Source organism: Chelonia mydas, chromosome 1, assembly GCF_015237465.2.
Source record: "Chelonia mydas isolate rCheMyd1 chromosome 1, rCheMyd1.pri.v2, whole genome shotgun sequence".
Taxonomy (NCBI): Eukaryota; Metazoa; Chordata; order Testudines; family Cheloniidae; genus Chelonia; species Chelonia mydas.
The window spans coordinates 344,019,425-344,091,513 of record NC_057849.1 but is presented as its reverse complement, the minus strand read 5'-3'; the positions used below and the strand labels follow the sequence as shown (position 1 = coordinate 344,091,513).

Below are 72,089 nucleotides of genomic sequence, written 5' to 3'. Positions count from 1 at the left end.
TGATGAAAAGGATAGAACATATATGGCCTAATTCTGCTTGACAGCAAGGTCTCTTTTTCCCACTCAGAAAGAGTCCTAAAGCGTAACATTGGAAATGCAGCATGTCTATCAGACCAAGGTGCTGAGCGCACACAGCTCCCACTGACTTCAAGTGGAGCCATGTTTGCACAGCACTTCTGAAAGCCAAGCCCAAAAGTTCAGCGGTGAATCTGGATCTTGCTGTTCAATTCCTGGTTCTTCCTTCATCCACGGATGTTCCTGTTGGCTTTAGCATGGCCCACAGCTTCCACTGAGGTACCTATGGCAAGATACCCCGGAACCGCATATTCCCCCCCCGTAACCATAACCGCACGGGTAAGCGCCTAATCCCCCATAACCACATCTCCCGTAACCCAAAGGGCCACCGTAACCACCATATCCCCCTAAACCATAAAATCCTCCGTAACGGCCTCCATAGCCGTACAATCCCCCAGGACCGAAGGAGCCCCCGAAACCGGGTCCCACCAAAGGTGCTCCTATGGCTCCCACCCCACTCTGTTGAGGGAAAGTGCTGAGAATTGGTCCCGGGAGAGTCACGACAACCGGTGAGGGTCTGATCAGCACTTCGGAGTCAGGGCACTGCTGAACGCAAGGCACGTTGCAGCTGCCAGTGACTGGACTGGGCCGGGCCACCCCGCATTCTGGATAGCACAGGCTGGAGAAAGCCATCTTTCTGGGATGGAGGTAAACCTGTAACACACACCAGGGACTAGAGTCAAGAAAAGGTACAAGTGCCAGTGGATGAAAGGCTTCAAATCTCAGTTAGTATTGCAGCGAGGTCTTCCTGGGGCCCGAGAGAGAGAGAGGTAAGTTTCCTTAGTCCCTGTGTTCATGGCCACATATTTCTTCCTATATCCTCTTTCTACGCCTCTTGTCCACTCGCACTAAACTTCCCTCCCAACCGGCCCCTTTGAGCCCCTCTCAATGACTTTGTCTAAAAAACACCGACTGGAATAAGGGGAACTATTTCTGTGCTGGACACCTAGGATTCTGTGTTCATTTGAGACATTTGGCAAAGAGAACATGGCTGGTTTCATGGTACCTGAATCCCTTCATTTGAGGATTTCACCTCTGCATTGCAACTCAGTTGAGTCCGGTATCACAGTGTAGTTCTTTGATGATGAAGAAACAGAGACTTTTCTCCAAAGTAATCAAGAAGGACAAGCTGGGGTGCAATGGGTTTAGGTCCACTGACTTCCATGGAGTGACACTAAATAACACCATCCGAGAAGAAGCACCTCTAATGGGTATTACTGCTCAGAAGAACATAGGAATTGCTACATTGGATCACACCACTTGTCAGCTTCATCCATTCTCCTGTCTCCAAGAGTGAGGAGTAACAGCAGCATCAGCGTAAAGGAGAAGACCACTGAATTGGCCCTTTTTGGACTAACCTGAAGAAGTTTCTTCCTAATCCAACTAAGTGAAAAATGGTAAGGGACTTCCTAAAGTTACCGAGAAGATGTAAATGCCCCAATTCTATTTCCAGTTAACAGGAATTATGTTTCCCAAATGCATATGTTGCTCCTAAATTCCCCAATCAGCTTCGAATCGTGAATCCTCTGGCACCTGCAAGTGAGTAACTGCACAACATAATAGTGGAAGGAAATCCTGATAGCTGATCAAAAATCACAGGGAGTAAGTGCAAGATTCAGTCCTAAATATAAATGGACCTTACTGTGACATCTCTATGGTTAGTAAGAGATTGGATCGAAATGGACTTACCTAATTCACTGAGGAGATGAAGTCCGGAGAAGTGTTGAGAAGAGCGCTGAGTCTTGTGTGCATTTATACAGTCCCTGGGACTGCCTGGAGGATCTGCCATGTCATTTGTGGAGGAGGTCCGAATTAGTTACAAAACAAACTTGATTGCCTTGCTATGTCCTCCTTTGGATGGAGCTCTTTTCCTCAGGGGTTGTGATGATTGGGCTAATCGCAGCCTCAGTGGGCGTGACACGCACGTTGCACTCTTCATCTTTCTTTCATCTTCAAATTGTATCGGCCAACTGCGTTCCTCGTGTCATTCCACCGACTTCATGGGGGCTGCAGTGAGAATGAGCTTCAGGATGTTTCTGAGTGGCATCAGTAGCACGACAGGCTCTGATGAAAGGAATCTAGTCTGGTCCTTTCCAGTCATGCTGGTCATGGGTAGGGGCATGGGCAGTTGAGGTGTTGTAAGACAATTCAGCTGACTGAGACCAGCAACAAGACCAGGAGAGACAAAAATCATATATTCTTGGAGAAGGAGGAGATGGCTGTGTGATGAGATTTGAGATAAAATCTGACCAACCACAGGGCATGTTGCAGAAAACATTCCTGCCAGAACCAGAATGTTGTTTACAGTGTAAAATGTGTCCTCAAGAGTGGGTCCCATGTGCAGGGAAGAAGTCAGAAATATCTTCCTTTCATTTCAAGCAACCACTTGAAGCTCTTTGAAGTTGAATCAGCCGTGCTTATTTACACCAAAAGAGCACCTGCATTTTCCAATACAAATCTTTGTAAAAATAGTGTGAGAAAGCTCTGTCCTTGCCTCCGTGGATCCCGCTTTCCCTGGCGGATTTCACTCGCCTCAGAGGCTCACTCTGACCCTCCACATAACCCTTCTCTTTCTAGAGACAAGAGTTACAGTCTACTGAGCCATTTTCAACATAAGCCAGTGAGGGAGGTGAGGAGAAGCTATCCTCCCTTGCACAGTCTCTGTTGTCTCCCAGTCTGAGTCATTAATCAGGAGGGCAAAGGGGAGGAGCCTGGGCCCGCCCTCTGCTCCGGGCTCCAGCCCAGGGACCCTAATAGTATTAGCTATAGTAGCTGACCTTTTAGAAACATGACACGTACAATTCCCTGGGCTTCTTCCCCACAGCAGCCCCCACTTCCTCAGGCTCCACTTCCCCCTTACCTCAGGGCCTCCTTCCTTGTGCCTGATATGGTGTGTACTACTCAGTCTCTCCAACAGCACAGCTTCCTCCCACAGCTCCTGACATGCACGCCCACCTGAGTAACTGGGAGGCTTTTAACTAGTTTCAGCCAGCCCCTGATTGGCTTCAGGCATCCCAATCAACCTAGCATTCTTCCTGCCTTCTGGAAAGTTCTTCATTGGCCCCAGGTGTCTTAACTGACCTGGAGCAGCTGCCATTTCACTTATCCTGGTACCAGGAATTTGTTTAGCCTGAAGCTAATATATCTATCTCCCACTACTTTTCTATAGCCATCTGGCCTTGCCCCGTCACAAGCTCCATAGACGTCATTGACTTCTGTGCCTTAAAACTGAGCTAAGCCATTTTATGCTGCTCGAGTTAGAACCAATCTTATTGGAGGCATACTTTCCACTTCAAAACTCATTCTAATAATGGCTGAAAAGCTTTCTGTCAGAGAAGAGTCTTGCACAATTCTGTAGGTTGGTCAGTCTTTCAATTAATCACATCTAATCCTACAGCAGTGTGACTTTTGAAGAAGTTCTCCTTATCTCTGTCTTCCTTGTGCTTCTTCCTTATCTTTATTTGCTGAAGTATCTCAGAAGTCCCAGTGCTCTTGGCAACTCATGGATACAGATAGAGTAGCTTATGTTTCCCATTGATTTCACTGGCTCAACATCTACCCTTCAACTTTACAATATATCTAAAAGGGAAATGCAAAGGAACAGTAACGAAAATCAAAGAGCCCCAATTTCGGAGGCTAAAGAAATCAGGAGCTGAGCACCGGAATGACATCTGGGAACTTGACACGCATTTTTAAAGTCAATCTAATCCTCAAGCTTGGAACATCTAATGCTAATAAAAAGTTATGATTGCTATAATGAATACAGTTCTTTGGCCCTGTAACACTTGATGTGCGTTTGTGACGTACTTTGAAATGCTTAGATCAGAGGAAGCCTCAGATAATCCACCCTGAGGTTATAATTATACCTGTTTACCCCACAGGTCAACGGAGACACATTCAGTTGGAGGTGAGACAGGAACGATTGGCAGAGTCAGAAATAAACCCCGATGGTTGGGACTACTCATGCCAATACTACCCTCTATTTCCTAAAGCTGTCTGGATACTTACCGTTCATGGCTTCCAGATACCTCCCTGACCTGGGAGTAACTTTTACAGAGGCTCATTCTGGATATTTTTCTATTTTGTTTTGATAATTTTAGGAGGAACTTTTGGGTAAAACATCTTCTCATCTACTTGTGAACAATGATCAACCATCAAAACTCTTCCAATGTCCTTTAACTCTCTTTATTTGAAGGTATTGGCTCAGTGGTGGATATTTACACTTCAGCAGACATAAATTGTTTTGTCACAAAATTTTTCCCATTCTGAACTCTATACTGAGGTTTTTTTCTTTCCGTACACATAAAAAAATTTCAAAAGTACACACTTACAATTCCTTTGGACCATTCTTATCCTCAGGTATAAAGAAGGCCATGGGGCAGACATAACCTATGCTGTACCTCATTTCACAAACCAGAAAGAATTCACTACCATTGCGTTACTCTGACCTACTACAGAGATGTATTTCTAAGAAAAGAAAAAGTAGTACACACAGGGCATATGGTGACTTCATCCTGACAGGTGCTTTGACTTAAAGCAAGTTTGTGATGGTTGAATTATATATGGAGATTTACAAGGCCACCACACTCCTGGAGAAAATTGAAACTGACAGACTTGTAATTCCTATGGAGAAGTATTATCCTCATGTTTAAGAAGACACAGTGAAAGTGGATCACAACATTAGCCATTTTCTTTAATTGTTGGTGCTTAGATCCAAGGATACAAACATTTTTAACCCGACATGTTACTAAGCTTGTCTTGGAACACAGTGTAACAGGGATCAACCTAGGGCTCAGCCTGTGGTAGGATGCGTCAGAAGCATTGGGGTATATTTCTGTTTCTGCAGCTGAGCCCCAGGTGACCTTCACCTCAACGTGCCTCTGTTTCTAGGCCTATCAAACATAGAGAGTCAGGGTGGTAAGGCTGAAAGTTGTTCAGGGTGCTTCAAACTCAAGATTTCAAAGCCCCGCACAAACACTCACTGGTGTTTCACACATGGAAAGGGTAGTATTCTCAGCATATTAATGAATTGTTGTGGGGATTACACAACTCCGCATTGATTAACAGAGTCATTATAAAAAAAATGGAGGCCAAAGTCACTAGTATCCTTCTGTGAATCAGATTATCACTTAAAGCCACCCAATTTGGGGCTGTTTCATTTTCATTGAAAGAGAGTTTTGCATTTGGTATTGTGAGGGGGCAAGGCCTGCTGGCTATAGAACAGTAGTGGGAGGGTAAGTACGTGGAGGTTGACAGTGAGTCTCTGAGGCTAGCGAAATCCACCAGGAAACGCGGGACCCACGGAGGCAAAGACAGAGCTTTGTCACAAGCTCTACTAAGGTGCAGTGGCTCAGGATCTGCCCCTTGAGCATTACAAGGGAACGTTTGTTAAAGAAATGGAAATGTAAAACTTTTTGGAATGAAAATCAAATAGCCCCACCTTCTGAGGCTAGGAATCATCACTGAGTATTGGTATGACATCAGAAACCTTAACGTGCATTTGTAAAGTTCATTTAATCCAGCCTTACTGAAATGCGGCCACTAGCAGATTTTTTTGCAGCCATGACGGCCTAGAACAGAGACAGAGATTGGGGGTGGCGACAAAGCAGCAGCAGCTCCCTGCAGCTGAGGAATAGCTGTTACCAAGGGCTGCGAGATGCACCACCTTGATATTAGTGCTGGTGCCACTAGCAGGGGGAGGCGCCCTGCACCGCGCAGCCTCCTCGGGGGTTCTGGGCCGCGCCTCCGCAGACATGCGGAGCAGGTGTGCGCAGAGCCAGAGGTGCTGTCTGTCTTGTCTCTGGAGCCGGTTGTATTATTCGATTGATGGGGTTCTCCCATACGCAGCTCCTCCACTCCCGCCTGGCCAGGGCACGGGAAGCCTGGGACTCCACAGTGGGCCGATGCGTTCCCAACCCACCTTCCAGGGAGCGGGCTCTCTCTGAAGGGGTGCAGGAGGCAGGGAGAGAGAGACAGGATTTTCAGAAAGAAACCAAAAAATGGTTGAGAGACCATATTGAGATGAAGGTTACACAGGGAGCAAGTGGCAGAGTCAGCAATAAAACCAGTCATTGTGACTACTCCTCCCCATACTTCCCATTGCTCCTGAACTGCATTGGACAGTTCCCATTCAAGGCTTCTGAATATCCCAGTGAAGCATCTATGAAGTTAGTAGAATGATTGAAGGAATGTAGTTGTCCCATCAAGTTTTCAGAAGAAAGAGAAAGAGGAAAGAGGAAAGACAGCTGCAGCTCCATTGGCCAGGAAAGGCGAACTGCAGCCAGGGGGAGCTGCGGGGAACCATGCCTGCGGATGATCAATGTAAACAAAATGTCTCACAGCCTGACAGCAGATTACCTTGATGGGCCACATGCCCCTGTTCTAAACTATGAAGAAATAAATGCCTGCAGCTCAAGAATAGGGGAAGAGGGGAAACAACAAAAGTCCCAACCCTTCCCACTGTTCAGAATCACAGAGTGTCTGTGCAAGAGGCTGTCCTTAAATAAAAGGATCACTAGCACATCACCTGAATTGTTATGGAGAGAGTGAATTGAACAGGATTCCCTAGTTCACATTGGAGAATTAGATAAAGCTGATAGAAGACCCCTGAGTCATGAGTGGTTTTGAACAGTTTTTTAGGCTGCGGGAGGACTTGAGAGGCCCTTTGTTCCTGAAGCCCAATTAGTTACAAACCAAACTTTGAGAACTCCTTCCATTCACAGAAATTTTTTCCTCTGTGTTTGACGATTAGTTTGCTCCTAATTCCACATGGGGCGAAGAGCATATTACATCCTGCAACTCTCTTTCCTCTGAAAACTGTATGGGCCAGATAACATTTCTGGGATCATTCTGCTGACTAATCGCATCTAATCCCAAAGCAATGTGACCGTTGAAGAAGTTCTCCTTATCTCTATCTTTCTTGTGCTTCTTCCTTAACTTTATTAGCTGAAGTGTCTCACAAGATCCAGTGCTCTGGGCTACTCATGGATAGAGATGCAGGAACTGATGTTTCCCATTGTTTTCACTGGCTCAGCATCTACCCTTCAACTTTACAATATATCTAAAAGGGAAATGCAAAGGTACAGAAGCGAAAATCTAAGAGCCCTAATTTTGGAGGCTAAAGAAATCAGGAGCTGAGCACCGGAATGACATCTGGGAACTTGACACGCATTTTTAAAGTCAATGTAATCCTCAAGCTTGGAACGTCTAATGCTAATAAAAAGTTATGATTGCTATAATGAATACAGTTCTTTGGCCCTGTAACACTTGATGAGCATTTGTGACGTGCTTTGAAATGCTTAGATCAGAGGAAGCCTCAGACAATCCACCCTGAGGGTTATAATTATACCTGTTTACCCCGCAGGTCAACGGACACACATTGAATTGAAGGTCAGAGAGGAGTGATTGGCAGAGTCAGAAATAAACCCCAATGGTTGGGACTACTCATGCCAATACTACCCTTTATTTCCTGAACCTGGGTGGACACTTACCGTCCACAGCTTCCAGATACCTCCCTGACCTGGGAGTAACTCATACAGAGGCTCATTCTACCTGTGGTAGGAGGAATGAGAAGTGAATTAGGAATGAGAAGTGTATTTCAGATTCTGCCACTGATCCCCAAGTGACCTTCACCTCAACCTGCCTCTGTTTCTAGCCCTATCAAACAGAGAGAGTCAGGGTGAGAAGCTGGAAGTTCCCTCAAGATTTCAAAGCCCCTCTCAAACACTCACTGGTGTTTCACACATGAAAAGTGCTGTATTCTTGGAACACTAATACATTGTTCTGGGGATTAGACACCTGTGCATTAAGCAAGAGAGTCGTTATAAATAAAACGGAGGCCAAGGTCCCTTGTACCATTCTGTGAATCAGGTTATCACTTCAAGCCACACACTTCGGGGCTGTTTCATTTTCATTCAAATAGATTTAAGACCTAGTTCCTAAGAATGCAAAACAGTGGCTCCCACCTTCCTAGCTGGTTTAGAATGAACTGCCCCATGCCCCTAACCACGACCAGCATGACTGGAAAGGACCAGACTAGATTCCTTTCATCAGAGCCTGTCGTGCTACTGATGCCACTCAGAAACAGCCTGAAGCTCATTCTCACTGCAGCCCCCATGAAGTCAGTGGAATGACACGAGGAACGCAGTTGGCCGATACAATTTGAAGATGAAAGAAAGATGAAGAGTGCAATGTGCATGTCACGCCCACTGAGGCTGCGATTAGCCCAATCATCACAACCCCTGAAGAAAAGAGCTCCATCCAAAGCAGGACATAGCAAGACAATTAAGTTTGCTTTGTAGATAATTTGGACCTCCTCCACAAATGACATGGCAGATCCTCCAGGCAGTCCCAGGGACTGTATAAAAGCACACAAGACTCAGCGCTCTTCTCAACACTTCTCCGGACTTCATGCACTCAGTGAATTAGGTAAGTCCATTTCGACTCAATCTCTTACTAACCATAGAGCTGTCACAGTAGGGTCCATTTATATTTAGGACTGAATCTTGCACTCACTCTCTGTGATTTGTATCAGAGATCATGATTTTCTTCCACTATTATGTTGTGCAGTTACTCACTTGCAGGTGCCAGAGGATTCACGATTTGAAGCTGATCGGGGAATTTAGGAGCAACATATTCAACTGGGAAACAATTCCTATTAACTGGAAATAGAAATGGGGCATTTACATCTTCTCGGTAACTTTAGGAAGTCCCTTAGCCATTTTTCACTTAGTTGGATTAGGAAGAAACTTCTTCAGGTTAGTCCAGAAAGGGCCAATTCAGTGGTTTTCTCCTTTACGCTGATGCTGCTGTTACTCCTCACTCTTGGAGACAGGAGAATTGATGAAGCTGACAAGTGGTGTGATCCTATCGAGCAATTCCTATGTTCTTCTGAGCAGTAATACCCATTTGGAAGTGCTTCTTCTCAGATGGTGTAATTTAGTGTCACTCCATGGAAGTCAGTGGACCTAAACCCATTGTACCCCAGCTTGTCCTTAGTGATTTCTTTGGAGAAAAGCAAAGTCTCTGTTTCTTCATCATCAAAGAACTACACTGTGATACCGGACTCAACTGAGTTGCAATGCAGAGGTGAAATCCTCAAATGAAGGGATTCAGGTACCATGAAACCAGCCATGTTCTCTTTGCCAAATGTCTCAAATGAACACAGAATCCTAGGTGTCCAGCATAGAAATAGTTCCCCTTATTCCAGTCGGTGTTTTTTAGACAAAGTCATTGAGAGGGGCTCAAAGGGGCCGGTTGGGAGGGAAGTTTAGTGCGAGTGGACAAGAGGCGTAGAAAGAGGATATAGGAAGAAATACGTGGCCATGAACACAGGGACTAAGGAAACTTACCTCTCTCTCTCTCGGGCCCCAGGAAGACCTCGCTGCAATAGTAACTGAGATTTGAAGCCTTTCATCCACTGGCACTTGTAACTTCTCTTTACTCTAGTCCCTGGTGTTTGTTTCAGGTTTACCTCCATCCCAGAAAGATGACTTTCTCCAGCCTGTGCTATCCAGAATGCGGGGTGGCCCGGCCCAGTCCAGTCACTGGCAGCTGCAACGTGCCGTGCGTTCGGCAGTGCCCTGACTCCGAAGTGATGATCAGACCCTCACCGGTGGTCGTGACCCTCCCGGGACCAATTCTCAGCAATTTCCCTCAACAGAGTGGAGTGGGAGCCATAGGAGCACCTGTGGTGGGACCCGGTTTCGGGGGCTCCTTCGGTCCTGGAGGATTGTACGGCTATGGAGGCCGTTACGGAGGATTTTATGGTTTAGGGGGATATGGTGCTTACGGTGGCCCTTTGGGTTACGGGGGATGTGGTTATGGGGGATTAGGTGGTTACCTGTGCGGTTATGGTTACGGGGGGGGAATATGCGGTTCCGGGGTATCTTGCCATAGGTACCTCAGTGGAAGCTGTGGGCCATGCTAAAGCCAGCAGGAACATCCGTGGATGAAGGAAGAACCAGGAAATGAACAGGAAGAACCCGATACACCACCGACCTTTTGGGCATGACTTTCAGAAGTTCTGTGCAAACACAGCTCCACTTGAAGTCAGTGGGAGCTGTGTGTGCTCAGCACCTTGGTCTGATAGACATGCTTCATTTCTGAGTGGGAAAAAGACACCTTGCTGTCAAGCAGAATTAGGCCATATATGTTCTATCCTTTTCATCAATCCGTACCTCTGGTGTCTTGCTTTGACCTTTGCTGCCGCAGATGTCTAATGGAGAAGCTGCATATTTTCTGCTTCTCTTTTGCTTTGTCTCATTACCCATCGATTGGGGTAGAATAAAAAACTTAAAATGGTTACAATGGGGACTCATTTGTCAACCTCTGCATCTGAACCAATGCAAAAAGAACATTGGTCTGAAATACATCCCATTGAGGCCTGTGATCGGTTGCAGCTCTCCTTGAATCTCTGGAAATACGTTCTTTCTGCTGTGTATTATTTCTTCCTGTTACTCTGTACTGCCAATTGCATTTGCATTAAAACTTATGCAGCATCATAAGATCAGTCTCTGGTTCTCTTTGTTGCTCCCTCCTCGTTTAAAAATTGCGCTGGAGGAGATTCATCCCTTTATCAGCAGCAGCACCAGGTACTTCTAAAGTTGCACCTTTTCAAAGCCTTGGAGTGATCGGAGCCATTGAAGCACTTCAGTTCACAGCACTATGAGAGCCATCCTTATCTTGGTGGAGTTCCTCCTTGGTTTTTCTGTTTTAGCAAAGACTCTTTTCCTGCAAAGACCAGACAGCTTTTCCATTTAAGAATGGAAGTTTTCCTATGGTTTGAAGAAGACCAGTCACATGGTCCACAGTGAGAGTGTTTGTGAGTCTTTGCAGGATAGCGACCCTGGTTTTTGGAAGGAAAAGACAAGTGGCCGCCAAATGGCTTGGTTTCGGCAAGGTTAACTGGAGCCCCAACTCCTTGATTGGCAGAGCAACTTTCTGGACAGGCTGATTTTCTTCTAGAGTTCTTTGAAAATTTAGCTCTTCACGAGAAAGGTCTTCTCAATCTGAACTCCACAGACCACCCACTCTATTCAATGGAGCCTGCATTCCCCTTGCTTTGAGTGTTTCAGTAGGGATTATTCATCTACACAAATGCAGGGAAAACATTATAAGATGGAAAATATCTTATTGCCTCTAGATAAATCCAAAAAGAAAAGGAGTACTTGTGGCACCTTAGAGACTAACCAATTTATCCGATGAAGTGAGCTGTAGCTCACGAAAGCTTATGCTCAAATAAATTGGTTAGTGTCTAAGGTGTCACAAGTCCTCCTGTTCTTTTTGCAAATATAGACTAACACGGCTGTTACTCTGAAACCTAGATAAATCCAAGGCACACCCACGTCTTGAATACTACATGCAGATGTGGTCACCCCATCTCCAAAAAGGTATATTCGAATTGGAAAAGATTAAAAAGGGCACCAAAAAGCAATAGGGGTGTAGAACAGCTTCTCTATGAGGAGAGATTAAGAAGACTGGGCCTTTCACCTTGGAAAAGAGATGACTAAGGGGAGATATGATAGAGGTCTATAAATTGATGACTGGGGTGGAGAAAGTAAATAAGGAAGTCTTATTTACTCCTTCTTATAACACAAAAACTAGGGGTCACCGAATGAAATTAATAGGCAGCAGGTTTAAAACAAAGAGAAGGAAGTATTTCTTCACAGAATGCACAGTCAACCTGTGGAACTCTTTACCAGAGGATTTTGTGAAAGCCAAGACTAGAGCAGGGTTCAAAAAGAAAACCCTAGATAAATTCAAGGAAGACATGTCCATCAATGGGTATTAGCCAGGATGAACAGGGATGGTGTCCCTAGCCTCTATTTGCTAGAACCTGGGAATGGGAGACAGGGGATGGATCACTTGATGATTACCAGTTCTGTTCATTCCCTCTGAAGCACTTAGCATTGGCCATTGATGAAAGACAGGGTACTGTGCTAGATGAACCTTTGGTCTCACCCAGTTTGGCTTTTCTTATGTTCTTAATTTCTTCTCTGGAGCCCTCAGCCAAAACCAATCCACGTTTCCATTCCTATTGCTCCAACAGGGGCTAAGGATGAATGTTCAAACCTATGTATGTGTGGCATGTTATTCTGTTGAGCACTTTGAAAACTAAACTCTCCAACAGAGACTCTGCGGAGACTTAATTATGGAGCCAGCAGCCCTCTTTCAGAATAATTCTCCTTTTCCAGAACATTCTTCTCTTCTGCTCTGCTGGGACCTCCAGCTTCATGTACAGCAAAGTCATCTGCAGGAGTCTTGACAGACAGTGGAGCAAATAATTAAGGGATCCATTTGAAGATTCCTAGATAATAAGATGATAAGTAATAGTCAGCATGGATTGATCCAGAACAAATTGTTTCCAAAAAACTAATAGCTTATTTGACAGGGTAAGAAGCCTTGTGGACAGGGGGCATGCGGTAGATGTGGTATATCTTAATTTTAATAAGGTTTTGATACTTTCTTGCATGACTTTCTCATAAACACGCGAGCGAAATATAACCTAGATGGCGCTACTAAAAGGTGGTGCATAACTGGTTGGTGAACCATTCCCAGAGATTAGTTATCGAGGTCCACACTTAAGCTGGTTGGATATTACAAAATGGGTCCCCCAGGGATCAATTCTGGGTTCGATTCTATTCAATATCTTCATCATTGATTTAGATTATGACACTCATAGAGTTTGCAGATGATACCTGGCAGGGGTTGCAAGTGTTGTGGAGAAGAGCATTAAAATTCAAAATGAGCTGGACAAACTGGAGACATGATGTGAAGTAAATAGGAGGAAATTCAATAAGGACAAATGCAGACTATTCCACTTAGGAAGGAACAATCAGTTGCACACATACAAAATGGGAAATGACTGCTTAGGAAGCAGTAGTCTGGAAAGGGTTCTGAGGGTCATAGTGGATCAGAGGCTAAATATGAGGCAACCGTGTGATACTGTTGCAAAAATAGCAAACATCGTTCTGGGATGGATGAGCAGAAGTATTGTAAGCAAGACATGAGAAGTCATTCTTCTGTTCTACTCCGCATTGATTAGGACTCAAGTGGAGTATTGTGTCCAGCTCTGGGAGGCACATTTCAGGAAAAATGTGGACACATTGGAAACAAGTCCAGAAAAGAGCAATAAAAAATTATTAAAGGTCTCAAATACATGATCTATGAGGGAAGATTGAAAAAATTGGGTTTGTTTAACGTGAAGAGAAGGCTGAGAGCAGACAGGATAAGAGTGTTCAAGTACATAAAAGGTTGTAAGAAGGAGGAGGGAGAAAAATAGCTCTCCTTAACCTCTGAGGATAGGACAAGGAGCAATGGGCTTAAACTGCAGCCAGGGCAGTTTAGGTTGGACATTAGGAAAAATGTCCTAAGTGTCAGAGCAGCTAAGCGCTGGAAACAATGGCCCAGGAAGGCAGTGGAATCTTCATCAGTAGAGATTTTCAAGAGCAGGTTAGAGAAACACCATTCATAGATGGTCTAGAGAATACTTAGTTGTGCCTTGAGTGCAGGGGACTGAACTAGAAGACCGCTCGAGGTACCTTCCAGCCCTACGCTTTGATGATTCTTCACTCCAAGTCCCTTTATGTACCATGACTTCATATTGCCGGAACTGCATTTCCCATCACGGAGTTCCTCAAGATAGTGGGGGCTCCCCATTCCCAGAAGACGACCCTACTCCTCTTATCAGGTTTTGGATCTGATGACACAAAAGGAAAAATGTATCCCGACCCGCCTACCTCTTTCAGAACATGATAAAATATTCAGGTGGTGAAGGGAGATTTAGCCATCTGGCTCTGGGTTTGGTTTATGAGCGATCCAGCTCTAGTCTTCTATATCAGACTATGCCTATGGACCGCTCCTTGGAATGGAAGAACATAGGCATTGGTACAGAAGATCAGGCCTCTCTCCCACAGTGGGCAGTACTAGAGGCTTCGCAGGGAGGTGCAAGAAATCCAGTAGAATAGAGGTTTGGGATCCCTGCCCATCGAATAACTTTTTCACTCTCCCCCATCAAGCACATCTACTTCCATTAATGGACGATACCCTGAAGCACAAGAGTCTATATCATTGCCAGAGTTCGGTCTACTCCACACATGTGGCAGGAATATCAGCTCAGATGTGAGTCCGTATCGTGCCTTTCATTTCATGGATCTTTCTTTTCCCATGGATATGCCTGCTGGGATTAACATGGCCCGTAGTTTGTATTAAGATACCAATGGTCCCATTACTACCTAACTCTGCATTCCCCTACCACCATTTGCACCCCTGTGACCATATAATCCCCCACCACCATATGGGCCCCTACAACCATAAAGCCCCTACTAAGTGCATGGGGCCCCATAACCGGATAATCTCCCATTACCACAGGATCACCCATAACCCTAGCATCCACCCATAACCTTATAAGCCTTTATCACCACATGCGCCCCTGTCAAGGTTCCTCCCCCACTCTGAACGCTAGGGTACAGATGTGGAGACCTGCATGAAAACTTCCTAAGCTTACTTTTACCAGCTTAGGTTAAAACTTCACCAAGGTACAAAATATTCCACCCTTTGTCCTTGGATTGGCCGCTACCACCACCAAACAAATACTGGTTACTGGGGAAGAGCTGTTTGGAAACGTCTTTCCCCCCAAAATACTTCCCAAAACCTTGCAACCCACTTCCTTGAGAAGGTTTGGTAAAAAGCCTCACCAATTTGCCTAGGTGACTACAGACCCAGACCCTTGGATCTTAAGAACAATGAACAATCTTCCCTACACTTGCACTCCCCTGTTTCCTGGGAAATGTTGGATAAAAAAGCCTCACCAATTTGCATAGGTGACCACAGACCCAAACACTTGGATCTTAGAACAATGAAAAAGCATTCCGTTTTCTTACAAGAAGTCTTTTAATAGAAATAGGAGTAAATAGAAGTAAAGAAATCCCCTCTGTAAAATCAGGATGGTAGATACCTTACAGGGTAATTAGATTCAAAACATAGAGAATCCCTCTAGGTAAAACCTTAAGTTACAAAAAAGATACACAGACAGAAATAGTTATTCTATTCAGCACAATTCTTTTCTCAACCATTTAAAGAAATCATAATCTAATACATACCTAGCTAGATTACTTACTAAAAGTTCTAAGACTCCATTCCTGCTCTATCCCCGGCAAAAGCAGCATATAGACAGACAGAGACCCTTTGTTTCTCTCCCTCCTCCCAGCTTTTGAAAGTATCTTGTCTCCTCATTGGTCATTTTGGTCAGGTGCCAGCGAGGTTACCTTTAGCTTCTGAACCCTTTACAGGTGAGAGGAGTTTTCCTCTGGCCAGGAGGGATTTTAAAGGGGTTTACCCTTCCCTTTATATTTATGACAGCCCCCATCAACACCTCTGATGTCAGCTGCTCCTGAGGATCCCACTCTGCTTTCCTGGGAAAGAGCTGAGCATTGCTCCTGGGAAGGTCACAACAGCCGGTGGGGGTTGGATCAGCACTGTGGAGTCAGGGCACTGCCTTACGTCTGGCTTCTTGTCGCTGTTAGGCATGCTTTGTGGAACATCACTGCACATGTTTTTGAAGCAAGACATCTTTCTGCTGTGGAGATAAATTGGAAACACACAGCAGGCAACACAAAACTGAAGGTACATGGGTCAGCGGAATAAAAAATTTAAAGAGAAAGAAAGAAAGAAAGAAAGAAAGAAAGAAAGAAAGAAAGAAAGAAAGAAAGAAAGAAAGAAAGAAAGATTCAACAAGGTCTTTTGAATCCTTTTTATTTCTTTGTCCTAAAGAATGCTGTCACTAAGACGTATAAATATGTCAAATTTGTATCATTAATGGTTGTGATTTCCAGTCCATTAAAACAAATATCACGCAGAACATGGCTGGGATAGCATTATTAATGCCAGTTTCCTTACCAGGATGTAACCTCTACTTACAAATGAATTCAATCCAGCATCACAGTGCGGTACTTTGGTTTGTAAACCTTAGCAAGTCACCAACACTTGCTGATGACTAAACAAAAGTGGTGGATTTTTTACTCAAAACAAAACACAAACCACCACGTCCTCCCCTGCTGTAAATCTACATTAATCCACAGATGAAGCTCTGCACCTAGAATTACTTCTGCACATGAGAATGTAGTAATTGCCAGGCTGCAAGAGACCAGTGGCCCATCAGAGCCAGTATCCTGTCTTAATGAGTATCACTTACCAGCTGCTTCAGAAGGCAGCAGAAGAATAATGAATTAGTCCTTTCTGGAGAAAATTTAGAGAATGTCTTCCTAAACCCGAAATGAAAAATTGGGGGTGAGATTTGTCAGAGCTCCCGAAGGGATTTGAATGCCCAAGTTCCTATTAAAATCAAAAGACTCTCGTGTCCCAACTCCATTTCTTGCTCTGAAAATCCAGGGCTTAACGTCTAAACCATGAAGAAACCAATGCCTGAAACTCAATAATGCGGAGGGGAGGGGGATGGACGGGGACGGGGAGGGACAACAAAACCCCCAAACCCTTCCCACTGTTCAGAATCACAGAGTGTCTGTGCAAGAGGCAGTCCTAAAATAAAAGGATCCCTAGCGCATCGTCTGAATGGTTATGGAGAGAGCGAGTTGAACAGGATTCTCTAGTTCACATTGGAGAATAAGATAAAGCTGATAGAAGACCTCTGAGTCATGAGTGGTTTTAGACATTTTTTTCGGCTGCGGGTGGACTTGAAAGACCCTTGAAAGACCCAATTAGTTACTGTCATAAATATAAAGGGAAGGGTAAATCCCTTTAAGATCCCTCCTGGCCAGAGGAAAAATCCCCTCACCTGTAAAGGGTTAAGAAGGTAAATTAACCTCGCTGGCACCTGACCAAAATGACCAATGAGGAGACAAGATACTTTCAAAAGCTGGGAGGAGGAGAAAAACAAAGGGTCTGTGTCTGTCTGTGTGATGGTTTTGCCAGGGACAGAAAAGGAATGGAATCTTAGAACTTTTAGTAAGTAATCTAGCCAGGTATGTGTTAGATTATGATTTCTTTAAATGGCTGAGAAAAGAGCTGTGCGGAATAAAATGACTATCCCTGTCTGTGTGTCTTTTTTGTAACTTAAGGTTTTGCCTAGAGGGATTCTCTAGGTTTTGAATCTAATTACCCTGTAAGGTATCTACCATCCTGATTTTACAGAGGGGATTCCTTTACTTCTATTAAAAGTCTTCTTGTAAGAAAACTGAATGCTTTTTCATTGTTCTAAGATGCAAGGGTTTGGGTCTGTGGTCACCTATGCAAATTGGTGAGGATTTTTACCAAACCTTCCCCAGGAAGTGGGGTGCAAGGGTAGGGAGGATTTTGGGGGGAAAGAAGTGTCCAAACTACGTTTCCCAGTAAACCCAGTTAAAGTTTAGTGGTGGCAGTGGAAATTCCAAGGGCAAAGGGTAAAATTAATTTGTACCTTGGGGAAGTTTTAACCTAAACTAGTAAAAGTAAGCTTAGGAGGTTTTCATGCAGGTCCCCACATCTGTACCCTAGAGTTCAGAGTTCAGAGTGGGGAAGGAACATTGACAGTTACAAACTCCTTCCAATCATGGAATTATTTTCCTCCATAGTTTTGATGATGAGTTTGTTCCTAACTCCACATGGGGTGAGGTGCACATTACACCCTGCAGCTCATTCCTCTGAAAACTGTCTGGGTCAGCTACATTGCTGGGATCATTCTACTGACTTCACTCTTGGTGCAGTGGGATATTCGGAAGCCCTGAATGAAAACCGTCCAATGCAGTTCAGGAGCAGTGGTGAGCAGGGGGTGAGTAATCACTAGGACTGGTTTTATTGCTGACTCTGCCACTCGCTCCCTGGGTAACCTTCACCTCAGTGTGCTTGTTCACCTCCACATGAATCAAATCGAATAGTGATATTCTGCTCGAGAATCACAGGCTTCCTGAAATCACAGGACTTCAAAGCATTTGAGGCTCATTAAAGTTGTGTGTGTGCACAGGGATGTATTATTTTAATAGTAGAATTTTTTCCTTGGATTATATGCCCCCAAATTGTGGATTAGAATTGAAGGGCTTTCTCAACTGTTTCCTGGCCAGGTGGGAGTGGGGGAGTTGTGCATGCGAGAGCCCCATCGATTGAATACTACAACCGACACCACAGACAAGACAGACAGCACCTCTGGTTCTGCGCACACCTGCCCCACATGTCTCCAGAGGGGCAGCCCAGAGCCCCTGAGTAATGCTGGATTAAACGAACTTTACAAATGCATGTTAAAGTTTCCGATGTCATACCAATACTCAGTGATGATTCCTAGCCTCAGAATTTGGGGCTATTTGATTTTCATTCCAAAAAGTTTTACATTTCCATTTCTTTAAAAAACATTCCCTTGTAATGCTCAAGGGGCAGATGCTGAGCCACTGAACATTAGTAGAGCTCCATAGACTTCACTGACTTCTGTGCCTTAAAACCGAGCTAAGCCGTTTTATGCTGCTCAGGTCAGAACCAAACCTGTTGGAGGCGTACTTTCCACTTTAAAAACCATTCTAATAACGGCTGAAAAGCTTTCTCTCAGAGAAGAGTATGGCACAATTCTGTAGGTTGGTCAGTCTTGTAATTTAATTGTGTCGAATTCCACAGCAATGTGATCATGGAAGAAGAAGTTCTCCTTATCTCTACCTTTCTTGTGCTTCTTCCTTGTCTTTATTTGCTGAAGTATCTCACAAGACCCATTTCTCTTGGCTACTCATGGATAGAGATGGAGTAGCTCATGTTTCCCATTGATTTGAGGAGAGGCTGAGGGAGCTGGGATTGTTTAGTCTACAGAAGAGAAGAATGAGGGGGGATTTGATAGCTGCTTTCAACTACCTGAAAGGGGGTTCCAAAGAGGATGGCTCTAGACTGTTCTCAATGGTAGCAGATGACAGAACGAGGAGTAATGGTCTCAAGTTGCAGTGGGGGAGGTTTAGATTGGATATTAGGAAAAACTTTTTCACTAAGAGGGTGGTGAAACACTGGAATGCGTTACCTAGGGAGGTGGTAGAATCTCCTTCCTTAGAGGTTTTTAAGGTCAGGCTTGACAAAGCCCTGGCTGGGATGATTTAACTGGGACTTGGTCCTGCTTCGAGCAGGGGGTTGGACAAGATGACCTTCTGAGGTCCCTTCCAACCCTGATATTCTATGATTCTATGATTTCACTGGCTCAGCATCTACCCTTCAACTGGAAAATATGTATAAAAGGGAAATGCAAAGGTACAGTAACGAAAACCAAAGAGTCCCAAGGCAGGCCCTCTCAAACTTTTCTAAGAAGGCTTCTGTATCATCACCTAGCTTGTATGTGGGGAATTTCTTGGAATGGGAAGCGGTACCTAGAGAAGGACCGTGAGGGCTACCTGGTTGACTCAGCTTAGCCTTTTGCAGCTCTAATCACTTCAGCTCCATTTCTCCCTCCAAGCGCTTTGCCACTTTCCTCTCTTCTACTTCCAAGTGCTTCGCCTCCGCTTCTGCCTCCAGGCACTTCGCCTTCAAGCGCTTCACCTCCCTCCTCTCCTCTCCTCCGGTTCGACCTTCAAGCACTTCATCTGGAGGAAGAAATTCCTTTCTTCCACAGTACGAACTCGACCGGAGTTAAGGGCATCCCTCCATCTTGGCACCGGGATCTCGGGTGGGAGAGGGCTGATCCTTCCCTCCTGGGAACGCTAAGATCCCCTATCTCCTCCCTGCATTTCTGACATGTAGCTGGCTGGCTGGGCTTGGGCTTGGTCTGTCTTCCCCGTGCTGTGCCGCTATGGGAAGACACGTTGTTCTCGTCTTTTGCACCCTGGCAATTATGTTCTCGTGTGCAGAAGTAATTATACGTGCAGAGCTTCGTCTGGTCTAACTTAGTGCATCTCCAGTGAAGCCAGCGGAACGCTGCAGATTTAGTCCCGGGGAGGAAATGGTCTTTAGTGGGTTTTTTTGTAAAGAGAAAAAAACGCACTTTTGTTCTTTCATCAGCTAGTACTGGTATCTTGTTACGGTTTACAAACCAAAGCACCGCACTGTGATGCTGGACTGAACTCATTTGTAAGTAGAAGTTACATCCTAAGAAGGAAACCAGCATTATTAATGCTATCCCAGCCATGTTCTGCGCGATATTTTTTTTAACAGACTATGAATCCCAAGCATTAATGATAAAAATTCTACACATTTATACTTCTTTGAAATGGTAGCATTTTAGGAGAAAGGTAGACACAAGGATTCAAAAGAACTCGTTAAGGGTGGATAGATTTATCTAGAGTCAATATGTTATTTTCTGTCGTATATAGTACCCATACAAATGGCCAGGTTACCAAAGTTTTCCCAGCATTTGTCTGTATGAATAATCCCTATTGAAACCCCCAAAGCCAGGGGAAGGCAGGCTCCATTGAATAGGGTGGGTGGCCTGTGGAGTTCAGGTTGAGAAGACCTTTCTTGTGAAGAGCTAAACTTCAAAGCACTCTAGAAGCAAAGTCATCCTTCTCCTGAAAACATTGCTCAGCCAATCAAGGAGTTGGGGCTCCAGTTAACCTTGCCTTAATCAAGCCATTTGGTGGCCACTTGGCTTTTCCCTCCGAAAACCTGGGTCGTTATCCCGCAAAGACTCATAAACACTCTTACTGTGGACCATGTGACTGATCTTCTTCAAACCATAGGAAAACTTCCATTCTTAAATGGAAAAGCTGTCTGGTCTTTGCAGGAAAAGAGTCTTTGCTAAAACAGATAAACCAAGGAGGAACTCCACCAAGATAAGGACGACTCTCATAATGCTGTGAACTGAAGTGCTTCAATGGTTCCGATCACTCCATGGCTTTGAAAAGGTGCAACTTGAGAAGCACCTGGTGCTGCCGCTGATAAAGGGATGAATCTCCTTCAGAGCGATTTTTAAACGAGGAGGGAGGAACAAAGAGAACCAGAGACTGATCTTATGATGCAGCATAGGTTTTAATGCAAATGCAATTGGCAGTACAGAGTTACAGGAAGAAATAGTACAGAGCGGAAAGAATGTATTTCCAGTGATTCAAGGAGAGCTGCGAGTGATCAAAGGCCTCAATGGGATGTATTTCAGACACAATGTTCTTTTTGCATTCGTGCAGTTGCAGAGGTTGACAAACGAGTCTCCTTTATAACCAGTTTATTGTTTTACCCCAATCCATGTGTAATGAGACAAAGCAAAAGAGAAGCAGGAATTATGCAGCTTCTCCATTAGACATCTGCGGCAGCAAAGGTCAAAGCAAGACAGCAGAGGTATGGATTGATGAAAAGGATAGAACATATATGGCCTAATTCTGCTTGACAGCAAGGTCTCTTTTTCCCACTCAGAAAGAGTCCTAAAGCGTAACATTGGAAATACAGCATGGCTATCAGACCAAGGTGCTGAGCGCACACAGCTCCCACTGACGTCAAGTGGAGCCATGTTTGCACAGCACTTCTGAAAGCCATGCCCAAAAGGTCAGCGGTGAATCTGGATCTTGCTGTTCAATTCCTGGTTCTTCCTTCATCCACGGATGTTCCTGCTGGCTTTAGCATGGCCTACAGCTTCCACTGAGGTACCTATGGCAAGATACCCCGGAACCGCATATTCCCCCCCCGTAACCATAACCGCACGGGTAACCGCCTAATCCCCCATAACCACATCTCCCGTAACCCAAAGGGCCACCGTAACCACCATATCCCCCTAAACCATACCATCCTCCGTAACGGCCTCCATAGCCGTACAATCCTCCAGGACCGAAGGAGCCCCCGAAACCGGGTCCCACCAAAGGTGCTCCTATGGCTCCCACTCCACTCTGTTGAGGGAAATTACTGAGAATTGGTCCCGGGAGGGTCACGACCACCGGTGAGGGTCTGATCACCACTTCGGAGTCAGGGCACTGCCGAACGCACGGCACGTTGCAGCTGCCAGTGACTGGACTGGGCCGGGCCACCCCGCATTCTGGATAGCACAGGCTGGAGAAAGCCATCTTTCTGGGATGGAGGTAAACCTGTAACACACACCAGGGACTAGAGTAAAGAAAAGGTACAAGTGCCAGTGGATGAAAGGCTTCAAATCTCAGTTAGTATTGCAGCGAGGTCTTCCTGGGGCAGGAGAGAGAGAGAGGTAAGTTTCCTTAGTCCCTGTGTTCATGGCCACATATTTCTTCCTATATCCTCTTTCTACGCCTCTTGTCCACTCGCACTAAACTCCCCTCCCAACCGGCCCCTTTGAGCCCCTCTCAATGACTTTGTCTAAAAAACACCGACTGGAATAAGGGGAACTATTTCTATGCTGGACACCTAGGATTCTGTGTTCATTTGAGACATTTGGCAAAGAGAACATAGCTGGTTTCATGGTACCTGAATCCCTTCATTTGAGGATTTCACCTCTGCATTGCAACTCAGTTGAGTCCGGTATCACAGTGTAGTTCTTTGATGATGAAGAAACAGAGACTTTTCTCCAAAGTAATCAAGAAGGACAAGCTGGGGTGCAATGGGTTTAGGTCCACTGACTTCCACGGAGTGACAATAAATAACACCATCCGAGAAGAAGCACCTCTAATGGGTATTACTGCTCAGAAGAACATAGGAATTGCTACATTGGATCACACCAATTGTCAGCTTCATCCATTCTCCTGTCTCCAAGAGTGAGGAGTAACAGCAGCATCAGCGTAAAGGAGAAGACCACTGAATTGGCCCTTTCTGGACTAACCTGAAGAAGTTTCTTCCTAATCCAACTAAGTGAAAAATGGTAAGGGACTTCCTAAAGTTACCGAGAAGTTGTAAATGCCCCAATTCTATTTCCAGTTAATAGGAATTATGTTTCCCAAATGCATATGTTGCTCCTAAATTCCCCAATCAGCTTTGAATCGTGAATCCTCTAGCACCTGCAAGTGAGTAACTGCACAACATAATAGTGGAAGGAAATCCTGATAGGTGATCAAAAATCACAGGGAGTAAGTGCAAGATTCAGTCCTAAATATAAATGGACCTTACTGTGACATCTCTATGGTTAGTAAGAGATTGGATCGAAATGGACTTACCTAATTGACTGAGGAGATGAAGTCCGGAGAAGTGTTGAGAAGAGCGCTGAGTCTTGGGTGCTTTTATACAGTCCCTGGGACTGCCTGGAGGATCTGCCATGTCATTAGTGGAGGAGGTCCGAATTAGTTACAAAACAAACTTGATTGCCTTGCTATGTCCTCTTTTGGATGGAGCTCTTTTCCTCAGGGGTTGTGATGATTGGGCTAATCGCAGCCTCAGTGGGCGTGACACGCACGTTGCACTCTTCATCTTTCTTTTATTTTAAAATTGTACAGGCCGACTGCGTTCCTCGTGTCATTCCACTGACTTCATGGGGGCTGCAGTGAGAATGAGCTTCAGGATGTTTCTGAGTGGCATCAATAGCACGACAGGCTCTGATGAAAGGAATCTAGTCTGGTTCTTTCCAGTCATGCTGGTCGTGGGTAGGGGCATGGGCAGTTGAGGTGTTGTAAGACAATTCAGCTGACTGAGACCAGCAACAAGACCAGGAGAGACAAAAATCATATATTCTTGGAGAAGGAGGAGATGGCTGTGTGATGAGATTTGAGATAAAATCTGACCAACCACAGGGCATGTTGCAGAAAACATTCCTGCCAGAACCAGAATGTTGTTTACAGTGTAAAATGTGTCCTCAAGAGTGGGTCCCATGTGCAGGGAAGAAGTCAGAAATATCTTCCTTTCATTTCAAGCAACCACTTGAAGCTCTTTGAAGTTGAATCAGCCGTGCTTATTTACACCAAAAGAGCACCTGCATTTTCCAATACAAATCTTTGTAAAAATAGTGTGAGAAAGCTCTGTCCTTGCCTCCGTGGATCCCGCTTTCCCTGGCGGATTTCACTCGCCTCAGAGGCTCACTCTGACCCTCCACATAACCCTTCTCTTTCTAGAGACAAGAGTTACAGTCTACTGAGCCATTTTCAACATAAGCCAGTGAGGGAGGTGAGGAGAAGCTATCCTCCCTTGCACAGTCTCTGTTGTCTCCCAGTCTGAGTCATTAATCAGGAGGGCAAAGGGGAGGAGCCTGGGCCCGCCCTCTGCTCCGGGCTCCAGCCCAGGGACCCTAATAGTATTAGCTATAGTAGCTGACCTTTTAGAAACATGACACGTACAATTCCCTGGGCTTCTTCCCCACAGCAGCCCCCACTTCCTCAGGCTCCACTTCCCCCTTACCTCAGGGCCTCCTTCCTTGTGCCTGATATGGTGTGTACTACTCAGTCTCTCCAACAGCACAGCTTCCTCCCACAGCTCCTGACATGCACGCCCACCTGAGTAACTGGGAGGCTTTTAACTAGTTTCAGCCAGCCCCTGATTGGCTTCAGGCATCCCAATCAACCTAGCATTCTTCCTGCCTTCTGGAAAGTTCTTCATTGGCCCCAGGTGTCTTAACTGACCTGGAGCAGCTGCCATTTCACTTATCCTGGTACCAGGAATTTGTTTAGCCTGAAGCTAATATATCTATCTCCCACTACTTTTCTATAGCCATCTGGCCTTGCCCCGTCACAAGCTCCATAGACGTCATTGACTTCTGTGCCTTAAAACTGAGCTAAGCCATTTTATGCTGCTCGAGTTAGAACCAATCTTATTGGAGGCATACTTTCCACTTCAAAAATCATTCTAATAATGGCTGAAAAGCTTTCTGTCAGAGAAGAGTCTTGCACAATTCTGTAGGTTGGTCAGTCTTTCAATTAATCACATCTAATCCCACAGCAGTGTGACCTTTGAAGAAGTTCTCCTTATCTCTGTCTTCCTTGTGCTTCTTCCTTATCTTTATTTGCTGAAGTATCTCAGAAGTCCCAGTGCTCTTGGCAACTCATGGATACAGATAGAGTAGCTTATGTTTCCCATTGATTTCACTGGCTCAGCATCTACCCTTCAACTTTACAATATATCTAAAAGGGAAATGCAAAGGAACAGTAACGAAAATCAAAGAGCCCCAATTTCGGAGGCTAAAGAAATCAGGAGCTGAGCACCGGAATGACATCTGGGAACTTGACACGCATTTTTAAAGTCAATCTAATCCTCAAGCTTGGAACATCTAATGCTAATAAAAAGTTATGATTGCTATAATGAATACAGTTCTTTGGCCCTGTAACACTTGATGTGCGTTTGTGACGTACTTTGAAATGCTTAGATCAGAGGAAGCCTCAGATAATCCACCCTGAGGTTATAATTATACCTGTTTACCCCACAGGTCAACGGAGACACATTCAGTTGGAGGTGAGACAGGAACGATTGGCAGAGTCAGAAATAAACCCCGATGGTTGGGACTACTCATGCCAATACTACCCTCTATTTCCTAAAGCTGTCTGGATACTTACCGTTCATGGCTTCCAGATACCTCCCTGACCTGGGAGTAACTCTTACAGAGGCTCATTCTGGATATTTTTCTATTTTGTTTTGATAATTTTAGGAGGAACTTTTGGGTAAAACATCTTCTCATCTACTTGTGAACAATGATCAACCATCAAAACTCTTCCAATGCCCTTTAACTCTCTTTATTTGAAGGTATTGGCTCAGTGGTGGATATTTACACTTCAGCAGACATAAATTGTTTTGTCACAAAATTTTTCCCATTCTGAATTCTATACTGAGGTTTTTTTCTTTCCGTACACATAAAAAAATTTCAAAAGTACACACTTACAATTCCTTTGGACCATTCTTATCCTCAGGTATAAAGAAGGCCATGGGGCAGACATAACCTATGCTGTACCTCATTTCACAAACCAGAAAGAATTCACTACCATTGCGTTACTCTGACCTACTACAGAGATGTATTTCTAAGAAAAGAAAAAGTAGTACACACAGGGCATATGGTGACTTCATCCTGACAGGTGCTTTGACTTAAAGCAAGTTTGTGATGGTTGAATTACATATGGAGATTTACAAGGCCACCACACTCCTGGAGAAAATTGAAACTGACAGACTTGTAATTCCTATGGAGAAGTATTATCCTCATGTTTAAGAAGACACAGTGAAAGTGGATCACAACATTAGCCATTTTCTTTAATTGTTGGTGCTTAGATCCAAGGATACAAACATTTTTAACCCGACATGTTACTAAGCTTGTCTTGGAACACAGTGTAACATGGATCAACCTAGGGCTCAGCCTGTGGTAGGATGCGTCAGAAGCATTGGGGTATATTTCTGTTTCTGCAGCTGAGCCCCAGGTGACCTTCACCTCAACGTGCCTCTGTTTCTAGGCCTATCAAACATAGAGAGTCAGGGTGGTAAGGCTGAAAGTTGTTCAGGGTGCTTCAAACTCAAGATTTCAAAGCCCCGCACAAACACTCACTGGTGTTTCACACATGGAAAGGGTAGTATTCTCAGCATATTAATGAATTGTTGTGGGGATTACACAACTCCGCATTGATTAACAGAGTCATTATAAAAAAAATGGAGGCCAAAGTCACTAGTATCCTTCTGTGAATCAGATTATCACTTAAAGCCACCCAATTTGGGGCTGTTTCATTTTCATTGAAAGAGAGTTTTGCATTTGGTATTGTGAGGGGGCAAGGCCTGCTGGCTATAGAACAGTAGTGGGAGGGTGAGTACGTGGAGGTTGACAGTGAGTCTCTGAGGCTAGCGAAATCCACCAGGAAACGCGGGACCCACGGAGGCAAAGACAGAGCTTTGTCACAAGCTCTACTAAGGTGCAGTGGCTCAGGATCTGCCCCTTGAGCATTACAAGGGAACGTTTGTTAAAGAAATGGAAATGTAAAACTTTTTGGAATGAAAATCAAATAGCCCCACCTTCTGAGGCTAGGAATCATCACTGAGTATTGGTATGACATCAGAAACCTTAACGTGCATTTGTAAAGTTCATTTAATCCAGCCTTACTGAAATGCGGCCACTAGCAGATTTTTTTGCAGCCATGACGGCCTAGAACAGAGACAGAGATTGGGGGTGGCGACAAAGCAGCAGCAGCTCCCTGCAGCTGAGGAATAGCTGTTACCAAGGGCTGCGAGATGCACCACCTTGATATTAGTGCTGGTGCCACTAGCAGGGGGAGGCGCCCTGCACCGCGCAGCCTCCTCGGGGGTTCTGGGCCGCGCCTCCGCAGACATGCGGAGCAGGTGTGCGCAGAGCCAGAGGTGCTGTCTGTCTTGTCTCTGGAGCCGGTTGTATTATTCGATTGATGGGGTTCTCCCATACGCAGCTCCTCCACTCCCGCCTGGCCAGGGCACGGGAAGCCTGGGACTCCACAGTGGGCCGATGCGTTCCCAACCCACCTTCCAGGGAGCGGGCTCTCTCTGAAGGGGTGCAGGAGGCAGGGAGAGAGAGACAGGATTTTCAGAAAGAAACCAAAAAATGGTTGAGAGACCATATTGAGATGAAGGTTACACAGGGAGCAAGTGGCAGAGTCAGCAATAAAACCAGTCATTGTGACTACTCCTCCCCATACTTCCCATTGCTCCTGAACTGCATTGGACAGTTCCCATTCAAGGCTTCTGGATATCCCAGTGAAGCATCTATGAAGTTAGTAGAATGATTGAAGGAATGTAGTTGTCCCATCAAGTTTTCAGAAGAAAGAGAAAGAGGAAAGAGGAAAGACAGCTGCAGCTCCATTGGCCAGGAAAGGCGAACTGCAGCCAGGGGGAGCTGCGGGGAACCATGCCTGCGGATGATCAATGTAAACAAAATGTCTCACAGCCTGACAGCAGATTACCTTGATGGGCCACATGCCCCTGTTCTAAACTATGAAGAAATAAATGCCTGCAGCTCAAGAATAGGGGAAGAGGGGAAACAACAAAAGTCCCAACCCTTCCCACTGTTCAGAATCACAGAGTGTCTGTGCAAGAGGCTGTCCTTAAATAAAAGGATCACTAGCACATCACCTGAATTGTTATGGAGAGAGTGAATTGAACAGGATTCCCTAGTTCACATTGGAGAATTAGATAAAGCTGATAGAAGACCCCTGAGTCATGAGTGGTTTTGAACAGTTTTTTAGGCTGCGGGAGGACTTGAGAGGCCCTTTGTTCCTGAAGCCCAATTAGTTACAAACCAAACTTTGAGAACTCCTTCCATTCACAGAAATTTTTTCCTCTGTGTTTGACGATTAGTTTGCTCCTAATTCCACATGGGGCGAAGAGCATATTACATCCTGCAACTCTCTTTCCTCTGAAAACTGTATGGGCCAGATAACATTTCTGGGATCATTCTGCTGACTAATCGCATCTAATCCCAAAGCAATGTGACCGTTGAAGAAGTTCTCCTTATCTCTATCTTTCTTGTGCTTCTTCCTTAACTTTATTAGCTGAAGTGTCTCACAAGATCCAGTGCTCTGGGCTACTCATGGATAGAGATGCAGGAACTGATGTTTCCCATTGTTTTCACTGGCTCAGCATCTACCCTTCAACTTTACAATATATCTAAAAGGGAAATGCAAAGGTACAGAAGCGAAAATCTAAGAGCCCTAATTTTGGAGGCTAAAGAAATCAGGAGCTGAGCACCGGAATGACATCTGGGAACTTGACACGCATTTTTAAAGTCAATGTAATCCTCAAGCTTGGAACGTCTAATGCTAATAAAAAGTTATGATTGCTATAATGAATACAGTTCTTTGGCCCTGTAACACTTGATGAGCATTTGTGACGTGCTTTGAAATGCTTAGATCAGAGGAAGCCTCAGACAATCCACCCTGAGGGTTATAATTATACCTGTTTACCCCGCAGGTCAACGGACACACATTGAATTGAAGGTCAGAGAGGAGTGATTGGCAGAGTCAGAAATAAACCCCAATGGTTGGGACTACTCATGCCAATACTACCCTTTATTTCCTGAACCTGGGTGGACACTTACCGTCCACAGCTTCCAGATACCTCCCTGACCTGGGAGTAACTCATACAGAGGCTCATTCTACCTGTGGTAGGAGGAATGAGAAGTGAATTAGGAATGAGAAGTGTATTTCAGATTCTGCCACTGATCCCCAAGTGACCTTCACCTCAACCTGCCTCTGTTTCTAGCCCTATCAAACAGAGAGAGTCAGGGTGAGAAGCTGGAAGTTCCCTCAAGATTTCAAAGCCCCTCTCAAACACTCACTGGTGTTTCACACATGAAAAGTGCTGTATTCTTGGAACACTAATACATTGTTCTGGGGATTAGACACCTGTGCATTAAGCAAGAGAGTCGTTATAAATAAAACGGAGGCCAAGGTCCCTTGTACCATTCTGTGAATCAGGTTATCACTTCAAGCCACACACTTCGGGGCTGTTTCATTTTCATTCAAATAGATTTAAGACCTAGTTCCTAAGAATGCAAAACAGTGGCTCCCACCTTCCTAGCTGGTTTAGAATGAACTGCCCAATGCCCCTAACCACGACCAGCATGACTGGAAAGGACCAGACTAGATTCCTTTCATCAGAGCCTGTCGTGCTACTGATGCCACTCAGAAACAGCCTGAAGCTCATTCTCACTGCAGCCCCCATGAAGTCAGTGGAATGACACGAGGAACGCAGTTGGCCGATACAATTTGAAGATGAAAGAAAGATGAAGAGTGCAATGTGCATGTCACGCCCACTGAGGCTGCGATTAGCCCAATCATCACAACCCCTGAGGAAAAGAGCTCCATCCAAAGCAGGACATAGCAAAACAATTAAGTTTGCTTTGTAGATAATTTGGACCTCCTCCACAAATGACATGGCAGATCCTCCAGGCAGTCCCAGGGACTGTATAAAAGCACACAAGACTCAGCGCTCTTCTCAACACTTCTCCAGACTTCATCCACTCAGTGAATTAGGTAAGTCTCAATCTCTTATTAACCATAGAGCTGTCACAGTAGGGTCCATTTATATTTAGGACTGAATCTTGCACTCACTCTCTGTGATTTGTATCAGAGATCATGATTTTCTTCCACTATTATGTTGTGCAGTTACTCATTTGCAGGTGCCAGAGGATTCACGATTTGAAGCTGATCGGGGAATTTAGGAGCAACATATTCAACTGGGAAACAATTCCTATTAACTGGAAATAGAAATGGGGCATTTACATCTTCTCGGTAACTTTAGGAAGTCCCTTAGCCATTTTTCACTTAGTTGGATTAGGAAGAAACTTCTTCAGGTTAGTCCAGAAAGGGCCAATTCAGTGGTCTTCTCCTTTACGCTGATACTGCTGTTACTCCTCACTCTTGGAGACAGGAGAATGGGTGAAGCTGACAAGTGGTGTGATCCAATGTAGCAATTCCTATGTTCTTCTGAGCAGTAATACCCATTGGAGGTGCTTCTTCTCGGATGGTGTAATTTAGTGTCGTTCCATGGAAGTCAGTGGACCTAAACCCATTGTACCCCAGCTTGTCCTTAGTGATTTCTTTGGAGAAAAGCAAAGTCTCTCTTTCTTCATCATCAAAGAACTACACTGTGATACTGGACTCAACTGAGTTGCAATGCAGAGGTGAAATCCTCAAATGAAGGGATTCAGTTACCATGAAACCAGCCATGTTCTCTTTGCCAAATGTCTCAAATGAACACAGAATCCTAGGTGTCCAGCATAGAAATAGTTCCCCTTATTCCAGTCGGTGTTTTTTAGACAAAGTCATTGAGAGGGGTTCAAAGGGGCCGGTTGGGAGGGAAGTTTAGTGCGCCTGGACAAGAGGCATAGAAAGAGGATATAGGAAGAAATACGTGGCCATGAACACAGGGACTAAGGAAACTTACCTCTCTCTCTCTCTCGGGCCCCAGGAAGACCTTGCTGCAATAGTAACTGAGACTTGAAGCCTTTCATCCACTGGCACTTGTACCTTTTCTTTACTCTAGTCCCTGGTGTGTGTTTCAGGTTTACCTCCATCCCAGAAAGATGGCTTTCTCCAGCCTGTGCTATCCAGAATGCGGGGTGGCCCGGCCCTCTCCAGTCACTGGCAGCTGCAACGTGCCGTGCGTTCGGCAGTGCCCTGACTCCGAAGTGGTGATCAGACCCTCACCGGTGGTCGTGACCCTCCCAGGACCAATTCTCAGCAATTTCCCTCAACAGAGTGGAGTGGGAGCCATAGGAGCACCTGTGGTGGGACCCGGTTTCGGGGGCTCCTTCGGTCCTGGGGGATTGTACGGCTCTGGAGGCCGTTACGGAGGATGGTATGGTTTAGGGGGATATGGTGGTTACGGTGGCCCTTGGGGTTACGGGAGATGTGGTTATGGGGGATTAGGCGGTTACCCGTGCGGTTATGGTTACGGGGGGGGAATATGCGGTTCCGGGGTATCTTGCCATAGGTACCTCAGTGGAAGCTGTGGACCATGCTAAAGCCAACAGGAACATCCGTGGATGAAGGAAGAACCAGGAAATGAACAGCAAGATCCAGATTCGCCGCTGACCTTTTGGGCTTGGCTTTCAGAAGTGCTGTGCAAACATGGCTCCACTTGAAGTCAGTGGGAGCTGTGTGCGCTCAGCACCTTGGTCTGATAGCCATGCTGCATTTCCAATGTTACGCTTTAGGACTCTTTCTGAGTGGGAAAAAGAGACCTTGCTGTCAAGCAGAATTAGGCCATATATGTTCTATCCTTTTCATCAATCCGTACCTCTGGTGTCTTGCTTTGACCTTTGATGCCGCAGATGTCTAATGGAGAAGCTGCATAGTTCCTGCTTCTCTTTTGCTTTGTCTCATTACACATGGATTGGGGTAAAACAAAATACTTAAAATGGTTACAATGGGGACTCATTTGTCAACCTCTGCATCTGCACCAATGCAAAAAGAACATTGTGTCTGAAATACATCCCATTGAGGCCTGTGATCGGTTGCAGCTCTCCTTGAAAATCTGGAAATACATTCTTTCTGCTCTGTATTATTTCTTCCTGTAACTCTGTACTGCTAATTTCATTTGCATTAAAACCTACGCGGCATCATAAGATCAGTCTCTGGTTCTCTTTGTTCCTCCCTCCTCGTTTAAAAATCGCGCTGGAGGAGATTCATCCCTATATCAGTGGTAACACCAGGTAATTCTCAAGTTGCACCTTTTCGAAGCCTTGGAGTGATAGGAGCCACTGAAGCGCTTCAGTTCATAGCATTATGAGAGCCGTCCTTACCTTGGTGGAGTTCCTCCTTGGTTTATCTGTTTTAGCAAAGACTCTTTTCCTGCAAAGACCAGACAGCTTTTCCATTTAAGAATGGAAGTTTTCCTATGGTTTGAAGAAGACCAGTCACATGGTCCACAGTGAGAGTGTTTGTGAGTCTTTGCGGGATAGCGACCCAGGTTTTTGGAAGGAAAAGACAAGTGGCCACCAAATGGCTTGGTTTCGGCAAGGTTAACTGGAACCCCAACTCCTTGATTGGCAGAGCAACTTTCTGGAAAGGCTGATTTTCTTCTGGAGTACCTTGACAATTTAGCTATTCATGAGAAAGGTCTTCTCAACCTGAACTCCACAGACCACCCACCCTATTCAATGGAGCCTGCCTTCCCCTGGCTTTGAGTGTTTCAGTAGGGATTATTCATCTACACAAATGCTGGGAAAACATTATAAGACAGAAAATATCTTATTGCCTCTAGATAAATCCAAAAAGAAAAGGAGTACTTGTGGCACCTTAGAGACTCACCAATTTATTCGATGAAGTGAGCTGTAGCTCATGAAAGCTTATGCTCAAATAAATTGGTTAGTCTCTAAGGTGCCACAAGTACTCCTTTTTTTTTGCGAATACAGACTAACACGGCTGTTACTCTGAAACCTAGATAACTCCAAGGCACACCCACGTCTTGAATACTGCATGAAGATGTGGTCACCCCATCTCCAAAAAGATATATTGGAATTGGAAAAGACTAAAAAGGGCACCAAAAAGCAGTAGGGGTGTAGAACAGCTTCTCTATGAGGAGAGATTAAGAAGACTGGGCCTTTCACCTTGGAAAAGAGATGACTAAGGGGAGATATGATAGAGGTTTATAAATTGATGACTGGGGTGGAGAAAGTAAATAAGGAAGTGTTATTTACTCCTTCTTATAACACAAAAACTAGGGGTCACCGAATGAAATTAATAGGCATCAGATTTAAAACAAAGAGAAGGAAGTATTTCTTCACAGAATGCACAGTCAACCTGTGGAACTCTTTACCAGAGGCAGAGGATTTTGTGAAGACCAAGACTACAGCAGGGTTCAAAAAGAAAACCCTAGATAAATTCAAGGAAGACATGTCCATCAATGGGTATTAGCCAGGATGAACAGGGATGGTGTCCCTACCCTCTATTTGCCAAAACCTGGGAATGGGAGACAGGGGATGGATCTCTTGATGATTACCAGTTCTGTTCATTCCCTCTGAAGCACTTAGCATTGGCCTGTGATGAAAGACAGGGTACTGGGCTAGATGGACCTTTGGTCTCACCCAGTTTGGCTTTTCTTATGTTCTTAAGTTCTTCTCTGGAGCCCTCAGCCAAAGCCAATCCACGTTTCCATTCCTATTGCTCTACCAGGGGCTAAGGATGAATGTTCAAACCTACGTATCTCTAGAAAGTCATTTTGTTGAGCATTTTGAAAACTAAACTCTCCAACAGAGACTCTGCGGAGACTTAATTATGGAGCCAGCAGCCCTCTTTCAGAATAATTCTCCTTTTCCAGAACATTCTTCTCTTCTGCTCTGCTGAGATCTCCAGCCACATGTACAGCAAAGTCATCTGCAGGAGTCTTGACAGACAGTGGAGCAAATAATTAAGGGATCCATTTGAAGATTCCTAGATAATAAGATGATAAGTAATAGCATGGATTGACCAAGAACAAATTGTTTCCAAAAAACTAATAGCTTATTTGACAGGGTAAGAAGCCTTGTGGACAGGGGGCATGCGGTAGATGTGGTATATCTTAATTTTAATAAGGTTTTGATACTTTCTTGCATGACTTTCTCATAAACACACGAGCGCAATATAACCTAGATGGCGCTACTAAAAGATGGTGCGGTGCATAACTGGTTGGTAAACCATTCCCAGAGATTAGTTATCGAGGTCCACACTCAAGCTGGATGGATATTTCAAAATGGCTCCCCCAGGGATCAATTCTGGGTTCGATTCTGTTCAATATCTTCATCAGTGATTTAGATTATGACACTCATAGAGTTTGCAGATGATACCAGCCTGGCGGGGGTTGCAAGTGTTGTGGAGAAGAGGATCAAAATTCAAAATGAGCTGGACAAACTGGAGAAATGATGTGAAGTAAATAGGAGGAAATTCAATAAGGACAAATGCAGACTATTCCACTTAGGAAGGAACAATCAGTTGCACACATACAAAATGGAAAATGACTGCCTAGGAAGCAGTGGTCTGGAAAGGGTTCTGAGGGTCATAGTGGATCAGAGGCTAAATATGAGGCAACCGTGTGATACTGTTGCAAAAATAGCAAACATCATTCTGAGATGGATGAGCAGAAGTATTGTAAGCAAGACATGAGAAGTCATTCTTCTGTTCTACTCCGCATTGATTAGGACTCAAGTGGAGTCTTGTGTCCAGCTCTGGGAGGCACATTTCAGGAAAAATGTGGACACATTGGAAACAAGTCCAGAGAAGAGCAAAAAAAAAAAATTAAAGGTCTCAAATACATGATCTATGAGGGAAGACTGAAAAAATTGGGTTTGTTTAGCGTGAAGAGAAGGCTGAGAGCGGACAGGATAACATTTTTCAAGTATAGAAAAGGTTGTAACAAGGAGGAGGGAGAAAAATAGCTCTCCTTAACCTCTGAGGATAGGACAAGGAGCAATGGGCTTAAATTGCAGCCAGGGCAGTTTAGGTCGGACATTAGGAAAAATGTCCTAAGTGGCAGAGCAGCTAAGCGCTGGAAACAATTGCCCAAGAAGGCAGTGGAATCTTCATCAGTAGAGATTTTCAAGAGCAAGTTAGACAAACACCATTCATAGATGGTGTAGAGAATACTTAGTCGTGCTTTGAGTGCAGGGGACTGGACTAGAAGACTGCTCGAGGTCGCTTCCAGCCCTATGCTTCGATGATTCTTCACTCCAAGTCCCTTTATGCACCATGACTTCATATTGCCGGAACTGCATTTCCCACCACGGAGTTCCTCAAGATAGTGGGGGCTCCCCATTCCCAGAAGACGACCCTACTCCACTAATCAGGTTTTGGATTTGACGACACAAAAGGAAAAATGTATTCCGACCCGCCTACCTCTTTCAGAACATGATAATTATTCAGGTGGTGAAGGGAGATTTAGCCATCTGGCTCTGGGTTTGGTTTATGAGCGATCCAGCTCTAGTCTTCTATATCAGACTATGCCTATGGACCGCTCCTTGGAATGGAAGAACATGGGCATTGGTACAGAAGATCAGGCCTCTCTCCCACAGTGGGCAGTACTAGAGGCTTCGCAGGGAGGTGCAAGAAACCCAGTAGAACACAGGTATGGGATCCCTGCCCATCGAATAACTTTTTCACTCTCCCCCATCATCACATCTACTTCCATTAATGGATGATACCCTGAAGCACAAGAGTCTATATCATTGCCAGAGTTCGGTCTACTCCACACATATGGCAGGCCTATCAGCTCAGATGTGAATCCATATCGTGCCTTTCATTTCATGGATCTTTCTTTTCCCATGGATATGCCTGCTGGGATTAACATGGCCCATAGTTTCTATTAAGGTACCAATGGCCCTATTGCTACCTAACTCTGCATTCCCCTACCACCATTTGCACCTCTGTGACCATATAATCCCCCACCACCATATGGGCCCCTACAACCATAAAGCCCCTACTAACTGCATGGGCCCCCATAACCGGATAATCTCCCATTACCACAGGATCACCCATAACCTAGCATCCACCCATAACCTTATAAGCCTTTATCACCACATGAGCCCCCATCAACACCTCTGATGTCAGCTGCTCGTGAGGCTCCCACTCTGCTTTCCTGGGAAAGAGCTGAGCATTGCTCCTGGGAAGGTCACAACAGCCGGTGGGGTTGGATCAGCACTGTGGAGTCAGGGCACTGCCTTACGTCTGGCTTCTTGTCGCTGTTAGGCATGCTTTGTGGAACGTCACTGCACATGTTTGTGAAGCAAGACATCTTTCTGCTGTGGAGATATATTGGAAAAACACAGCAGGCAACACAAAACTGAAGGTACATGGGTCAGTGGAATAAAAAATTTAAAAAGAAAGAAAGAAAGAAAGAAAGAAAGAAAGAAAGAAAGAAAGAAAGAAAGAAAGAAAGAAAGAAAGAAAGAAAGATTCAACAAGGTCTTTTGAATCCTTTTTATTCTCTCTGTCCTAAAGAATGCTGTCATAAATATAAAGGGAAGGGTAAACCCCTTTAAAATCCCTCCTGGCCAGAGGAAAACTCCTCTCACCTGTAAAGGGTTAAGAAGCTAAAGGTAACCTCGCTGGCACCTGACCAAAATGACCAATGAGGAGACAAGAGACTTTCAAAAGCTGGGAGGAGGGAGAGAAACAGAGGTCTCTGTCTGTCTATATGCTGCTTTTGCCAGCGATAGACCAGGAATGGAGTCTTAGAACTTTTAGTAAGTAATCTAGCCAGGTATGTGTTAGATTATGATTTCTTTAAATGGCTGAGAAAAGAATTGTGCTGAATAGAATAACTATTTCTGTCTGTGTATCTTTTTTGTAACTTAAGGTTTTGCCTAGAGGGATTCTCTATGTTTTGAATCTAATTACCCTGTAAGGTATCTACCATCCTGATTTTACAGAGGGGATTTCTTTACTTCTATTTACTCCTATTTCTATTAAAAGTCTTCTTGTAAGAAAACTGAATGCTTTTTCATTCTTCTCAGGTCCAAGGGTTTGGGTCTGTGGTCACCTATGCAAATTGGTGAGGCTTTTTATCCAACATTTCCCAGGAAAGGGGGTGGGGGGTGCAAGTGTTGGGAGGATTGTTCATTGTTCTTAAGATCCAAGGGTCTGGGTCTGTAGTCACCTAGGCAAATTATTGAGGCTTTTTACCAAACCTTGTCCAGGAAGTGGGGTGCAAGGTTTTGGGAAGTATTTTGGGGGGAAAGACGTTTCCAAACAGCTCTTCCCCAGTAACCAGTATTTGTTTGGTGGTGGTAGCGGCCAATCCAAGGACAAAGGGTGGAATATTTTGTACCTTGGGGAAGTTTTTGACCTAAGCTGGTAAAGACAAGCTTAGGAGGTTTTCATGCAGGTCACCACATCTGTACCCTAGCGGTCAGAGTGGGGGAGGAACCTTGACATGGTGGCAGAGTGGTGGGATTAACTTGAAATCATTTTGAGATCCAGTTGAGATTTTTTGAACTAGAAATACAGATTTTAAAAAGGAAATTTTTTTTTTCCTTTGGAAAGGAAGTCCAGAAAGCAGCTGAAACTGAAAGCAGCTTGTTTTTTCTCTGCTTTGTGGCCAAGCAGAGACAAAAGGGGATTATCTTTGTGAATTGCAGGTTTTCTTTGCCTGGAGGCAGGGTACTTAACTCCTGCAGGGAAATTCATAGTCTTCCAACCCAGAGGTTTTTTTGCCCCTAAAAGTAAACGGGGGGGGGGGGGGGGTGTTCTACCCATTTGCCTGGAGACAAAAGTGGCAGGGTTTGGTGGCTTTTTTTTTTTTTTTCGGATTTTGATTTTTTACAAGGAGCACAAGTTTGAAAAGGAATTTCTTTTTCCTTTAGGCTGCTGGTAAGCAGGTTTCCAAGTAATTGGAGGTTTTTTGCTTTGATTTGGGCCCAGAGCAGAGACAAGGGAATTGTCTTTTTCTGTAGGCTGACAATCACTATCAGAGAATAGGTATTCTATTCCAGCACAGCAAAATTTTACAGCCAAGTTTTGTTTGTTTATTTCTAAACCTCGGGTGTAAAGTTAGTCAAAAACAGAGGGGTTAGAATGACAAAATCCACAGCTCGACAAAAGCTGGAATTAGCCAGATTTCAGGCTGAGGGAAAACAAAGGGAACATGAAAGACAGATAGAACTCATGCGGCTAAAGAAGGAGGAGAAGGAAAAAGAAAGGGAGGCAGCGAAAGAGGCAGAACAACACCAAGCGGCTGCTCGCAGGAGAGCTATGGAGGCAAGGGCCAAAGAACTGGAGGAGAAGGAAAAAGAGAGGAAGCATGTGGAGGAGATGGAGAAGATAAAGGCTCAGCAGAATATACCAACAAACCCTAGCAATCCTTCTCCAGGTACCACTCCCCATCCCAGAAAGTTCCCCACCTACAAGGCAGGTGATGATACTGAGACCTTCTTAGAAAACTTCGAAAGGGCCTGCCTTGGGTACAGCATCCCTACTGACCAATACATGGTAGAGCTGAGGCCACGGCTCAGTGGACCCTTAGCTGAGGTGGCAGCTGAAATGCCTAAAGAACACATGAACAAGTATGAACTGTTTAAATCCAAGGCGAGAGTCAGAATGGGGATAACACCCGAGCAGTCTCATCAGAGGTTCAGAGCCCTAAGGTGGAAACCAGACGTGTCATTTACCCGACATGCCTACCACATTGTGAAGCATTGGGATGCCTGTATATCAGGAGCAAGTGTTGAATCTCCAGTAAATTTGCCCTTCCTAATGCAAATGGAACAATTCTTAGAGGGTGTTCCTGAGGAAATAGAAAGATACATCCTAGATGGGAAGCCCAAAACTGTAATTGAGGCAGGAGAGATTGGAGCCAGATGGGTGGAGGTGGCAGAGAAGAAGAAAACTGGTCGCAGTTGGAGCGGAAACCAGAAGGGACAACCCCAGACCACGCCCTATTACCGGGGGCCACCCAAGGCCCCACCTATCTCTCAGAGAACCCTCCAGACCCCTTATCGTCCCACCACCCCGTTCTCCAGCAACCCACCTCGCCCCAGTGACCCGTCAGCTGGACGATGTTTTAAATGTAACGAGCTGGGGCATGTAAAGGCCAACTGCCCCAAGAACCCCAACAGATTACAGTTCATTGCACCGGAATCACACCAGAGGTCCGCAGGCCCAGATACCTCCCAGACACCCTTGGAGTGGAGGAAAACTGTGAGTGTGGGCGGGAAGAAGGTCACCGCATGGAGGGACACCAGAGCACAAGTGTCAGCTATCCATGCTTCCTTAGTAGACCCCAATTTAATCAACCCAGAGATCCAAGTGACGATTCAACCCTTCAAGTCCAACTCTTTCAATTTGCCTACAGCCAAATTGCCTGTCCAGTACCAGGGCTGGTCAGGAATGTGGACTTTTGCAGTCTATGATGATTATCCCATCCCCATGCTGTTGGAGGAAGACTTGGCCAATCATGTGAAGCGGGCCAAGAGAGTGGGAATAGTCACCCGTAGCCAGGATAACAAGCCGTAAGGCCTAACTATGTTCCGGAAACTTCTATCAGGACCCGGTCAGAGGTGATGGACCCGGACCCCAGGCCAATGTCTGCAACAGCAGTAGTGGATCCAGTCCCAGAGACCCAGATGGAACCAGTCCCAGAACCGGAACCAGCCGAACAACCAACACCAGACCCATTGTCAGCACTGAATCCAGTACTTGCAACCTCAGCACCAGAGGGCCCCACCGAACCTGAACCGGCAGCAGCCCATAACCCTACACAAGAGGCTCAGCCGGAGCCTGAATCCCAACATAGTGCACCAGTGAAGAGAGGTTCACAGTCAACGGAAACAGCCCCATCCCCTACATCGCTTCCAGAGGGACCAAGCATAGGTCCACAATTCAATGAGGAACTGATGTCTCCAGCATCAAGGGAACAGTTCCAAACCGAACAGGAAGTAGATGAAAGCCTCCAGAGAGCTTGGACGGCTGCACGGAGCAACCCACCGCCTCTCAGCTCTTCTAATCGATCCAGGTTTGTTGTAGAAAGAGGACTTTTATACAAGGAAACTCTTTCTGGTGGACACCAGGAAGACTGGCATCCTCAGAGACAGTTGGTAGTTCCAACTAAATACCGGGCCAAGCTCTTGAGCTTAGCCCATGATCACCCTAGGGGCCATGCTGGGGTGAACAGGACCAAAGACTGTTTGGGGGGGTCATTCCACTGGGAGGGAATGGGCAAGGGTGTTTCTACCTATGTCCGGTCTTGTGAGGTATGCCAAAGAGTGGGGAAACCCCAAGACCAGGTCCACAGCCACTCCCCATCATTGAGGTTCCATTTCAGCGAGTAGCTGTGGATATTCTGGGTCCTTTTCCGAAAAAGACACCCAGAGGAAAGCAGTACATATTGACTTTCATGGATTTTGCCACCCGATGGCCGGAAGCAGTAGCTCTAAGCAACACCAGGGCTAAAAGTGTGTGCCAGGCACTAGCAGACATTTTTGCCAGGGTAGGCTGGCCCTCCAACATCCTCACAGATGCAGGGACTAATTTCCTGGCAGGAACTACGGCAAACCTTTGGGACGCTCATGGGGTAAATCACTTGGTTGCCACTCCTTACCTCCATCAAACAAATGGCCTGGTGGAGAAGTTTAATGGAACTTTGGGGGCCATGATACGTAAATTCGTAAATGAGTACTCCAATGATTGGGACCTAGTGTTGCAGTAGTTGCTCTTTGCCTACAGAGCTGTACCACACCCCAGTTTAGGGTTTTCCCCATTTGAACTTGTATATGGCCGTGAGGTTAAGGGGCCATTGCAGCTGGTGAAGCAGCAATGGGAGGGATTTACACCTTCTCCAGGAACTAACATTCTGGACTTTGTAACCAACCTACAAAACACCCTCCGAACCTCTTTAGCCCTTGCTAAAGAAAACTTACAGGATGCTCAAAAAAAGCAAAAAGCCTGCTATGATAAACATGCCAGAGAGCGTTCCTTCAAAGTAGGGGACCAGGTCATGGTCTTAAAGGCGCTCCAGGCCCATAAAATGGAAGCATCGTGGGAAGGGCCATTCACGGTCCAGGAGCCCCTGGGAGCTGTTAATTATCTCATAGCATTCCCCACCTCCAACCAAAAGCCTAAGGTGTACCATATTAATTCTCTAAAGCCCTTTTATTCCAGAGAATTAAAGGTTTGTCAGTTTACATCCCAGGGAGGAGACGACGCTGAGTGGCCTGAAGGTGTCTACTACGAAGGGAAAAGTGCTGGTGGGGTGGAAGAGGTGAACCTCTCCAAGCTTAAAGCGACACTCATGTCTGACCCTGTGCTAAGGGCCCCAGACTTTGACAAACCGTTCCTAGTAACCACAGATGCGTCCGAGCGTGGTGTGGGAGCAGTTTTAATGCAGAAAGGACCTGATCAAGAATTCCACCCTGTAGTGTTTCTCAGCAAAAAACTGTCTGAGATGGAAAGCAACTGGTCAGTCAGTGAAAAAGAATGTTACGCCATTGTCTACGCTCTGGAAAAGCTACACCCATATGTTTGGGGACGGCGATTCCACCTGCAAACCGACCATGCTGCACTGAAGTGGCTTCACACCATCAAAGAAAATAACAAAAAAATTCTTCAGTGGAGTTTAGGTCTCCGAGATTTTGATTTCAACATCCAACACATCTCAGGAGCTTCTAACAAAGTGGCTGATGCACTCTCCCGTGAAAGTTTCCCAGAATCAAGTGGTTAAAATCGTCCTTGAGATGTGGAAAATATTGTTAGTCTTTATGAACTTGGTAGTATATTTAGAGATGCATGTATCTTATTAACTCTGTTTTTCCTAGAGCTCCAGGAAGAAATCCCAGCCAGTGTTTCACCCTAGCTGAGATTTGGGGGGCGTGTCATGAATATAAAGGGAAGGGTAAACCCCTTTAAAATCCTTCCTGGCCAGAGGAAAACTCCTCTCACCTGTAAAGGGTTAAGAAGCTAAAGGTAACCTCGCTGGCACCTGACCAAAATGACCAATGAGGAGACAAGAGACTTTCAAAAGTTGGGAGGAGGGAGAGAAACAGAGGTCTCTGTCTGTCTATATGCTGCTTTTGCCAGGGATAGACCAGGAATGGAGTTTTAGAACTTTTAGTAAGTAATCTAGCCAGGTATGTGTTAGATTATGATTTCTTTAAATGGCTGAGAAAAGAATTGTGCTGAATAGAATAACTATTTCTGTCTGTGTATCTTTTTTGTAACTTAAGGTTTTGCCTAGAGGGATTCTCTATGTTCTGAATCTAATTACCCTGTAAGGTATCTACCATCCTGATTTTACAGAGGGGATTTCTTTACTTCTATTTACTCCTATTTCTATTAAAAGTCTTCTTGTAAGAAAACTGAATGCTTTTTCATTCTTCTCAGGTCCAAGGGTTTGGGTCTGTGGTCACCTATGCAAATTGGTGAGGCTTTTTATCCAACATTTCCCAGGAAAGGGGGTGGGGGGTGCAAGTGTTGGGAGGATTGTTCATTGTTCTTAAGATCCAAGGGTCTGGGTCTGTAGTCACCTAGGCAAATTATTGAGGCTTTTTACCAAACCTTGTCCAGGAAGTGGGGTGCAAGGTTTTGGGAAGTATTTTGGGGGGAAAGACGTTTCAAAAAGCTCTTCCCCAGTAACCAGTATTTGTTTGGTGGTGGTAGCGGCCAATCCAAGGACAAAGGGTGGAATATTTTGAACCTTGGGGAAGTTTTTGACCTAAGCTGGTAAAGATAAGCTTAGGAGGTTTTCATGCAGGTCCCCACATCTGTACCCTAGCGTTCAGAGTGGGGAAGGAACCTTGACAAATGCTGTCACTAAGACGTATAAATATGTCAAATTTGTATCATTAATGGTTGTGATTTCCAGTCCATTAATAAAAAATATAGCGCAGAACATGGCTGGGATAGCATTAATAATGCCAGTTTCCTTACCAGGATGTAACCTCTACTTACAAATAAATTCAATCCAGCATCACAATGCGGTACGTTGGTTTGTAAAACTTAGCAAGTCACCAACACTTGCTGATGACTAAACAAAAGTGGTGGATTTTTTACTCAAAACAAAACACAAACCACCACGTCCTCCCCTGCTGTAAATCTACATTAATCCACAGATGAAGCTCTGCACCTAGAATTACTTCTGCACATGAGAATGTAGTAATTGCCAGGCTGCAAGAGACAAGTGGCCCATCAGAGCCAGTATCCTGTCTTAATGAGTATCACTTACCAGCTGCTTCAGAAGGCAGCAGAAGAATAATGAATTAGTCCTTTATGGAGGAAATGAAGAGACTTTCTTCCTAAACCCGAAATGAAAAATTGGGGGTGAGATTTGTCAGAGCTCCCGAAGGGATTTGAATGCCCAAGTTCCTGTTAAAATCAAAAGACTCTCGTGTCCCAACTCCATGTCTTGCTCTGAAAATCCAGGGCTTAACGTCTAAACCATGAAGAAACCAACGCCTGAAACTCAATGATGCAGAGGGGAGGGCGATGGACAGGGACAGGGACGGGGATGGGGACGGACAACAAAACCCCCAAACCCTTCCCACTGTTCAGAATCACAGAGTGTCTGTGCAAGAGGCAGTCCTAAAATAAAAGGATCCCTAGCGCATCATCTGAATGGTTATGGAGAGAGCGAGTTGAACAGGATTCTCTAGTTCACATTGGAGAATTAGATAAAGCTGATAGAAGACCCCTGAGTCATGAGTGTTTTTAGACAGCTTTTTAGGCTGCGGAAGGACTTGAAAGGCCCTTTGTTCCTGAAGACCCAACTAGTTACAAACCAAACTTTGAGAACTCCTTCCAATCATGGAATTTTTTTCCTCCGTAGTTTTGATGATGAGTTTGTTCCTAACTCCACATGGGGTGAGGTGCACATTACACCCTGCAGCTCTTTCCTCTGAAAACTGTCTGGGTCAGCTACATTGCTGGGACCATTCTACTGACTTCACTGATGGTGCAGTGGGATATTCGGAAGCCCTGAATGAAAACCGACCAATGCAGTTCAGGAGCAGTGGTGAGCAGGGGGTGAGTAATCACTAGGACTGGTTTTATTGCTGACTCTGCCACCTGCTCCCTGTGTAACCTTCACCTCAATGTGCTTGTTCACCTCCACATCAAGCAGATCGAATAGTGATATTCTGCTCGAGAATCACAGGCTTCCTGAAATCAAAGGACTTCAAAGCATTTGAGGCTCATTAAAGTTGTGTGTGTGCATAGGGATGTATTATTTTAATAGTAGAATTTTTTCCTTGGATTATATGCCCCCAAACTGTGGATTAGAATTAAAGGGATTTCTCAACTGTGTCCTGGCCAGGTGGGAGTGGGGGAGCTGTACATGGAAGAGCCCCATCGATCGAATACTACAACTGTCATAAATATAAAGGGAAGGGTAATCACCTTTAAAATCCCTCCTGGCCAGAGGAAAAATCCTCTCACCTGTAAAGGGTTAAGAAGCTAAAGGTAACCTCGCTGGCACCTGACCAAAATGACCAATGAGGACAGAAGATACTTTCAAAAGCTGGGAGGAGGGAGAAAAACAAACGGTCTGGGTCTGTCTGTGTGATGCTTTTGCCGGGGACAGAACAGGAATGGAGTCTTAGAATTTAGTAAGTAATCTAGCTAGGTATGTGTTAGATTATGATTTCTTTAAATGGCTGAGAAAATAGCTGTGCTGAATAGAATGAATATTCCTGACTGTGTGTCTTTTTTGTAACTTAAGGTTTTGCCTAGAGGGATTCTCTATGTTTTGAATCTAATTACTCTGTAAGGTATTTACCATCCTGATTTTACAGAGGTGATTCCTTTTCCTGTTTCTTCTATTAAAATGTTTCCTTTCAAGAACTGAATGATTTTTTTCATTGTTCTAAGATCCAAGGGTTTGGGTCTGTGGTCACCTATGCAAATAGGTGAGGATTTTTACCAAACCTTCCCCAGGAAGTGGGGGTGCAAGGGTTGGGAGGATTTTGGGGGGCAAGACGTTTCCAAACAACGCTTTCCTAATAAAAATAAACCCAGATAAACGTTTGGTGGTGGCAGTGGAAGTTCAAGGGCAAAGGGTAAAATAGTTTGTACCTTGGGGAAGTTTTAACCTAAGCTGGTAAAAGTAAGCTTAGGAGGTTTTCATGCAGGTCCCCATGTCTGTACCCTAGAGTTTAGAGTGGGAAAAGAACCTTGACAACAACCGACACCACAGACAAGACAGACAGCACCTCTGATTCTGTGCACACCTGCCCCACATGTCTCCAGAGGGGCAGCCCAGAGCCCCTGAGTAACGCTGGATCAAATGAACTTTTCAAATGAACGTTAAGGTTTCTGATGTCATAGCAACACTCAGTGATGATTCCTAGCCTCAGAATTTGGGGCTATTTGATTTTCATTCCAAAAAGTTTTACATTTCCCTTTCTTTAAAAAACATTCCCTTGTAATGCTCAAGAGGCAGATGCTGAGCCACTGAACATTAGTAGAGCTCCATAGACTTCACTGACTTCTGTGCCTTAAAACCGAGCTAAGCCGTTTTATGCTGCTCAGGTCAGAACCAAACCTGTTGGAGGCGTACTTTCCACTTTAAAAACCATTCTAATAATGGCTGAAAAGCTTTCTCTCAGAGAAGAGTCTTGCACAATTCTGTAGGTTGGTCAGTCTTGTAATTTAATTGTGTCGAATTCCACAGCAATGTGATCGTGGAAGAAGAAGTTCTCCTTATCTCTACCTTTCTTGTGCTTCTTCCTTATCTTTATTTGCTGAAGTATCTCACAAGACCCAGTTCTCTTGGCTACTCATGGATAGAGATGGAGTAGCTCATGTTTCCCATTGATTTCACTGGCTCAGCATCTACCCTTCAACTGGAAAATATGTATAAAAGGGAAATGCAAAGGTACAGTAACGAAAACCAAAGAGTCCCAAGGCAGGCCCTCTCAAACTTTTCTAAGAAGGCTTCTGTATCATCACCTAGCTTGTATGTGGGGAATTTCTTGGAATGGGAAGCGGTACCTGGAGAAGGACCGTGAGGGCTACCTGGTTGACCCAGCTTAGCCTTTTCCAGCTCTAAACACTTCAGCTCCATTTCTCCCTCCAAGCGCTTTGCCTCTTTCCTCTCTTCCACTTCCAAGTGCTTCGCCTCCGCTTCTGCCTCCAGCCGCTTCGCCTTCAAGCGCTTCACCTCTCTCCTCTCCTCTCCTCCGGTTCGACCTTCAAGCACTTCATCTGAAGGAAGAAATTCCTTTCTTCCACAGTTCGAACTCGGCCGGGGTTAAGGGCATCCCTCCATCTTGGCACCGGGATCTCGGGTGGGAGAGGGCTGACCCTTCCCTCCTGGGAACTCTAAGATCCCCTATCTCCTCCGTGTATTTCTGACATGGAGCTGGCTGGCTGGGCTTGGGCTTGGTCTGTCTTCCCCGTGCTGTGCCGCTGTGGTGAGACTGGTTGTTCTCGTCTTTTGCAGCCTGGCAATTATGTTCTCGTGTGCAGAAGTAATTATACGTGCAGAGCCTCGTCTGGTCTAACTTAGTGCAGCTCCAGTGAAGCCAGCGGAACGCTGCAGATTTACTCCCGGGGAGGAGATGGTCTTTAGTGGGATTTTTTTGTAAAGAGAAAAAAACGCACTTTTGTTCTTTCATCAGCTAGTACTGGTGTCTCGTTACGGTTTACAAACCAAAGCACCGCACTGTGATGCTGGACTGAACTCATTTGTAAGTAGAAGTTACATCCTAAGAAGGAAACCAGCATTATTAATGCTATCCCAGCCATGTTCTGCGCGATATTTTTTTTAACGGACTATGAATCCCAAGCATTAATGATAAAAATTCTACACATTTATACTTGTTTGAAATGGTAGCATTTTAGGACAAAGGTAGAAACAAGGATTCAAAAGAACTGGTTAAGGATGGATAGATTTCTCTAGAGGCAATACGATATTTTCTGTCTTATATAGTACCCATAACACATGGCTAGGTTACCAAAGTTTTCCCAGCATTTGTCTGTATGAATAATCCCTACTGAAACACCCAAAGCCAGGGGAAGGCAGGCTCCATTGAATAGGGTGGGTGGCCTGTGGAGTTCAGGTTGAGAAGACCTTTCTTGTGAAGAGCTAAACTTTCAAAGCACTCTAGAAGCAAAGTCATCCTGTCCTGAAAACGTTGCTTTGCCATTCAAGGAATTGGGGCTTGAGTTAACCTTGCCTTAATCAAACCATTTGGTGGCCACTTGGCTTTTCCCTCCAAAAACCTGGGTTGCTATCCCACAAAGACTCACAAACACTCTTACTGTGGACCATGTGACTGGTCTTCTTCCAACCATAGGAAAACAGCCCGCAGGCATGGCTCCACGCAGCTCCCAGTGGCTGCAGTTCGCCTTTCCCGGCCAATGGGAGCTGCAGCTGTCTTTCCTCTTTCCTCTTTGTGTTATGAGAAGGAGTAAATAAGACTTCCTTATTTATTTTCTCCACTCCAGTCATCAATTTATAGACCTCTATCATATCTCCCCTTAGTCATCTCTTTTCCAAGGTGAAAGGCCCAGCCTTCCTAATCTCTCCTCATACAGAAGCTGTTCTACACCCCTACTGCTTTTTGGTGCCCTTTTTAATCTTTTCCAATTCGAATATACCTTTTTGGAGATGGGGTGACCACATCTGCATGCAGTATTCAAGACGTGGGTGTGCCATGGATTTATCTAGAGGCACGAAGATATTTTCTGGCTTATAATGTTTTCCCAGCATTTGTCTTGCTGAATAATCCCTACTGAAACACTCAAAGCCAGGGGAAGGCAGTCTCCATTGAATAGGGTGGGTGGTCTGTGGAGTTCAGGTTGAGAAGACCTTTCTCGTGAAGAGGTAATCTTTCAAAGCACTCTAGAAGCAAAATCAGCCTGTCCTGAAAGGAGTTGGGGCGCCAGTTAACCTTGCCTTAACCAAGCCATTTGGTGGCCACTTGTCTCTTCCTTCCAAAAACCTGGGTCGCTATCCCGCAAAGACTCACAAACACTCTTACTGTGGACCATGTGACTGGTCTTCTTCAAACCATAGGAAAACTTCCATTCTTAAATGGAAAAGCTGTCTGGTCTTTGCAGGAAAAGAGTCTTTGCTAAAACAGATAAACCAAGAAGGAACTTCACCAAGGTAAGGACGGCTCTCATAATGCTGTGAACTGAAGCGCTTCAATGGCTCCGATCACTCCATGGCTTCAAAAAGGTGCAACTTGAGAAGTACCTGGTGCTGCCGCTGATAAAGGGATGACTCTCTTCCAGCGCGATTTTTAAACGAGGAGGGAGGAACAAAGAGAACCAGAGACTGATCTTATGATGCAGCATAGGTTTTAATGCAAATGCAATTGGCAGTACAGAGTTACAGGAAGAAATAGTACAGAGCGGAAAGAATGTATTTCCAGTGATTCAAGGAGAGCTGTGACTGATCAAAGGCCTCAACGGGATGTATTTCAGACACAGTGTTCTTTTTGCATTGGTGCAGCTGCAGAGGTTGACAAACGAGTCTCCTTTATAACCAATTTAAGTTTATTGTTTTACCCCAATCCATGTGTAATGAGACAAAGCAAAAGAGAAGCAGGAACTATGCAGCTTCTCCATTAGACATCTGCTGCAGCAAAGGTCAAAGCAAGACACCAGAGGTACAGATTGATGAAAAGGATAGAACATATATGGCCTAATTCTGCTTGACAGCAAGGTCTCTTTTTCCCACTCAGAAAGAGTCCTAAAGCGTAATATTAGAAATACAGCATGGCTATCAGACCAAGGTGCTGAGCACACACAGCTCCCACTGACTTCAAGTGGAGCCATGTTTGCACAGCACTTCTGAAAGCCATGCCCAAAAGGTCAGCGGTGAATCTGGATCTTGCTGTTCATTTCCTGGTTCTTCCTTCATCCACGGATGTTCCTGCTGGCTTTAGCATGGCCCACAGCTTCCACTGAGGTACCTATGGCAAGATACCCCGGAACCGCATATTCCCCCCCCGTAACCATAACCGCACGGGTAACTGCCTAATCCCCCATAACCACATCTCCCGTAACCCAAAGGGCCACCGTAACCACCATATCCCCCTAAACCATAAAATCCTCCGTAACGGCCTCCATAGCCGTACAATCCCCCAGGACCGAAGGAGCCCCCGAAACCGGGTCCCACCACAGGTGCTCCTATGGCTCCCACTACACTGTGTTGAGGGAAATTGCTGAGAATTGGTCCTGGGAGGGTCACGACCACCGGTGAGGGTTTGATCACCACTTCGGAGTCAGGGCACTGCCGAACGCACGGCACGTTGCAGCTGCCAGTGACTGGACAGGGCCGGGCCACCCCGCATTCTGGATAGCACAGGCTGGAGAAAGTCATCTTTCTGGGATGGAGGTAAACCTGTAACACACACCAGGGACTAGAGTCAAGAAAAGGTACAAGTGCCAGTGGATGAAAGGCTTCAAATCTCAGTTACTATTGCAGCGAGGTCTTCCTGGGGCCCGAGAGAGAGAGAGGTAAGTTTTCTTAGTCCCTATGTTCATGGCCACCTATTTCTTCCTATATCCTCTTTCTACGCCTCTTGTCCACTCGCACTAAACTTCCCTCCCAACCGGCCCCTTTGAGCCCCTCTCAATGACTTTGTCTAAAAAACACCGACTGGAATAAGTTTTTCTATTTCTGTGCTGGACACCTAGGATTCTGTGTTCATTTGAGACATTTCTCAAAGAGAACATGGCTGGTTTCATGGTACCTGAATCCCTTCGTTTGAGGATTTCACCTCTGCATTGCAACTCAGTTGAGTCCGGTGTCACAGTGTAGTGCTTTGCTGATGAAGAAACAGAGACTTTGCTTTTCTCCAAAGTAATCAAGAAGGACAAGCTGGGGTACAATGGGTTTAGGTGCACTGTCTTCCATGGAGTGACACTAAATTACACCATTGGAGAAGAATCACCTGCAATGGGTATTACTGCTCAGAAGAACATAGGAATTGCTGGATTGGATCACATCACTTGTCAGCTTCATCCATTCTCCTGTCTCCAAGAGTGAGGAGTAACAGCAGCTTCAGCGTAAAGGAGAAGACCACTGAATTGGCCCTTTCTGGACTAACCTGAACAAGTTTCTTCCTAATCCAACTGAGTGAAAAATGGCTAAGGGACTTCCTAAAGTTGCCAAGAAGATGGAAATACCCCAATTCTATTTCCAGTTAACAGGAATTATGTTTCCCAAATGCATATGTTGCTCCTAAATTCCCCAATCAGCTTCGAATCGTGAATCCTCTGGCACCTGCAAATGAGTAACTGCACAACATAATAGTGGAAGGAAATCCATAATAGTGGAAGGTTAATAAGAGATTGAGACTTACCGAATTCACTGAGGAGATGAAGTCCGGAGAAGTGTTGAGAAGAGCGCTGAGTCTTGTGTGCTTTTATACAGTCCCTGGGACTGCCTGGAGGATCTGCCATGTCGTTTGTGGAGGAGGTCCGAATTAGTTACAAAACAAACTTGATTGCCTTGCTATGTCCTCCTTTGGATGGAGCTCTTTTCCTCAGGCGTTGTGATGATTGGGCTAATCGCAGCCTGAGTGGGCGTGACACGCACGTTGCATTCTTCATCTTTCTTTCATCTTAAAATTGTACAGGCCAACTGCGTTCCTCGTGTCATTCCACTGACTTCATGGGGGCTGCAGTGAGAGTGAGCTTCAGGCTGTTTCTGAGCGGCATCAGTAGCACGACAGGCTCTGATGAAAGGAATCTAGTCTGGTCCTTTCCAGTCATGCTGGTCGTGGTTAGGGGCATGGGGCCGTTCATTCTAAACCTGCTAGGAAAGTGGGAGCCACTTTTTTGCATTCTTTTGACCTAGGTCTTAACTCTATTTCAATGAAAATGAAACAGCCCCGACTTGTGTGGCTTTTAAGTGATAACCTGATTCACAGAATGGTACGAGGGACCTTGGGCTCCGTTTTATTTATAACGACTCTCTTACTTAATGTACAGGTGTCTAATCTCCAGAACAATTTATTAGTGTTCCAAGAATACAGCACTTTTCATTTGTGAAACACCAGTGAGTATTTGTGAGGGGCTTTGAAATCTTGAGGGAACTTCCAGCTTCTCACTTGGGGTTTATTTCTGACTCTGCCAATCACTCCTCTCTGACCTCCAACTCAATGTGTTTCCGTTGACCTGCGGGGTAAACAGGTATAATTATAACTCTCCTGGTGCACTGCCTGAGGCTTCCTCTGATCTAAGCATTTCAAAGCACTTCACAAATGCTCATCAAGTGTTACAGGGCCAAAGAACTGTATTCATTATAGTAACTATAATAACTTTTTATTAGCTTTAGACATTCCAAGCTGGAAGATTAGATTGACTTTAAAAATGCGTGTCAAGTTCCCAGATGTCATTCCAATACTCGGCTCCTGATTTCTTTAGCCTCCGAAACTGGGGTTCTTTGATTTTCGTTACTGTTCCTTTGCATTTCCCTTTTAGATATATTGTAAAGTTGAAGGGTAGATGCTGAGCCAGTGAAAACAATGGGAAACATGAGTTCCTGCATCTCTATCCATGAGTAGCCTAGAGCACTGGGTCTTGTGAGACACTTCAGCTAATAAAGTTAAGGAAGAAGCACAAGAAAGATAGAGATAAGGAGAACTTCTTCAATGGTCACATTGCTTTGGGATTAGATGTGATTAGTCGGCAGAATGATCCCAGAAATGTTATCTGGCCCATACAGTTTTCAGAGGAAAGAGAGCTGCAGGATGTAATGTGCTCCTCGCCCCATGTGGAATTAGGAGCAAACTAATCGTCAAACACAGAGGAAAAAAAATCTGTGAATAGAAGGAGTTCTCAAAGTTTGGTTTGTAACTAATTGGGCCTTCAGGAACAAAGGGCCTCTCAAGTCCTCCCGCAGCCTAAAAAACTGTCCAAAACCTTTCTGAACAGTGGGAAGGGTGTGGGGCTTTTGTTGTTCCCCCCACCCCCCCGCATTCTTGAGTTGCCAGTATTTATTTCTTCATAGTTTAGAACAGGGGCATGCGGCCCATCAGGGTAATCTGCTCTCAGGCCGTGAGACATTTTGTTTACATTGATCATCCGCAGGCATGGTTCCCCGCAGCTCCCAGTGGCTGCAGTTCGCCTTTCCTGGCCAATGGGAGCTGCAGCTGTCTTCCCTCTTTCCTCTTTCTCTTTCTTCTGAAAACTTGATGGGACAACTACATTCCTTCAATCATTCTACTAACTTCACAGATGCTTCACTGGGATATCCAGAAGCCTTGAATGGGAACTGTCCAATGCAGTTCGGGAGCAATGGGAAGTATGGGGAGGAGTAGTCACAATGACTGGTTTTATTGCTGACTCTGCCACTTGCTCCCTGTGTAACCTTCATCTCAATATGGTCTCTCAACCATTTTTTGGTTTCTTTCTGAAAATTCTGTCTCTCTCTCCCTGCCTCCTGCACCCCTTCAGAGAGAGCCCGCTCCCTGGAAGGTGGGTTGGGAACGCATCGGCCCACTGTGGAGTCCCAGACTCCCCGTACCCTGGCCAGGCGGGAGTGGAGGAGCTGCGTATGGGAGAACTCCATCAATCAAATAATACAACCGGCTCCAGAGACAAGACAGACAGCACCTCTGGCTCTGCGCACACCTGCTCCGCATGTCTGCGGAGGCGCGGCCCAGAACCCCCGAGGAGGCTGCGCGGTGCAGGGCCCCTCCCCCTGCTGGTGGTACCAGCGCAAATATCAATGTGGTGCGTCTCGCTGCCCTTGGTAACTGTTAGAGATCTTATTCCTTCACTCTCCCACTTCCCTGGTCCTTCTCGCATGAACAGAGAGCAACAATACCCAAAGTCCGAAGGTGCAAACAATTCGATGTTGATTGGGGTGAACTTCCAGCAAGCTTAAATACAAGTTCCTTTTTCCTTATTTTCGAATCCCAACTTACTTCCTGTTTGCCCCTAATTTATATAGTAGTATTCTGAGCTATACCTTAACCAATCATTCTACTGAAATTTAACTAACCAATCCTATCATATTGTAACATGATTAGCTAACCAATTATATCCCACCACCTTAATTAGTTTACACCCAGCAAAACTAATTATACGGCCGACAGAAACACTCACAGAACCAGACAGAGACCATGCCAATAAACAATAGCAAAGTGGGAACTATAATGACAAAACAATACAGAAGTGAGGATTTCACAACTACATCTATAAAGACATAAGAGTTTCCCAGCTGTGTCTATGGATAAGTGAGTTCTTACCAGACAGAAAACTATCAACCTAAATTTCCTTTTACATCTTCTAGGCACTTCCCTTTCTCTGGAGGGGATAGGCATTATCAGGACAGGATTGTATTCCTAACAGCCCAATAGCACCTTCTTTCAATGTGACTAGTTTGGAATGTGAGCATGTGACCAGTCGCTTCCCAGCTTATGGCTGCCTCTGTCGCTTAGCCAAAGGCCTTAGCCTTTAAGGTTTCTGATGTCATACCAATATTCAGTGATGATTCCTAGCCTCAGAATTTGGGGCTATTTGATTTTCATTCCAAAAAGGTTTACATTCCCATTTCTTTAACAAACGTTCCCTTGTAATACTCAAGGGGCAGATCCTGAGCCACTGCACCTTAGTAGAGCTCCATAGACTTCATTGACTTCTGTGCCTTAAAACTGAGCTAAGGAGTTTTATCCTGCTCGAGTTAGAACCAATCCTGATAGAGGCGTACTTTCCACTTCAAAAATCATTCTAATAATGGCTGAAAAGCTTTCTGTCAGAGAAGAGTCTTGCACAATTCTGTCAGTTGGTCAGTCTTTCAATTAATCACATCTAATCCCACAGCAGTGTGACCTTTGAAGAAGTTCTCCTTATCTCTATCTTTCTTGTGCTTCTTCCTTAACTTTATTAGCTGAAGTGCCTCACAAGACCCAGTGCTCTGGGCTACTCATGGGTAGAGATGCAGGAACTCATGTTTTCCATTGATTTCACTGGCTCAGCATCTACCCTTCAACTTTACAATATATCTAAAAGGGAAATGCAAAGGAACAGTAACGAAAATCAAAGAGCCCAATTTCGGATGCTAAAGAAATCAGGAGCTGAGTACCGGAATGACATCTGAGAACTTGACACGCATTTTTAAAGTCAATCTAATCTTCAAGCCTGGAACATCCAATGCTAATAAAAAGTTATTATTGCTATAAGGAATACAGTTCTTTGGCCCTACAACACTTGATGAGCGTTTGTGAAGTGCTTTGAAATGCTTAGATCAGAGGAAGCCTCAGGTAATGCACCAGGAGAGTTATAATTATACCTGTTTACCCCGCAGGTCAACGGAGACACATTCAGTTGGAGGTGAGACAGGAGTGATTGGCAGAGTCAGAAATAAACCCCAATGGTTGGGACTACTCATGCCAATACTACCCTCTATTTCCTGAACCTGTCTGGATACTTACCTTTCATGGCTTCCAGATACCTCCCTGACCTGGGAGTAACTCTTACAGAGGCTCATTCTGGATATTTTTCTATTTGGTTTTGATAATTTTAGGAGGAACTTTTGGGTGAAACATCTTCTCATCTACGTGTGAACAATGATCAACCATCAAAACTCTTCCAATGCCCTCTAACTCTCTTTATTTGAAGGTGTTGGCTCAGTGGTGGATATTTACACTTCAGCCGACATAAATTGTTTTGTCACAAAATTTTTCCCATTCTGAATTCTATATTGAGGTTTTTTTCTTTCCGTACACATAAAAAAATTTCAAAAGTACACACTTACAATTCTTTTGGACCATTCTTATCCTCAGGTATAAAGAAGGCCATGGGGCAGACATAACCTATGCTGTACCTCATTTCACAAACCAGAAAGAATTCATTACCATTGCGTGACTCTGACCCATTACAGAGATGTATTTCTAAGAAAAGAAAAAGTAGTACACACGGGGCATGTGGTGACTTCATCCTGACAGGTGCTTTGACTTAAAGCAAGTTTGTGATGGTTGAATTACATATGGAGATTTCCAAGGCCACCGCACTCGTGGAGAAAATTGAAATTGACAGACTTGTAATTCCTATGGAGAAGTATTATCCTCACGTTTAAGAAGACACAGTGAAAGTGGATCAGAACATTAGCCATTTTCTTTAATTATTGGTGCTTAGATCCAAGGATACAAACATTTTTAACCCGACATGTTACTAAGCTTCTCTTGGAACACAGTGTAACAGGGATCAACCTAGGGCTCAGCCTGTGGTAGGATGCGTCAGAAGTATTAGGATGTATTTCTGTTTCTGCAGCTGAGCCCCATGTGACCTTCACCTCAACGTGCCTCTGTTTCTAGGCCTATCAAACAAAGAGAGTCAGGGAGTTAAGGCGGGAAGTTCTTCAGGGTGCTTCAAACTCAAGATTTCAAAGCCCCTCACAAACACGCACTGGTGTTTCACACATGGAAAGGGTAGTATTCTCAGCATATTAATAAATTGTTGTGAGGATTACACAACTCCGCACTGATTAACAGAGTTATTATAAAAAAAGTGGAGGCCAAAGTCACTAGTATCCTTCTGTGAATCAGGTTATCACTTAAAGCCATCCAATTTGGGGCTGTTTCATTTTCACTGAAAGAGAGTTTTGCATTTGGTATTGTGAGGGGGCAAGGCCCGCTAGCTATAGAAAAGTAGTGGGAGATAGATATATTAGCTCCCAGCTAAACAAATCCCTGGTACCAGGATAAGTGAAATGGCAGCTGCTCCAGGTCAATTAAGACACCTGGGGCCAATGAAGAGCTTTCCAGAAGGCAGGGAGGACGCTAGGTTGATTGGGACACCTGAAGCCAATCGGGGGCTGGCTGAAACTAGTTAAAAGCCTCCCAGTTACTCAGATGGGCGTCCATGTCAGGAGCTGTGGGAGGAAGCTGCGCTGTTGGAGAGGCTGAGTAGTACATATCATATCAGGCACAAGGAAGGAGGTCCTGATGTAAGGGGGAAGTGGAGCCTGAGGAAGTGGGGGCTGCTGTGGGGAAGAAGCCCAGGGAATTGTACGTATCATGTTTTTAAAAGGTCAGCTACTATAGCTGATACTATTAGGGTCCCTGGTCTGGAGCCCAGAGCAGAGGGCAGGCCCAGGCTCCTCCCCTTTGCCCCCCGATTAATCACTGAGACTGGGAGACAACAGAGACTGTGCAAGGGAGGATAGCTTCTCCTCACCTCCCTCGCTGGCTTATGTTGAAAATGGCTCAGTAGACTGTGACCCTTGTCTCTAGAAAGAGAAGGGCTAGGTGGAGGGTCAGAGTGAGCCTCTGAGGCGAGCAAAATCCGCCAGGGAACGCGGGAACCACGGAGGAAAGGACAGAGCTTTCTCACAGTATATTTACAAAGATTTGTATTGGAAAATGCAGGTGCTCTCTTGGTGTAAATCAGTGTTACGATATAGATATTCAGGCCTGTCTGCAAAGCTCTGTACTTTAAGAATTTAGGTGTATTCTTATCACTTGGCTAGTTATAGAGGTACAAAAGAGAATCAAAATCACTGTCTGCCGGTGTAAGGGCCTTCTCTTACTGTGACAGTCTGAGGCCCTGTTCTTAGGCTAAGGCCTTTGGCTAAGCAGCAGAGGCAGCCATAAGCCAGGAAGCGAACAGTCACATCCTCACATTCCAAACTAGTCACATTGAAAGAAGGTGCTATTGGGCTGTTAGGAATACAATCCTGTCCTGATAATTCCTATCACCTCCAGAGAAAGGGAAGTGCCTAGAAGATGTAAAAGGAAACTTAGTTTGATAGCATCCTGTCTGGCAAGAACTCACTTATCAATACTGGGATGTGAAATCCTCACTTCTGTATTGTTTTGTCATTATAGTTCCCACTTTGCTATTGGTTATCTGTATAATCTCTGTCTGGTTCTGTGATTGTTCCTGTCTGCTGGATAATTAATTTTGCTGGGTGTAAACTAATTAAGGTGGTGGGATATAATTGGTTACATAATCATGTTACAATAGGTTAGGATTGGTTAGTTAAATTTCAGGAAAATGATTGGTTAAGGTATGGCTAAGCCGAACTCAAGTTTTCCTATATAATCTGTAGTCAATGAGGAAGTGAGGGGGCCTGAGTGGGAGGGGGTGGGCGTGGGCGTGTGTGGGAGAGATGGGAACAGGGAATGGGGGTGGAGAAATTGGAATCATGTTTTGCTAAAGAGGGGAAATGGGAACAGGGAATGGGGATAAGGAAATTGGAACCATGTTTTGCTAAAGGGGGAAATGGGAACAGGGAATGGGAGTGGGGAAACTGGAATCATGTTTGGCTAAAGGGAGAAATGGGAACAGGGACACAGGTGTAAGGCTCTGTGGTGTCAGAGCTGGGAAGGAGGATACTAAGGAAGGAAACTGGAATCATGCTTGCTGGAAGTTCACCCCAATAAACATCGAATTGTTTGCACCTTTGGACTTCGGGTATTGTTGCTCTCTGTTCATGCGAGAAGGACCAGGGAAGTAAGTGGGTGAAGGAATAAGCCCCCTAACAATCAGTACAGCTGATTCAACTTCAAAGAGCTTCAAGTGGTGGCTTGAAATCAAAGGAAGATACTTCTGACTTCCTCCCTGCACATGGGACCCACTCTTGAGGAGACATTTTACACTTCAAACAACATTCTGGTTCTGGCAGGAATGTTTTCTGCAACATGCCCTGTGCTTGGTCAGATTTTATCTCAAATCTCATCACACAGCCATCTCCTCCTTCTCCAAGAATACATGATTTTTGTCTCTCGTGGTCTTGTTGCTGGTCTCAGTCAGCTGAATTGTCTTACAACACCTCAATTTCTTTCTATAAAAGAGCACTGCTTTCCTTCACTCTCTGCCATCCCTGGACTTGACCCATGAGCAAAGCTGCTGGAGGAAGCCCTTTGAGACAGCATTAGTGACCCAAATGGAGGTCCAGTGGTAAGTCAAGTTGTACTCACCATAGGGTGAAATTCACCCTGAGCAGCAGGTCATCGCAAAGGCCCAGGCTCCACTGAAGTCCCCGATAAGATCTAGTTTATAAATTCATTGTGGGATTAAAGTAGTCTATAAGTATCGTACTATCCCCTGTGCCAAAGGGGGAATTTCAGACTAAGGGTCCAGACAGGAAACACACTGGAGGCAATGAATGAAACTTCAAAGGGATTTGGATCTGGCCCACTGGAGATGGAGCTGGTAAGAATGCAAAAAAGTGGCTCTCTCCTTCCTAGCTGGTTTAGAATGAACTGCCCCATGCCCCTAACCACGACCAGCATGAATGGAAAGGAGAAGACTAGATTCCTTTCATCAGAGCCTGCCGTGCTACTGATGCCGCTCAGAAACAGCCTGAAGCTCACTCTCACTGCAGCCCCCATGAAGTCAGTGGAATGACACGAGGAACGCAGTTGGCCTGTACAATTTTAAGATGAAAGAAAGATGAAGAATGCAACGTGCGTGTCACGCCCACTCAGGCTGCGATTAGCCCAATCATCACAACGCCTGAGGAAAAGAGCTCCATCCAAAGGAGGACATAGCAAGGCAATCAAGTTTGTTTTGTAACTAATTCGGACCTCCTCCACAAATGACATGGCAGATCCTCCAGGCAGTCCCAGGGACTGTATAAAAGCACACAAGACTCAGCGCTCTTCTCAACACTTCTCCGGACTTCATCTCCTCAGTGAATTCGGTAAGTCTCAATCTCTTATTAACCATAGAGATGTCACAGTAGGGTCCATTTATATTTAGGACTGAATCTTGCACTTACTCCCTGTGATTTGTATCAGCGATCAGGATTTCCTTCCACTATTATGTTGTGCAGTTACTCATTTGCAGGTGCCAGAGGATTCACGATTCGAAGCTGATTGGGGAATTTAGGAGCAACATATGCATTTGGGAAACATAATTCCTGTTAACTGGAAATAGAATTGGGGCATTTACATCTTCTCAGTAACTTTAGGAAGTCCCTTACCATTTTTCACTTAGTTGGATTAGGAAGAAACTTTTTCAGATTAATCCAGAAAGGGCCAATTCAGTGGTCTTCTCCTTTACGCTGATGCTGCTGTTACTCCTCACTCTTGGAGACAGGAGAATGGATGAAGCTGACAAGTGGTGTGATCCAATCCAGCAATTCCTATGTTCTTCTGAGCAGTAATACCCATTGGAGGTGCTTCTTCTCCAATGGTGTAATTTAGTGTCACTCCATGGAAGTCAGTGGACCTAAACCCATTGTACCCCAGCTTGTCCTTCTTGATTACTTTGGAGAAAAGCAAAGTCTCTGTTTCTTCATCAGCAGAGAACTACACTGTGATGCTGGACTCAACTGAGTTGCAATGCAGAGGTGAAATCCTCAAACGAAGGGATTCAGTTACCATGAAACCAGCCATGTTCTCTTTGAGAAATGTCTCAAATGAACACAGAATCCTAGGTGTCCAGCATAGAAATAGTTCCCCTTATTCCAGTCGGTGTTTTTTAGACAAAGTCATTGAGAGGGGCTCAAAGGGGCCAGTTGGGAGGGAAGTTTAGTGCGAGTGGACAAGAGGCGTAGAAAGAGGATATAGGAAGAAATAGGTGGCCATGAACATAGGGACTAAGGAAACTTACCTCTCTCTCTCTCGGGCCCCAGGAAGACCTCGCTGCAATAGTAACTGAGATTTGAAGCCTTTCATCCACTGGCACTTGTACCTTTTCTTTACTCTAGTCCCTGGTGTGTGTTACAGGTTTACCTCCATCCCAGAAAGATGAGTTTCTCCGGCCTGTGCTATCCAGAATGCGGGGTGGCCCGGCCCTGTCCACTTACTGGCAGCTGCAACGTGCCGTGCGTTCGGCAGTGCCCTGACTCCGTAGTGCTGATCAAACCCTCACCGGTGGTCGTGACCCTCCCAGGACCAATTCTCAGCAATTTCCCTCAACAGAGTGGAGTGGGAGCCATAGGAGCACCTGTGGTGGGACCCGGTTTCGGGGGCTCCTTCGGTCCTGGGGGATTGTACGGCTATGGAGGCCGTTACGGAGGATTTTATGGTTTAGGGGGATATGGTGGTTACGGTGGCCCTTTGGGTTACGGGAGATGTGGTTATGCGGGATTAGGCGGTTACCCGTGCGGTTATGGTTACGGGGGGGGAATATGCGGTTCCGGGGTATCTTGCCATAGGTACCTCAGTGGAAGCTGTGGGCCATGCTAAAGCCAGCAGGAACATCCGTGGATGAAGGAAGAACCAGGAAATGAACAGCAAGATCCAGATTCACCGCTGACCTTTTGGGCTTGGCTTTCAGAAGTGCTGTGCAAACATGGCTCCACTTGACGTCAGTGGGAGCTGTGTGCGCTCAGCACCTTGGTCTGATAGCCATGCTGCATTTCTAATGTTACGCTTTAGGACTCTTTCTGAGTGGGAAAAAGAGACCTTGCTGTCAAGCAGAATTAGGCCATATATGTTCTCTCCTTTTCATCAATCTGTACCTCTGGTGTCTTGCTTTGACCTTTGCTGCCGCAGATGTCTAATGGAGGAGCTGCATAGTTCCTGCTTCTCTTTTGCTTTGTCTCATTACACATGGATTGGGGCAAAACAATAAACTGAAATTGGTTATAAAGGAGACTCGTTTGTCAACCTCTGCAGCTGCACCAATGCAAAAAGAACATTGTGTCTGAAATACATCCCATTGAGGCCTTTGATCAGTCGCAGCTCTCCTTGAATCACTGGAAATTCATTCTTTCCACTCTGTACTATTTCTTCCTGTAACTCTGTACTGCCAATTGCATTTGCATTAAAACCTATGCTGCATCATAAGATCAGTCTCTGGTTCTCTTTGTTCCTCCCTCCTCGTTTGAAAATCACGCTGGAGGAGATTCATCCCTTTATCAGCGGCAGCACCAGGTACTTCTCAAGTTGCACCTTTTCGAAGCCATGGAGTGATCGAAGCCATTGAAGCGCTTCAGTTCACAGCATTATGAGAGTCGTCCTTACCTTGGTGGAGTTCCTCCTTGGTTTATCTCTTTTAGCAAAGACTCTTTTGCTGCAAAGACCAGACAGCTTTTCCATTTAAGAATGGAAATTTTCCTATGGTTTGAAGAAGACCAGTCACATGGTCCACAGTAAGAGTGTTTGTGAGTCTTTGCAGGATAGCCACCCAAGTTTTTGGAAGGAACAGACAAGTGGCCACCAAATGGCTTGGTTAAGGCAAGGAGCCCCAACTCCTTTCAGAACAGGCTGATTTTGCTTCTGGAGTGCTTTGAAAGATTACCTCTTCACGAGAAAGGTCTTCTCAACCTGAACTCCACAGACCACCCACCCTATTCAATGGAGACTGCCTTCCCCTGGCTTTGAGTATTTCGGTAGGGAGTATTCAGCAAGACAAATGCTGGGAAAACATTATAAGACAGAAAATATCTTCTTGCCTTTAGATAAATCCATGGCACACCCACGTCTTGAATACTGCATGCAGATGTGGTCACCCCATCTCCAAAAAGGTATATTCAAATTGGAAAAGATTAAAAAGGGCACCAAAAAGCAGTAGGGGTGTAGAACAGCTTCTCTATGAGGAGAGATTAAGAAGACTGAGCCTTTCACCTTGGAAAAGAGATGACTAAGGGGAGATATGATACAGGTCTATAAACTGATGACTGGAGTGGAGAAAATAAATAAGGAAGTCTTATTTACTCCTTCTTATAACACAAAAACTAGGGGTCACTGAATGAAATTAATAGGCAGCAGGTTTAAGACAAAGAGAAGGAAGTATTTCTTGACAGTATGCACAGTTAACCTGTGGAACACTTTACCAGAGGATTTTGTGAAGGCCAAGACTAGAGCAGGGTTCAAAAAAAAAACCCTAGATAAATTCAAGGAAGACATGTCCATCAATGGGTATTAGCCAGGATGAACAGGGATGGTGTCCCTAGCCTCTATTTGCTAGAACCTGGGAATGGGGGACAGGGGATGGATCACTTGATGATTACCAGTTCTGTTCATTCCCTCTGAAGCACTTAGCATTGGCCATTGATGAAAGACAGGGTACTGGGCTATATAGACCTTTGGTCTCACCCAGTTTGGCTTTTCTTATGTTCTTAATTTCTTCTCTGGAGCCCTCAGCCAAAACCAATCCCCATTTCCATTCCTATTGCTCCGCCAGGGGCTAAGGATGAATGCTCAAACCTACGTATCTCTGGAAAGTCATTTTGTTGAGCATTTTGAAAAAGAAACTCTCCAACAGAGACTATGTGGAGACTTAATTATGGAGCCAGCAGCCCTCTTTCAGAATAATTCTCCTTTTCCAGAACATTCTTCTCTTCTGCTCTGCTGGGACCTGCGGCGACATGTACAGCAAAGTCATCTGCAGGAGTCTTGACAGACAGTGGAGTAAATGATTAAGGGATCCATTTGAAGATTCCTAAATAATAAGATGATAAGTCATAGTCAACATGGATTGATCCAGAACAAATTGTTTCCAAAAAACTAATAGCTTATTTGACAGGGTAAGAAGCCTTGTGGATAGGGGGCATGCGGTAGATGTGGTCTATCTTAATTTTAATAAGGTTTTGATACTTTCTTGCATGACTTTCTCATAAGCACACGAGCGAAATATAACCTAGATGGCGCTACTAAAAGGTGGTGCATAACTGGTTGGTAAACCATTCCCAGAGATTAGTTATCGAGGTCCACACTCAAGCTGGATGGATATTACAAAATGGCTCCCCCAGGGATCAGTTCTGGGTTCGATTCTGTTCAATATCTTCATCAGTGATTTAGATTATGACACTCATAGAGTTTGCAGATGATACTAGCCTGGCAGGGGTTGCAAGTGTTGTGGAGAAGAGGATCAAAATTCAAAATGAGCTGGACAAACTGGAGAAATGATGTGAAGTAAATAGGAGGAAATTCAATGAGGACAAATGCAGACTATTCCACTTAGGAAGGACCAATCAGTTGCACACATACAAAATGGAAAATGACTGCCTAGGAAGCAGTGGTCCGGAAAGGGTTCTGAGGGTCATAGTGGATCAAAAGCTAAATATGAGGCAACAGTGTGACACTGTTGCAAAAATAGCAAACATCATTCTGGGATGTATGAGCAGAAGTATTGTAAGCAAGACACGAGAAGAAATTCTTCTGTTCTACTCCGCATTGATTAGGACTCAAGTGGAGTCTTGTGTCCAGCTCTGGGAGGCACATTTCAGGAAAAATGTGGACACATTGGAAACAAGTCCAGAGAAGAGCAAAAAAAAAACGATTAAAGGTCTCGAATTCATAGAATCATAGAATCATAGAATCTCAGGGTTGGAAGGGACCTCAGGAGGTCATCTAGTCCAACCCCCTGCTCAAAGCAGGACCAATCCCCAATCAAATCATCCCAGCCAGGGCTTTGTCAAGCCTGACCTTAAAAATACATGATCTATGAGGGAAGATTGAAAAAAATTGGGTTTGTTTAGTGTGAAGAGAAGGCTGAGAGCGGGCAGGATAACAGTGTTCAAGTACATAAAAGGTCATAACAAGGAGGAGGGAGAAAAATAGCTCTCCTTAACCTCTGAGGATAGGACAAGGAGCAATGGGCTTAAATTGCAGCCAGGGCAGTTTAGGTCGGACATTAGGAAAAATGTCCTAAGTGGCAGAGCAGCTAAGCGCTGGAAACAATTGCCCAGGAAGGCAGTGGAACCTTCGTCAGTAGAGATTTTCAAGAGCAGGTTAGACAAACACCATTCATAGATGGTCTAGAGAATATTTAGTCATGCCTTGAGTGCAGGGGACTGGACTAGAAGACCTCTCGAGGTCCCTTCCAGCCCTACGCTTCGATGATTCTTCACTCCAAGTCCCTTTATGTACCATGTCTTCATATTGCAGGAACTGCATTTCCCACCATGGAGTTCCTCAAGATAGTGGGGGCTCCCCATTCCCAGAAGACGACCCTACTCCACTAATCAGGTTTTGGATCTGACGACACAAAAGGAAAAATGTATCCCGACCCGCCTACCTCTTTCAGAACATGATAAAATATTCAGGTGGTGAAGGGAGATTTAGCCATCTGGCTCTGGGTTTGGTTTATGAGCGATCCAGCTCTAGTCTTCTATATCAGACTATGCCTATGGACCGCTCCTTGGAATGGAAGAACATAGGCATTGGTACAGAAGATCAGGCCTCTCTCCCACAGTGGGCAGTACTAGAGACTACGCAGGGAGGTGCAAGAAACCCAGTAGAACACAGGTATGGGATCCCTGCCCATCGAATAACTTTTTCACTCTCCCCCATCATCACATCTACTTCCATTAATGGACGATACCCTGAAGCACAAGAGTCTATATCATTGCCAGAGTTCGGTCTACTCCACACATGTGGCAGGCCTATCAGCTCAGATGTGAATCCATATCGTGCCTTTCATTTCATGGATCTTTCTTTTCCCATGGATATGCCTGCTGGGATTAACATGGCCCATAGTTTCTATTAAGATACCAATGGCCCCATTACTACCTAACTCTGCATTCCCCTACCACCATTTGCACCCCTGTGACCATATAATCCCCCACCACCATATGGGCCCCTACAACCGTAAAGCCCCTACTAGCTGCATGGGCCCCCATAACCGGATAATCTCCCATAACCACAGGATCACCCATAACCCTAGCATCCACCCATAACCTTATAAGCCTTTATCACCACATGCGCCCCCATCAACACCTCTGATGTCAGCTGCTCGTGAGGCTCCCACTCTGCTTTCCTGGGAAAGAGCTGAGCATTGCTCCTGGGAAGGTCACAACAGCCGGTGGGGGTTGGATCAGCACGATGGAGTCAGGGCACTGCCTTACGTCTGGCTTCTTGTTGCTGTTACGCATGCTTTGTGGAATGTCACTGCATATGTTTGTGAAGCAAGACATCTTTCTGCTGTGGAGATAAATTGGAAACACACAGCAGGCAACACAAAACTGAAGGTACATGGGTCAGCGGAATAAAAAATTTAAAGAGAAAGAAAGAAAGAAAGAAAGAAAGAAAGAGAAAGATTCAACAAGGTCTTTTGAATCTTTTTTATTCTCTTTGTCCTAAAGAATGCCGTCACTAAGACGTACAAATATGTTAAATTTGTATCATTGATGGTTGTGATTTCCAGTCCATTAAAATAAATATCACGCAGAACATGGCTGGGATAGCATTATTAATGCCAGTTTCCTTACCAGGATGTAACCTCTACTTACAAATGAATTCAATCCAGCATCACAATGCGGTTCTTTGGTTTGTAAACCTCAGCAAGTCACCAACACTTGCTGAAGACTAAACAAAAGTGGTGGATTTTTTTCTCAAAACAGAACACAAACCACCACGTCCTCCCCTGCGGTAAATCTACATTAATCCACAGATGAAGCTCTGCACCTAGAATTACTTCTGCACATGAGAATGTAGTAATTGCCAGGCTGCAAGAGACCAGTGGCCCATCAGAGCCAGTATCCTGTCTTAATGAGTATCACTTACCAGCTGCTTCAGAAGGCAGCAGAAGAATAATGAATTAGTCCTTTATGGAGGAAATTTAGAGAATTTCTTCCTAAACCCGAAATGAAAAATTGGGGGTGGATTTGTCAGAGCTCCCAAAGGGATTTGAATGCCCAAGTTCCTACTAAAATCAAAAGGCTCTCATGTCCCAACTCCATGTCTTGCTCTGAAAATCCAGGGCTTAACGTCTAAACCATGAAGAAACCAACGCCTGAAACTCAATAATGCAGAGGGGAGGGGGATGGATGGGGATGGGGACGGACAACAAAACCCCCAAACCCTTCCCACTGTTCAGAATCACAGAGTGTCTGTGCAAGAGGCAGTCCTAAAATAAAAGGATCCCTAGCGCATTGTCTGAATGGTTATGGAGAGAGCGAGTTGAACAGGATTCTCTGGTTCACATTGGAGAATTAGATAAAGCTGATAGAAGACCCCTGAGTCATGAGTGTTTTTAGACAGCTTTTTAGGCTGCGGAAGGACTTGAAAGGCCCTTTGTTCCTGAATACCCAATTAGTTACAAACCAAACTTTGAGAACTCCTTCCAATCATGGAATTTTTTTCCTCCGTAGTTTTGATGATGAGTTTGTTCCTAACTCCACATGGGGTGAGGTGCCCATTGCACCCTGCAGCTCATTCCTCTGAAAACTGTCTGGGTCAGCTACATTGCTGGGATCATTCTACTGACTTCACTCTTGGTGCAGTGGGATATTCGGAAGCCCTGAATGAAAACCATCCAATGCAGTTCAGGAGCAGTGGTGAGCAGGGGGTGAGTAATCACTAGGACTGGTTTTATTGCTGACTCTGCCACTCGCTCCCTGTGTAACCTTCACCTCAATGTGCTTGTTCATCTCCACATCAACCAGATCGAATAGTGATATTCTGCTCGAGAATCACAGGCTTCCTGAAATCAAAGGACTTCAAAGCATTTGAGGCTCATTAAAGTTGTGTGTGTGCATAGGGATGTATTATTTTAATAGTAGAATTTTTTTCCTTGGATTATATGCCCCCAAACTGTGGATTAGAATTAAAGGGCTTTCTCAACCGTGTCCTGGCCAGGTGGGAGTGGGGGAGCTGTACATGGGAGAGCCCCATTGATCAAATACTACAACTGTCATAAATATAAAGGGAAGGGTAATCACCTTTAAAATCCCTCCTGGCCAGAGGAAAAATCCTTTCACCTGTAAAGGGTTAAGAAGCTAAAGGTAACATCGCTGGCACCTGACCAAAATGACCAATGAGGAGAGAAGATACTTTCAAAAGATGGGAGGAGGGAGAAAAACAAAGGGTCTGGGTCTGTCTGTGTGATGCTTTTGCCGGGGACAGAACAGGAATGGAGTCTCAGAATTTAGTAAGTAATCTAGCTAGGTATGTGTTAGATTATGATTTCTTTAAATGGCTGAGAAAATAGCTGTGCTGAATAGAATGAATATTCCTGTCTGTGTGTCTTTTTTGTAACTTAAGGTTTTGCCTAGAGGGATTCTCTATGTTTTGAATCTAATTACTCTGTAAGGTATTTACCATCCTGATTTTACAGAGGTGATTCCTTTTACTGTTTCTTCTATTAAAATGTTTCCTTTCAAGAACTGAATGTTTTTTTCATTGTTCTAAGAGCCAAGGGTTTGGGTCTGTGGTCACCTATGCAAATTGGTGAGGATTTTTACCAAACCTTCCCCAGGAAGTGGGGTGCAAGGGTTGGGAGGATTTTGGGGGGACAGACGTTTCCAAACGACGCTTTCCTAATAAAAATAAGCCCAGGTAAACGTTTGGTGGTGGCAGTGGAAGTTCAAGGGCAAAGGGTAAAATAGTTTGTACCTTGGGGAAGTTTTAACCTAAGCTGGTAAAAGTAAGCTTTGGAAGTTTTCCTGCAGGTCCCCATGTCTGTACCCTAGAGTTCGGAGTGGGGAAAGAACCTTGACAACAACCGACACCACAGACAAGACAGACAAGGGCTCTGGTTCTGCGCACACCTGCCCCACATGTCTCCAGAGGGGCAGCCCAGAGCCCTTGAGTAACGCTGGATCAAATGAACTTTTCAAATGCATGTTAAGGTTTCTGTTGTCATACCAACACTCAGTGATGACTCCCTAGCCTCAGAATTTGGGGCTATTTGATTTTCATTCCAAAAAGTTTTACATTTCCATTTCTTTAAAAAACATCCCCTTGTAATGCTCAAGGGGCAGATGCTGAGCCACTGAACATTAGTAGAGCTCCATAGACTTCACTGACTTCTGTGCCTTAAAACCGAGCTAAGCCGTTTTATGCTGCTCAGGTCAGAACCAAACCTGTTGGAGGCATACTTTCCACTTTAAAAATCATTCCAATAATGGCTGAAAAGCTTTCTGTCAGAGAAGAGTCTTGCACAATTCTGTAGGTTGGTCAGTCTTGTAATTTAACCGCGTCGAATCCCACAGCAATGTAACGGGGAAGAAGAAGTTCTCCTTATCTCTATCTTTCTTGTGCTTCTTCCTTATCTTTATTTGCTGAAGTATCTCACAAGACCCATTTCTCTTGGCTACTCATGGATAGAGATGGAGTAGCTCATGTTTCCCATTGATTTCACTGGCTCAGCATCTTCCCTTCAACTGGAAAATATGTATGAAAGGGAAATGCAAAGGTACAGTAACGAAAACCAAAGAGTCCCAAGGCAGGCCCTCTCAAAATTTTCTAAGAAGGCCTCTGTATCATCACCTAGCTTGTACGTGGGGAATTTCTTGGAATGGGGAGCGGTACCTGGAGAAGGAATGTTAGGGCTACCTGGTTGACCCAGCTTAGCCTTTTCCAGCTCTAAAGACTTCAGCTCCATTTCTCCCTCCAAGCGCTTTGCCTCTTTCCTCTCTTCCACTTCCAAGCGCTTCGCCTCCGCTTCTGCCTCCAGGCGCTTCGCCTTCAAGCGCTTCACCTCCCTCCTCTCCTCTCCTCTCCTCCAGTTCAACCTTCAAGCACTTCATCTGGAAGAAGAAATTCCTTTCTTCCACAGTTCGAACTCGGCCGGGGTTAAGGGCATCCCTCCATCTTGGCGCTGGGATCTCGGGTGGGAGAGGGCTGACCCTTCTTTCTTGGGAACTCTAAGATCCCCTATCTCCTCCCTGCATTTCTGTCATGGAGCTGGCTGGCTGGGCTTGGGCTTGGTCTGTCTTCCCCGTGGTGTGCCGCTGTGGGAAGACTGGTTGTTCTCGTCTTTTGCAGCCTGGCAATTATGTTCTCGTGTGCAGAAGTAATTATACGTGCAGAGCCTCGTCTGGTCTAACTTAGTGCAGCTCCAGTGAAGCCAGCGGAACACTGCAGATTTACTTCCGGGAAGGAGATGGTCTTTAGTGGGTTTTTTTGTAAAGAGAAAAAAATGCACTTTTGTTCTTTCATCAGCTAGTACTGGTATCTCGTTACGGTTTACAAACCAAAGCACCGCACTGTGATGCTGGACTGAACTCATTTGTAAGTAGAAGTTACATCCTAAGAAGGAAACCAGCATTATTAATGCTATCCCAGCCATGTTCTGCGTGATATTATTTTTAATGGACTACGAATCCCAAGCATTAATGATAAAAATTCTACACATTTATACTTCTTTGAAATGGTAGCATTTAGGAGAAAGGTAGAAACAAGGATTCAAAAGAACTCGTTAAGGATGGATAGATTGATCTAGAGTCAATATGTTATTTTCTGTCGTATATAGTACCCATACAAATGGCCAGGTTACCAAAGTTTTCCCAGCATTTGTCTGTATGAATAATCCCTATTGAAACACCCAAAGCCAGGGGAAGGCAGGCTCCATTGAATAGGGTGGGTGGCCTCTGGAGTTCAGGTTGACAAGAAGTTTCTTGTGAAGAGCTAAACTTTCAAAGCACTCTAGAAGTAAAGGCATCCTTCTCCTGAAAACATTGCTCTGCCAATCAAGGAGTTGGGGCTCCAGTTAACCTTGCCTTAATCAAGCCATTTGGTGGCCACTTGGCTTTTCTCTCCGAAAACCTGGGTCGCTATCCCGCAAAGACTCACAAACACTCTTACTGTGGACCATGTGACTGGTCTTCTTCAAATCATAGGAAAACTTCCATTCTTAAACGGAAAAGTTGGCTGGTCTTTGCAGCAAAAGTGTCTTTGCGAAAACAGATAAACCAAGGAGGAACTCCACCAAGTTAAGGACGACTCTCATAATGCTGTGAACTGAAGTGCTTCAATGGTTCCAATCACTCCATGGTTTCGAAAAGGTGCAACTTGAGAAGCACCTGGTGCTGACGCTGATAAAGGGATGAATCTCCTCCAGCGCGATTTTTAAACGAGGAGGAAGGAACAAAGAGAACCAGAGACTGATCTTATGATGCAGCATAGGTTTTAATGCAAATGCAATTGGCAGTACAGAGTTACAGGAAGAAATAGTACAGAGCGGAAAGAATGTATTTCCAGTGATTCAAGGAGAGCTGCGACTGATCAAAGGCCTCAATGGGATCTATTTCAGACACATTGTTCTTTCTGCATTGGTGCAGCTGCAGAGGTTGACAAACGAGTCTCCTTTATAACCAATTTCAGTTTATTGTTTTACCCCAATCCATGTGTAATGAGACAAAGCAAAAGAGAAGCAGGAACTATGCAGCTACTCCATTAGACATCTGCTGCAGCAAAGGTCAAAGCAAGACACCAGAGGTACGGATTGATGAAAAGGATAGAACATATATGGCCTAATTCTGCTTGACAGCAAGGTCTCTTTTTCCCACTGAGAAAGAGTCCTAAAGCGTAACATTAGAAATGCAGCATGGCTATCAGACCAAGGTGCTGAGCACAGACAGCTCCCACTGATGTCAAGTGGAGCCATGTTTGCACAGCACTTCTGAAAGCCATGCCCAAAAGGTCAGCGGTGAATCTGGATCTTGCTGTTCATTTCCTGGTTCTTCCTTCATCCACGGATGTTCCTGCTGGCTTTAGCATGGCCCACAGCTTCCACTGAGGTACCTATGGCAAGATACCCCGGAACCGCATATTCCCCCCCCGTAACCATAACCGCACGGGTAACCGCCTAATCCCCCATAACCACATCTCCCGTAACCCAAAGGGCCACCGTAACCACCATATCCCCGTAAACCATACCATCCTCCGTAACGGCCTCCATAGCCGTACAATCCCCCAGGACCGAAGGAGCCCCCGAAACCGGGTCCCACCAAAGGTGCTCCTATGGCTCCCACTCCACTCTGTTGAGGGAAATGGCTGAGAATTGGTCCCGGGAGGGTCACGACCACCGGTGAGGGTCTGATCACCACTTTGGAGTCAGGGCACTGCTGAACGCATGGCACGTTGCAGCTGCCAGTGACTGGACTGGGACGGGCCACCCCGCATTCTGGATAGCACAGGCTGGAGAAAGCCATCTTTCTGGGATGGAGGTAAACCTGTAACACACACCAGGGACTAGAGTAAAGAAAAGGTACAAGTGCCAGTGGATGAAAGGCTTCAAATCTCAGTTAGTATTGCAGCGAGGTCTTCCTGGGGCCCGAGAGAGAGAGAGGTAAGTTTCCTTAGTCCCTATCTTCATGGCCACCTATTTCTTCCTATATCCTCTTTCTACGCCTCTTGTCCACTCGCACTAAACTTCCCTCCCAACCGGCCCCTTTGAGCCCCTCTCAATGGCTTTGTCTAAAAAACACCGACTGGAATAAGGGGAACTATTTCTATGCTGGACACCTAGGATTCTGTGTTCATTTGAGACATTTCTCAAAGAGAACATGGCTGGTTTCATGGTACCTGAATCCCTTCGTTTGAGGATTTCACCTCTGCATTGCAACTCAGTTGAGTCCGGTGTCACAGTGTAGTGCTTTGCTGATGAAGAAATAGATACTTTGCTTTTCTCCAAAGTAATCAAGAAGGACAAGCTGGGGTACAATGGGTTTAGGTCCACTGACTTCCATGGAGTGACACTAAATAACACCATCCGAGAAGAAGCACCTCCAATGGGTATTACTGCTCAGAAGAACATAGGAATTGCTACATTGGATCACACCACTTGTCAGCTTCATCCATTCTCCTGTCTCCAAGAGTGAGGAGTAACAGCAGCTTCAGCGTAAAGGAGAAGACCACTGAATTGGCCCTTTCTGGACTAACCTGAACAAGTTTCTTCCTAATCCAACTGAGTGAAAAATGGTAAGGGACTTCCTAAAGTTACTGAGAAGATGTAAATGCCCCAATTCTATTTCCAGTTAACAGGAATTATGTTTCCCAAATGCATATGTTGCTCCTAAATTCCCCAATCAGCTTCGAATCGTGAATCCTCTGGCACCTGCAAATGAGTAACTGCACAACATAATAGTGGAAGGAAATCCTGATCGCTGATACAAATCACAGGGAGTAAGTGCAAGATTCAGTCCTAAATATAAATGGACCCTACTGTGACATCTCTATGGTTCATAAGAGATTGAGACTTACCGAATTCACTGAGGAGATGAAGTCTGGAGAAGTGTTGAGAAGAGCGCTGAGTCTTGTGTGCTTTTATACAGTCCCTGGGACTGCCTGGAGGATCTGCCATGTCATTGGTGGAGGAAGTCCGAATTAGTTACAAAACAAACTTGATTGCCTTGCTATGTCCTCCTTTGGATGGAGCTCTTTTCCTCAGGGGTTGTGATCATTGGGCTAATCGCAGCCTCACTGGGCGTGACATGCACGTTGCACTCTTCATCTTTCTTTCATCTTAAAATTGTACAGGCCAATTGCGTTCCTCGTGTCATTCCACTGACTTCAAGGGGGCTGCAGTGAGAATGAACTTCAAGCTGTTTCTGAGCAGCATCAGTAGCACGAGAGGCTCTGATGAAAGGAATCTAGTCTTGTCCTTTCCAGTCATGCTGGTCGTGGTTAGGGGCATGGGCAGTTGAGGTGTTGTAAGACAATTCAGCTGACTGAGACCAGCAACAAGACCAGGAGAGACGAAAATCACGTATTCTTGGAGAAGGAGGAGATGGCTGTGTGATGAGATTTGAGATAAAATCTGACCAAC

At 45.1% G+C, this 72,089-nt stretch overlaps 1 protein-coding gene and 1 long non-coding RNA gene across 2 annotated transcripts; one reads left to right on the top strand and one right to left on the bottom strand.

The window, feature by feature from the left end:
• Nucleotides 1-21,569: 21,569 nt before the first annotated feature.
• On the bottom strand, nt 21,570-49,065 carry LOC122461549 (claw keratin-like). The gene is made up of 3 exons (XM_043521541.1): nt 48,656-49,065; nt 42,789-42,820; nt 21,570-21,814 (listed from the first exon to the last, which is right to left on the bottom strand). The coding sequence occupies exons 1-3, from the start codon at nt 49,063-49,065 to the stop codon at nt 21,570-21,572; spliced, it is 687 nt and encodes a 228-aa protein (XP_043377476.1).
• LOC122461569 lies at nt 38,468-63,441 on the top strand. Its single transcript, XR_006283524.1, has 3 exons — nt 38,468-38,480; nt 45,372-45,375; nt 63,309-63,441. It is a non-coding gene; the product is annotated as an uncharacterized LOC122461569 (long non-coding RNA).
• Nucleotides 63,442-72,089: the final 8,648 nt, after the last annotated feature.

Bases quoted from the DNA above. Each gene is read 5' to 3' on its own strand.
- LOC122461549 (XM_043521541.1), bottom strand. From the start codon at position 49,065: ATGACTTTCTCCAGCCTGTGCTATCCAGAATGCGGGGTGGCCCGGCCC. The intron at 42,821-48,655 runs GTACCTCAGTGG...GATTTACAGCAG, and splicing joins TCCGGGGTATCTTGCCATAG to GGGAGGACGTGGTGGTTTGT. The intron at 21,815-42,788 runs GTAAAAAATCCA...GAGCCATAGGAG, and splicing joins TGGTTTGTGTTTTGTTTTGA to CACCTTTGGTGGGACCCGGT.